Source organism: Pseudonaja textilis, chromosome 7 (assembly GCF_049901715.1).
Source record: "Pseudonaja textilis isolate UNSWEBS1 chromosome 7, rPseTex1.2, whole genome shotgun sequence".
Taxonomy (NCBI): Eukaryota; Metazoa; Chordata; class Lepidosauria; order Squamata; family Elapidae; genus Pseudonaja; species Pseudonaja textilis.
The window spans coordinates 21,465,068-21,537,156 of record NC_141996.1 but is presented as its reverse complement, the minus strand read 5'-3'; the positions used below and the strand labels follow the sequence as shown (position 1 = coordinate 21,537,156).

The 72,089-nt window shown below is 41.0% G+C and overlaps 1 protein-coding gene across 1 annotated transcript; it reads right to left on the bottom strand.

Annotated features, from left to right (window-relative positions):
• Positions 1–24,340: 24,340 nt before the first annotated feature.
• Positions 24,341–40,460, bottom strand: PDX1 (pancreatic and duodenal homeobox 1). Its single transcript, XM_026708802.1, has 2 exons — positions 40,028–40,460; positions 24,341–24,729 (listed from the first exon to the last, which is right to left on the bottom strand). Exons 1-2 carry the CDS (start codon positions 40,458–40,460, stop codon positions 24,341–24,343), a joined length of 822 nt encoding a protein of 273 aa, XP_026564587.1.
• Positions 40,461–72,089: the final 31,629 nt, after the last annotated feature.

The window sequence follows — 72,089 nt, the reverse complement described above, 5'->3', positions numbered from 1 at the left end:
TATTGAATACATATGCAAGCACGCTTACCTTAGAGCTAGAGCGAAGCGCTCTTTTTAATTTTACATTTTTAAGCTGACTTTCAAATAAAACATGTAGAATTCATGCTGTGAAAAGCAGGAACAACCCAGGGGAAAACTTCTTTGAGCTTAAGCCAACTTTATGGAAACGAAGCCATGCCTTTTTTTGCTCGGACCCATTCATTTAAATGGTATGTAAATAGAGCATTGTGGAACTAAAGTCCTGGATTCCATCCAACTCCTAATGTCTCATGAAGCTTCAGCTGAGAACCGCAGAACTACATGGTCACTGTATTGCTTGGTCTACTTAATATGATTGGTTTATGAATAGATAGATAAACAGACAGATCTACTAATAGAAACTTGTTCCTTTATGGTCAAGGCATTATGGAATCTGTTCAACATCCGGTGAGATGTTTTCAGTGATTTCCATGAAAAATCACAAGTGCTTGGAATTTTTCCTGTGATCAAGACTCTTAATATGGGCTGCCATATATATGTAGCCTCTTGCCACACGTGCAATTTCAGAGCAATAGCTCATTGGCATTTAAATAGTAATCCCTTTGAAAATTTGAATGACTTTCAGAAAACACCCTTAAGAACTGAGAAAGACTTGCCTATACTGGGAGGTAGTGATAGTCATTAGACCCAACACACCTGGAGGACACCTAGCTGGAAATCTGCCTTCGAGAAAAATGGATGGAGCTTAGAAGAAAAAGTCCATAGTGGAGGAGGGAAAAAGGAAATACTTTTTGAAACTTTATCAATGGTAGAAGGAAAATATAGTAAGACCTTAGAGTAAGACCTGTGTACATCCCAAATACAAACCAGTTTCAGTGATTTCAGTGGAATTTATTTCTAGTAAATGAACTTTAAGGTATCCATTCATTGCAAATACCTCATTCCTCGCAAATCTGAGATCTAGATGTGAGAAACTAAGTTCTCTTGGTTAAATTCTTTCTAGTGAGATCCCTAAATTCCAGCTGTTTAAACAATTGGAAATGAGTTTAAGTATGTAAACATCCATACTCACCTCTTTTTTCTTTTGAAGACATCAACAGCATGATTCAGTGAAAACTCATTCAAGGAAATCACAGTGTTACTTTCTCCATGTAAAGTGCATAGAAATACTTAATATCACTTAGACTGTGTCCAAATAATGCAGTTTAAAAATACTAATCAAATATGTTTTTTCTCTCTTGGAGTTGGACAGTAACCTAACTTAATTATGTTGGTATTCTTGAAAGAGTTTGTTATTTTCATCAGTAATTATAGCTATATTCTTTGAAGAAAAACAGGAATTCTGATTAAGATGGAGGTAATATTAAAAACGCACATGAGCAAATCAATGCATACACTGTCATAATCAAAAACTTGACACAAAATGAGAATGTTTTTATTTGAATAAGTCTTTTTTTAACAACAATAACAAGGATGGTGACTTGAATATAAAATTGCTGAGTTTTTATTAGCTCAGGATTAACTTTTTCAGGGGGAAAAGCCACACAGAAGCCTAACGGATGAATCCATCACTGTCGCTAGATTTGTTAAGCAGAGATACATCCTGGCTGTTTTAAAATTTCAAATTGTTAATTACCTCAAGATTTACATGCTGATAGCTCTTTCTCTACTAGAATTGCATTTTCTGATTATTTGTATCTTTGTATGAAGGAAACCCAATCCTCCTTTTACCAGTGGAATGAGATATTTACTCAAGTGCAACACTGAATTAGGGTTGTGCAAAGCATGGAAGGAACATTTCCCTTCCACGAAGATTCAAGGCAGCAGCATCTTTATCTGAATTAAGTCTTGAAGTCCTGTGGTCTCAGCTTCTGATGAGGAGTTTGTCAAAGGGGGTTTCTGTGCCTACATAGGGTGTTCCAAAAGTAGCTGAGAGAGAATATCCTGCAAAATTCTTGTCTTCTCTGCCTAGTAGCAATCAAGGAAAGAAGGAAAGAAAGAAGGAAGGAAGGGAGAGAGAAGAAAGAAAAAAAAAGAAAGAACCAGGTTACTAACCTATCAACTTAACAACTGTGGTAAGGTTGTAAAATGGGGCAAAACTCACTTAACAAGTATCTCACTTAACAACAGAAATCTTGGGCTCAATTGTGGTCATAAGTAGAGGACTACTTGTACTGAGATGCCTGAACAAAGAGCTGCTTCTTTCGGATGGTAACAGTGGCCATTCTAGAGCTAAACTAGGAACTGAAGTCCAATTCACTCCTTTTTTTCCCCCCAAGTCAAATTATGAAACACAGAAAACTTGAACTGGCCGTCCATCAACCACAGCTGATCCAAAAAAATAAAAATAAAATAAAGCTACAAGGATCTGCCCATATCTTCATCATTTAGGCTTAACCTGCTTCTTATAGGTGGCAAATATATGAAGTGAGACCCTCTTTTATCCATCACTAGTAATAAAACATGACGTCCAGATGTTCTGACCCAAAGCAAATAAACTTGCACAGCAGATTCTGCAAACTTTTATTCCTCAACATCTCCTTACATCAATATTGTCCAGATGGGTCACACGGGAGCGCGTACAAAGATACCTTTGTGACGTTACAGTACTGCAAAGGCATTTCTCCGAGGTTCCAGTTTGGAAAACAAAAACTTAATTGGGGAAGTTGTTCCTCTTTTAATAGTACAACAGGTCACCTATTTTCGTAGTAGATTTATATCCTGTTTTTATTCAAAGGGGCCAAAGGGCTGGCAACCATGGGCGTTCTTCCTTTCAGTGCACCTGATGATGAAGAGATCTGTTGCGCTTGCTAGCTAACCAGGGAGATGAACTTGTCCCACCCAATAGCCCCGGGGGGGTCCCCAAACTTGGCAACTTTAAGACTTCTGGACTTCAACTCTGGGAGTTGAAGTCCAGAAGCCATAAAGTTGCCAAGTTTGGAGACCTCTGGCATAGCCTAACGCCCCTCCACCTTTTCTCTTGCCTCTTCCTTATAGAGGAGGGGAGGGCCAATCTATGGAATCCGGCAGGGCTCAGTAAAGAAACAATCGACAAACATTCCATGTCCTCCCCACCACACACACCCTCGTCCCCACTCTGGGCAGTCTGGAGCCCCAGTACCTCTTTAAGAAGCGATTAACCATAAACTAATGGCTGGAAAGACGCGGAGGGCAAGCCGTCCGGCGGTGGGGCTTGCTTTCGCAAAAAGATCCCTCTTCCCCAGTAAGCACTGAAGAGCCGCCCCCACACCCGAACCGCGGCTGCCAGGCAGGCAATGGAGGAAACCCCAGATACCTCCGTTGCTAGGGAACGGGAAGTCAATAATGCGTATTTGGATTGTGGAACGGAGCGCAAGGTCTGTTTGTTTAGTGGTTAGAGGTTCAAAAGTCAGCATTGTCTCACTAGCAAGCAGAACTCGCCGTCTGTGGAAGGAAGAACGAACTCACACCAACCCATTAAGCCAATCAACAAAGCGAGCCGCTGCAATGGCAGCACCCCAGATGGACTTTAAACAGAACCGGATAATAAGAGTTGGAAGGGTCCATGGAGGTCTTCTAGTCCAACCCCTTGCTCAAGCAGAAACCCCTATAGCATTTCAGACAAGTGGGTTTTCCAATCTTTTCTTTAAAACCTCCAGTGACTACTCTGGAGGCAGGTCGTTCCATTGATGAATTCCTAATTTAACCAGAATAGAGCTGCTGGAAGGGTTGTGCAGGCAAAGATCAGAAAAACCAAAAAAGTAAAACAAAATGAAGCTAAACTCTTGGCTCTTCCCTTTGTGTCAGAGATAAGCCAGAACCAGGCAAGGCCCATTTTGGTTTGTATGCTACAAATACAAACCTTTGATCTGGTCTATGTATAAGCATAATAATTACATTGAGCATATTCTGACTTACTCAGTAGGGTATAGTTAAGCAAATCATAGCTTACTAGGATTGTGAAAGGACCTTTTTTTCCAGGACCAATCAACTTTGGCAGGGCAAAGATTCCTGATCTTTTTCTTTCTATGCTTTCTTATTCAGGATTCATATTCTGGGTTTGCACAATGTGTTAATCTAGGCTACAATCATATCTTGTATCTTTGGATTTAGCAAGCTGTGTGAACTGGGCCATCACTTTAATCCACAATATATTTGTCACAGAATATTATATTAATTCACCAATTGCCCTTTAACAACCTGAGATTGCATATTTGTTTGAATCCAACAAGTTCAACATTTTTTTGAGCTCTTGTTGACAAGTTACTCCATTGAATATTACAGTTCAAAACTCCCCCAGGAAGAAAATAAACCAAACTCAGTTATGTTTCCTTCTGGGGTAAATACACATAGAACAAAGCTGAAACTAACAGATTTCAGAGCAGGAAGTTTCATTAAAAGTTTCATGTAGAAGTTTCATTTAAGCACAATGACTCAGGATTTTTATTCCACAAAAAATTCCATGGAATTTCATTCCATACAGCAGGCGTGCTTACAGGAGCATCTTCAGCTATGATTGGTTCATCTGCAAAATCAATTCTGAAATTGCTGCAGACCCTGAAAGGGGATGAATTAAGAATCTTTCCAGAGGTAATTTATTGCAAAAAGAAGGTGCATCTATTACAGAGGCTCTGAACCTATTTGCTTTCCTCAATCTCTCTTCCGTTTGTTGCTGGGGACACAGGATTCTCTCTTTCCTGTTAATGCCACATTACTGTTACGTTGAGGACTAACAGATTTAGGGTATATGGCTGTGATTGCCTTTTTATCCCCAAACTCCAGGCATTTTCATTCCTGGGCTTTTTGTGTCACCTAGGAACAGAGAGGCACTGCTTAAGGAACTCTATTAGAGCTACCTTTCACAGTTATAAACCAAGAGTTCTGTATACTCTGGGCTAGACAAACAACAATGTGTCCTTTTCTGCATAGGTGCATGCCAAATGCAACATGGTGCAGAAAACACCAGAAGCCAGTATTTCTTTACCAGCTATTATTTCTGCGCCTTTCATCACAGTGTACAGTAATCTATAGTCCTAAAATGATAACATTTATCTCTATGCTGCATGAATGAGTGATCACATATAGGGTTTTTTCCAACAAACATAAATTTGGAGCATTTTTTTAGATGGCCACAATATAGATGTAGATAATTTCCAGCAACTTGTACACTATTCAATATGTACAGCAGATTCCAAGCATGTAAGTTCTTAATAAACAGTTCCTTGGGTCAAAGCGTTGCCCTAAGACCACATACAGCTTTGATTTAATTTTATTTACCCTTCTGCCTCATTTCTCTGGTTGAGAATCATTCACTGCTTTCTTTGTAATCTGCTTGTTGGTTGGAGGAGTCAGAACTAAAGGCTGAGAGTGAGGAAATGGGTAGTTGCTTTTGCTATATCAGTTTGGGATCCTAGCAGATTATGCCACAGGAATGCCACCTTCATCAGCTAAAACTTTGCTCACCGTTGTGCCAATCTATTTCTCATTGTCCAGTATAACCTCTTCTCACCTGTTTTTCATCGTCCAGCAACAACAATGAGAATTCTTCCAATATCACAAGGAAATCAAATCTGGAATTATAAAAGATAAGGACTGGAAAAATACATTGTACACTTTGTCAGATAACTCTGCTATTGCAGTTCGTTCTGTCAACTAGCCATTGCTATTTTTCATTAAGCCATTCTTAAATAAATCATAACATTGCCTGATGTTTGAATGCAATCAATATATTTTGGTATAACAAATAGGAACTCACTTGCAAAAAATATTAAGAATTGGGCTACATGCTACAAATCAAACCATACTAAAAACAAAGCAAACCATGGAAAATTAATGGGATAATTAATCCTGAATCAGCTTCTAGAAATGTGTTCAATTCCCCACAAATAACAGTGGGGTTTTAAAATGAATTGTAAATATTCCTTTTTTCAAGCAAGTTATCAATTAGCCTAGAGTAGGAATTGGAAAAATTGAGAGCCAGATTAAACCGAAATTGCATTCACATCTTCTGCTAACATGATTTGTGGAACATGCTTCATTATCTGGTTCATTTTTAACCATAAATCACGATTGGGTCTTCATTTCTTGCAACAAATAGACAAAAGTAGCAACATTTGCATTTATGTATATATTGCAACAAAAAGTCAAAATTCTAATAAAGATTAGATTGATTGCAATAGATGTGTTGATATTTCAAATTTAAAGTATTTATTGATCTGAAAAAAAATGTACAACTACCTTTGAGCAAATTGTGCTCATCCAAAAAGAAAATAAGTGGAATCTGAAATTTCAACTCTCTCCTTTATGGAAAGAGCCTATCTCTCTGTGCGTTCAATGCAAGTCCCGCCTTACCCCTTCCAGCCCAGCCTTGGATGGTTATCCATTACAGATAATTTCTAATCCTATCTGCGATGGAAGTGTCCATCTATTCAATTCTGCTTAATTAACAGAAGTGACTTCCCCTTCTTTAGAAGTGCCCTTCTTCCTCCAGCTGGCCATTTACAATCTATTGACCCCTTGTACTGGAAACAATTAGTGTCATGGCCTATATATATCATCAGGTACAATTAGCACACTATCCAAGTTCCTTTACCCCAGTGTGGAAAGACAAGGGAAAATAACAAGAGGCACCAAATCGCTTCCAGTCCTTAGAGGAGGAGGGAGGAAAGGGACAACATTGAAGGGGGAAAGGTCAAACAATCAGAGGAAGAGCACACGACAGCGACAGATATGGTTAGCTTCGAAGTCCCCAGGGTCTTGTTCACTGGAAGCATTTCTAGCCCCTTTAGTCATCTTCCAGGTGTTCTTTGATGTCAGAAGCTTTTGTTAACTCTTCTGGTCCTTTTACTGAAGCTTCCCACTCGAAGCAAAGTCCAGTGGGCATCTTTCTCTTGCTTTTTGGGTTGATTTCAAAATTAGAAAGAATAGCGCAATATTAATGTTTAAGAAGAGTTCTCACCTTCGGTTTATCAAACTCTCATGGCAAGACAGCAACCCAAACTCCCATCCTTTCTGTCCATCTATCTTCAGGTTTTATAAGTTGCTTTGTCTATCTGTAGAGCAGATTAGATTAATCACTAAACTGTTGTTGAGAAGATGGGTCAAGATGTTAGGCCACACATGATAGGGCTGATTCATGCCACATCACACTTTTAATGATAGTCATAGAAAATTGTTAGTTGGAGCTAACTATCACGTCCCCAGGGCTCAGAAAACTCAGTTGTCTAGTGCCTCTCCAATAGTATCAAAAAGATGTCTCTATTTGAGAGAGTATAAAATCCAACCTCTTCTCCTAAAGACACTGCCATAGTTCCCTGGAAGGATGATGTCAGAGTAGAAGGTGGCATCAGGGGTGGGATTCTACCAGTTCGCACCTATTCGCTAGAACCGGTTGTTAACATTCTAAGCAGTTCGTAGAACCAGTTGTAAGAAGAAATTACTGGCCTAATCCTGTAAGGAAGGCAGGAAAGAAACATTCTGGTGTTGCTTACAGAAACTGCCTCTCCGTTAACCCTTATTACATTCTTGGAAGAACTAGACTTCCTGTCTCAGGAATGTCTCTGGAGGTTTTTCCCCCTCCTTTGCTGGTACTTTTCTTGTGTGGAGTGACCATTCAAAGTTACAATGGCACTGAAAAAAGTGACTTATGACCATTTTTCACACTTATGACTATTGCAGCATCCCCACAGTCATTACAGGCCAGGCAAGGAGATGGTGCCTCGATATGAGTGATATTGGATTGGCCATGTCCACCCAGTCACATGACCACCAAGCCATGCCCACCAATTAAGCCACGCCCACAGAACCAGTTGTTAAAAAAAAATGAATCCCACCCCTGGGTGGCATTATATTTACTATGAACAACCAGAGAAAAGAATAATCATACATTAATGGCATCCAGGTCTATTTCTTATTATTTTTAGCACTAATCATGTAAGAAAACATATAACACCCTACTCTTTTTCATCCAACTCAGGTGAAAGTGCTACATTCATACCTTGTACAAGGTAGAAGCCATCATTTATAAGCGACAATGGGTAAATTCCTACAATGTCCTAACTGAAAACAATTAAATCATATTCTTTCATAATGTAAAGTGTGAATCCAGTCAGTAGCAGGGATTCATGAAAGGCTGAAGGTGAAGAGAGAACTCCCAAGGTAGTTTCTCTCAATTAATTAGGCTTTGGATTCCAGCCTTAGGCTTCGATCTAGTGCCGCCTAGTGCTATCTACGGGATAAATTCTAGGAGCTCCTTATCTATCCACATTGGCCTTTGCTTCTGATTCATTTCAAAATTGAGCAAGATACAGTGCATTCTTTGGGTTGACGTCCCTCTTTGTAGGCCTTACAGTACATTCTTTTTCCTCACTGAGGTTTCTGAATTCGATTCATATCTACACATAGTTCAGTTTTGAAGCAGACGAGACCTGAGGCAGCCCTTTCTGACTTTAGTCTTTAGAGAGCAGGGCTGTTGAAAAGCCATTTCCAGTCGCAGAATTTCCGCCATGGTTGCCTAGCTAGAGAGTAATGTCTATCTACCAGATGGCCAAGTGGAACAATCATCTGTCATTATAGTTTTAGCTTCGTGGCAGTCCATGTCCAAACAAAGAACTGGGCTGCAGCCATCCACCCCCAATTCTTATTTCTGAGGAAGCTTTATGGGGCCACTTTTGAAAGTGAAGACGATGACAACACCTGTTTGGTTTTGTTTCATAAAATGTCAGCTTATTTTTTTTTGATTTATTTTAATTTTATTTTAGACTGGGAGCTTGATTGATGCCATGGAAAGTGGAAACATTATTGGTGCCTGCCATCACCGTATTCCTTTTCCCTGACCTAGTTAATTTTCTCTCTGGTTTACTATTTTATTCGTCTGCTATGTTTGCATTAAATGTATCACCATGATAGAGAGTCAAGAATTGTAAGTTAGGTGACCCACAGAAATTTAAACAAAGAAACTTTGAAATGTTCCTTGTTAATATCTCATTCAGTGTAGGATTCTTATAATGGATGTTTTCAAAGACTCCACCAGCCCTTGATACCGTTTTTTTTAAGTCAGAGAAAGTTTCCAGTTCCAGGAGAGGCTCTAGCTCAGAGGTGTCATACTTGTGTCATTATGTGACGTATTGCTAAACTGGGTGTGGGCATGGTCAGTGCATGATGCATCCAGCCAGCAGGCTGTGAGTTTGATACCCCTGCTCTGGCTGATTTAAATATTCTGCAGCAAAAATGATTGTTTTAAAATAGAGGCAGCTGATGAACTTTCATTGGAGAAAATTAATAATTTGCTAGGAAAATAAAAAAAAACATTGAAATTCAGAGTTGGTGTACCCCCACCCACCCACAGAGTCATCCAGAAGAAAAATAATGCAAAAAAGAAAGAAGAAAGAAGAAAGAAGAAAAAGAAAGAAAGAAAGAAAGAAAGAAAGAAAGAAAATAACCATGAAAAAGCATTATATTGGGTAAATTAAGTATTGAGGGCTGTGGAGTTCCATAGTGCTCTGTGTGGGTGTGTGCGTGTGTGCGTGCGTGTACATATACGCACATGTGCACAGGTGTGTGCGTGCACACACATGCTATTACTGGAAACTCCCTTAATGTAAATTGCCCCATGATTAATTCAGAAATTGCATTTCAGGGTGACACTATTAGAGTACTTACATTAAATCCATCCACTTCTGTGGAAAACAGCATACCCTCCTAATGTGTAACCTTTCTTCTGATTTTTTGGTGGGATGACATTTTAGTATTGATGGGCTTCCCTAACCTTACTGGTAGGCCCTAAAGTGAAAAAGAGCAACTCCTGGTGACTATATAGATACAACCATGCAGTTTTCTTGACATCAGTATTTCACTGTTTGCCCTGACCTCCTTCTTCTAGGGTGAGATTTTGTTTTTACTTCCTAGTCTAGCCTTCTAATTTTCCCTAGTGGTTTCTCAGGGCAGTACTAATTAAACCAGAGGTCTCCACACTTGGCCACTTTAAGACTTGTGGACTTCAACTCCCAGAATTTCTCAGCCAGCCTAGCTGGGAATTCTGGGAGCTGAAGTCCACAAGTCTTAAAGTGGCCAATTTTGGAGACCCCTGAACTAAACCTTACAAGGTGGTCCAGGTGCTGCCACCTGCTGAAATTCCCAGGACATTGAATAAAGGTAGTCCTTGACTTGTAACAGTCCTTTTAGTGACCATTCCAAGTTTCAGTAGCATTGGAAAAAGTGACTTATGACCGTTTTTCACACTTATGACCTTTGCAGCATCCTCATGGTCACAGGATCAAAATTCAGATGCTTCAGCAACTGATTCCTATTTATGACGGTTGCCATGTTCTGGGGTCATTTGATCCCCTTCTGACAAGCAAAGTCAAGGGGGAAGCCAGATCCACTTAACAACGTGCCCCTAACTTAATGACCGCAGTGATTCACTGTGGCAAGAAAGGTCGCAAAATGGAGCAAAACTCACTTAACAATGAATTTGGGGCTCAATTGTGGTCATAAGTCAAGGACTACCTGTATATCGTATGTGAACATTAAATCTCCGCCTGAATCCATGATTACTCCATCTGCTTAGATGGTAGCAACAGGTTCCAAAGTTTGACTGTGCGTTGTATGAGGATCTATATTGAACTCTTCATTGTTCAACCCTGTTGGGCTGATCCCCCCCAAGATAGCTGAATATGATTTCATAGGATGATGTATGAAGAAAATGTCTGTCTTAGTGGAACTGTCTCTCATGTTTATTTTCTTGTCTTCGTTGCAAAATAATATCCAGGTGTGGCTATTGTGATACCTCACCAGTAGATGGCAATATGTACTTTCCTTGGGAGCATGTCCCGAAAAGAAGGAAGGAATGTAGGGAGAGGGGAAAAAAAGTTGGGAAAAAGTTTTTACTTCGTGTGTGTCTCAGTGAGTTCTACAGACCCATCCTCTTTTAGATACATGAAGAGCAGCGCAGTGTGAAAACCACATCCAAGCAAATTAAAAAGCAGATTCGGCCCTGCTGAATATATTGTGTGAATGATACAAGTAAGACTTTTTTAAGAACAATTCAAAGCAAGTGTTTGTACACGTTAAACACCAACTAGTAAAAGAAGGTTAATAGCAATAAATATTGTATATTGTGGACTAGTTCCTGTGCACAATAAGTCACATTCCTCAAAATCACTTTGAATCGGGGATGATGAGAGCTGTAGTCCAAACCATTTGCAGGACATCTGGAAAAAAAAAACTGTTCTGAGGAGGTAGCTTTCAGCACAACACAGCCTGTCATTTTTTTCACATGCAAAAATATAGTTGCTCAGACTTGGGCAATAGAAATGCAATTTTCGCAAGAAAGTTGCCGTGGGTTGATATGTTCTCAAATCATGGCATGGCCTATTTGTCACCTTTCCTATCCAGCTCAAACACCTTTCGATGAGAATGAATAGGGATTGGGGCCCATGTGTCAAATAGAGAAGGAGAAAAGGAATCAGAAATGATGGTGCAAAGTCTTGCTAGTTTCATTTCAAAGAACAACCTTCATCAAACTGGTATCCCTCAAATGCATTTTGATGGGAAGAGGCGCGATTTTCACATCGTTGGTGCCATCTCTCTCTACCCATCAGTATGAAGGCTGGGCTTTGTAGTCCAATAGCTGGGGGGGGGGACTTTTGAAATAGGTGACAACATCAGATTTCATCTCCATACCTGTCCAATGTGTTCATTTGTTGATTTTAGGTGAGGGACTTGAGGGAATACAGTCATCTCACGATTATTCAACAGTGCAACACATCAAGAGCCCACAGTCTCTATGGCCCCAGATCACCCTCCAGAGTTTATCTGATAAGGTGCAGCAGACTCTGAGAAGAAGTTGTGACCGGCAGAAATGCAGGGTAGGAGTGAGTGTGGATCATGTTGAGGCCAGTGTCTTTCTTTCCTTCCACGATCTTTTTAGTCCTCTTTTTCTTTTGAAATGGAAAACATTTTCTAGTTAGAACCCTTGTTCGGGATGGAAAGAGTTACAGATGCGCTTATTCTTATTTAAAAGAAAAAATATCTTTTTTTTACTAATACAGTACAATCTAATCCTGAGCAAGACATGGTTCTAAGCCATGCTCCCTTTAAACAAGATTTTCCACCATTGTTAAGTGAATCACTGCAGTTGATAAGTTAGTAACGCGGTTGTTAAGTGAATCTGGCTTTGCTTAGCAAAATGTATTCACATGACCTTGGGGCACAGCAACGGTCATAAGTATGAACCAATTGCCAACTATCTGAATTTTGTTCACATGATCACGGTGGACCTGATAAGTTATAAGTATTAAAAATGGTCATGTCACTTTTTCCAGGGCTGTTGTAACTTTGAACAGTCACTAAACAGATTGTTGTAAGTCAAAGACTACCTTATCCTTAGACATAAGACTGGGGCATAGCGACGGTCGTAAGCATGAACCAGTTGCCAAGCATCTGAATTTTGATCACATGATCATGCAGTTGATACAAAGGTTGTAAGTGTGAAATGGTCATGTCATTTTTTCCAGTGCTGTTACAACTTTGAATGGTCACTAAATGAACTGTTGTAAATCGAAGACTACCTGTGTCCTTTGACATAAGAAAGTGGTGTAAAAATTAGGTGTTTAGCAGAGAGGTGACAATGTGTCTAGTTGTTTTGGCTTGCAATCAGGGGTGGGATTCAACCGGTGTTACTACCGGTTTGGTGACTATGTTTTGCTGCGTTGTGTGTGTAAAAAACCTTAAGCTGTGCCACCCGGACAGCTGATAAGCTCTGCACACAGGTGCGCAGCGTTTGTAAAGCCTCTTTTTTCCTGCTTTTTGAACCTCGGCTATGCCGCGCAAAGCAGCTGAGGTTGAAAAAGCAAGAAATAAAGGACAGGTAAGTGCCCAGGCGGGCTGGTGGGCCAAACAGCAGCAAACACAGAACCGGTTTGGTGTCTGTTGCTCTTCAGAGCTACCAGTTCTATAGAGCCGAGCAGAACCAGTAGCATCCCACCCCTGCTTGCAATGTGCTATAGTGGCGTCCTGAGGGGAGGAGTTGGAACAATTTATGCCCAGGATGTGAGGGGTCTGTAGATATTTTCTCAGTGGTCTTTCTGGCCTGTGTAGCATACAGGTCCTCAGTAGAAACCAGGCTGGTTGTGATAGTTTTTCTTCTGCAGTCCTAACTATCTGTTGAAGTCTGTACCTGTCCTGTTGGGTTGCTGCACCAAAGTGTGGCCTGTGCTGTCCAGCCAATTATAGTTAATAGGGAATTGGGATAGTTAGTTAGGAATTGGGAGCTGTCCCCTTAAGGGAAAGCATCATGGTAAATGTAGTTAAGGTATCCTGGGAAATGTAGTCCATGTCATGTGGCCCCATCTGTAATCCTGATTGGTCACTGAATCGACCCTTGGTGGATTGAGAGAGGTTCCTGCACTCTTGCCTGAACCCAGCCTCGTGCTGGCATCTCTACCCCTGCTCCTGCGATATGGGATGAAAGGGATGAAAGATTACTCTCCTTTTACACCAGAAAGTCAGCTATGCAGAGAGCTGGACATTGAGATGAATCTCGACATAACTGTAAGTTATATTGAGGATGCCTGATGAACCAATAAAAAGACTTTGTCTGGATGCTTTGTGGAGTTATCTATCTGCCTTTATACATTCAGTCAGTAATTATAGAGGACAGAATATGGCCTATGAATGGGCAACACTTTGAATGGGTGACTGAATAGCCACACTTACTTTGAGACATATACACACAATATATTTGACCCACAATAAAGCGAAATCAAAGAATCATGATGTGAGCACACAGGGGAATGTGAATGTATAAGCTATGGCCAAAAGAAGCCATCTCTGTTCTTCCCTATAATGAGAACTAGGATATACAGGTAGTGCTTGGCTTATGACCACAATTGGAACCAAAATTTCCATTGTTAAGGAAAGTGGTTCTTCAGTGAATCGTGCCTGATTTTACAAACCTTTTTGCAACAGTTTTTAAGTGAGTCATTGCAGTTGTTAAGTGGTCGTTAATCAAATTCAGCTTCCCCCAATGACTTTGTTGCTCAGTAGCTGGCAGGAAAGGTCACCAATGGTGATCAGGTGACTCCAGGATGCACAAGTGGTGATCACATGACCCCAGGGCCATCGTAAATGCATGCTGTTTATCAAACACCCAACTTTTGATTATGTGACCAAGGAGATGCTGCTACAGTCGAAATTAAGAGGACTGTAAGTCAATTTTTTCAGTGTTGTTATAAATGGCAGTTAAATGATTGTACCTGTAATTTAAGTGAGGGGAAAATTAGCCCACCTACATGCTTCTTTTCTCAATTCTCACTGTATTTTTGTGTAGTGAGTTTTCAGAAAGGAATTGTTTAAGATAGGAAAATGTAATGACTAATGAAAGACAGAGGTATGGTTTATACAATGACAACTTTTCCAAATATCTTCTTCTTTGGGCCTAGAGAGTAAGCATGTAGCATAGCCCCTCTTAAATCTTGCCACATATTTAGGGCATTGTTTCTCAGTCCTGGAAATTTTAAAATTCTGACTCCTCGGATTCCTCAGCCAGCACATTTTAAAGGTGCCAAGGTTGAGAAACAGTTTTAGGGATCAACTATATAAGCTGGTCAAGATCTGTGACACCCCACAAAGCAAGTTGCCCCTTGGGAGCTTCTTCCTGATGCAGAAGGAGTTAGAGGAGCACCTCACACGATGGAGAGACAGTGAAAATAAGCTTAAATACATACAGTCGAACCTGGAAGACCCAGAGTTCCAGGAACACATTCATTGCTTTGAGGAGGCAAACAAAGAACGTGAAGACAGCGTTCGAGAAGGCAGAAACTCCATCCAGGCTGCGCTCCTCATTGTGCTACAGAAGGAGCAAATACCGAGGGAGAAGACCACATCCGACAGAGATCTTCAATCACAAGCAGCTTCTTCTTATCACTCAAAGAAAGCCTCCTCCCTCCATCCCAAATCGGCTAGATCGCAGGCAGGTTCTAGTGTCTCGCACCAATTCTCTGCTGCCAGTTCTCACCACCCTTCCAGAGCAACCTCCCATCATAGTGGCGCATCTAAGGCCTCCAAAGCAGCAAGTTACACCAAACGAGCTGTAGAAGCCCAAGTTGAAGCCGCAGCAGCAGAGGTAGATTTCCAAATTACAACAGAGGTGATATGGCAGAAAGCAGAATTGGCCAAACAACAGGCAGACATGGCCAAAGCTCAGGCCAATCAACAAGCAGAAATGGCCAAACAACAGGCAGAAATAGCCAAAACCCAGGACCAAGTCGAGTTACTCGAATGACAAAAAGAGACAGCAGCGAAAACAGCATGGGCTGCAGCATGGCAGAAGGCAGCCAATGCTGCCTCCCTCAACTGCAATCCCAATGAGTTGGGAGAAGAGAGCCTACATACATGGGTCAAGGCCTACGTGGATGAGCAGCACTCGCTTTGAAACGAGCAGATGGAGCCACCTCAGTTGCCTAGCAGTCGCCCACAACCAGGGAAGCACAGGGATGACTCTCAACCACAGTTACGCAACTGGTGTTGTACGACCTAAAGTATGAGATTCACTTCCCACCAACAGCAAACCTTCCCCAATTGGCATTGTATGTACTAAGGTCTGAGATTCTCCTCCCAGCACCAGCAACTCTACCGCAATGTCTCACACCCTGCTGGCTGAGCAATTAGCCCACCAGTGCCTACAACGACTTCTTGATGAGTCAACATGCCATCAACGACAACTGCCACACTCAATCCACAGGTAGTAGCATTCCTGCCACAACCTCAATACCAATCCAGCTCCCAGGCACTACAAGGTGACCACGACCAGCCTACACATCAGCGTGACGCTCGACCATCGTCCCCAGTATGGGAGAATGACATCCTCTGTAAGTACACTTAGACGACCCAGCCGCTGCCCTACGGTTATCATGGAAAAGGCTTGACAAACTGTAGGGCACTTCCGAGGATGTAGAAGCAATACTCTTGGATAGCCTCAACAGTTTTCCTAAAATTCCTATCAACAAGCCTTGCCGAATCATAGACCTCACTAACATACTTGTCCAGCTGAGAATGGAACAACAGGATCCCAACTTATCGGCATTTGCCTGTCTCAATCACGTCAACATGCAGAACAAAATTGTTCGAAAACTTCTGCAGGTGCTAATTGAAAAGTGGCTCCAGTTGACTGACACCTTCATGGCCAAGGATTGCCACTGCTTTGTACCCTTCATGCTTCTTGAAGAATTCGTGTCCCACCAGGTGACCTCTTGAAGAATACACAGCAAATGCTAGGGACAGCCAACCTCAAGCTACACAAGATAGCATCCAATAGTGAAGAAGTACTAAAGGCCTTTAGTCCCAAGGACCACGCCAAGGGACTGCAGGACCTCGATTTCGGCAGCGATGCTCCCTTCATCCAATGCAGCCTTGGCTTGTGTTGTGACTTGAAGAAAGACTTCTTCACCTTCAAAACCCCAGCCCTAAAGACCGGCTTCATGAAGCGAGGAGTGCTGTTAACAGCCTGTTTGATCCTCTAGGGTTTGCAGCTCCTGTCACGATTCAAGGTAGAATCCTACTGCACACGCTCTCCCAAACCAAAGATTGGGACGAACCACTCCCACCAAAACAGAAGCAAGAATGGGAGTCATGGAGCAACTCTCTCCGCTGTCTCCAAGATGTGCACCTACATCGCATGTATGTTCCCATCTCGCCTATCACGGTACTAAGAAAGGAACTACATGTTTTTTCCGACGCCTCCACTAAGGCAGTAGTAGCCGTGGCATATCTCAAAGTCTACGGCAGAGAGAACAATGTATATGTCAGATTCGTCATGGGAAAGGCAAAGCTAGCACCGCAAAAAGGTCACACTATCCCACAGCTGGAATTTTGCAGAGCAGTGCTGGCAGTGGATCTATCAGACACGATGACGAAGATGATAGATCTTCTCTTACAACCCACCACCTTCTATACAGACAGAAGAGTGCTACAGAGTTGAGCGGATCAGGAGATCTTCTAAACCACTGCAGTGGCGATATGTTCCAATGGATCAGAACCCTGCAGATCATGTGACAAGGTCTATTCCTGCATCCCAGTTACAACTTCTACCTGGCTCACAGGCCCCGAGTTCTTGTGGCATACAGATGCCGGAGCCAGAAAAACCAGATTTGTATGAACTCCTAGATCCAGATAATGATGGCAACATTCGACCCCTAGTCAAGAAGGTAGAACTGGTCATCCCTTCGGTCATCTGCCTAGCAACGATGTTCCAACGCAAGATGACAGGCCCCTTGAAACCTGCTTGCTTTGAACGCTTCTCCCTATGGAAACTTCTCGTACTGGGAATAACTGTGCTCATCCACACAGTCGTCCGTCTCCTTGGTCATCAGAAAGGCTTCAAGTCATACTTCCCAGACCACTGTACTCATGCTGAGAGATGAATATTGAGAAGTATGCAACAATACACATATCCATCGGAATATAGAAGCCTGAGTGCAGGGAAGCCCATACCACAATCCAGTACACTTCTGAGACTGAATCCTTACCTCGACAACCAGGAAGTACTGCAAGTAGGATGTCGCCTACACAAAGCAGAAATGGACTCACCCAGCAAGCACCCCATCATCCTTCTGGCTAGCCATCATGTAACGAGGTTGTTAGTACAACACCAGCACAAACTAATCCATCATCAAGGCCGCCACTTCACAGAAGATGCCCTCAGAGCGAGTGGATTCTGGATCGTAGGTGCCAAAAGATGTATTTCTGATGACCAAGGAGACGGACGACTGTGTGGATGAGCACAGTTATTCCCAGTACGAGAGGTTTCGATTGGGAGAAGCATTCAAAGCAAGCAGGTTTCAAGCAGGTTTCAATTGTTCTGCAGTCTTGCTTCCATTGTCGCAAACAACGAGGCCAGACTCTACACCAGATGATGGCTGATCTACCATCCAAGCCCCTGAGCTCCGACCCACCATTCACCAATATAGGCCTCGATGTATTTGGCCCTTGGTCTGTGTCTGCCTGACAGACCAGGGGCAGTCAAGCTAACAGCAAACGATGGGCAGTACTCTTCACATGCCTCCACATTCAGGCAGTCCATATCGAAGTCATCGAATCTATAGATGCCTCTTGCATCATCAACGCCCTGAGAAGGTCAGAGGCCCAGTCAAAGTATTCAGATCTGAATGTGGAACGAACTTTGTAGGAGCTTATAAAGAACTACAGATAGAAAATGGCATTTGCCCTGACTTGCCACTCAACGGCTACCTTAAAGCCAACAAATGCATGTGGATATTTAATCCTCCCCATGCATCTCACATGGGAGGAGCGTGGGAAAGCATGATTGGAATAGTTTGTCAGATCCTTGATTCCATGTTAGCGAAAGCACCTAAACTGACACACGAGACCTTATCTACCCTTATGGCAGAAGTTGCAGCCACCATCAGTGGTCGACCTTTAGTTCCAGTCTCTTCAGATCCTGAGAATCCAACCATTCTCACTCCTGCTGCCTTGCTAACTCAGAAGATGGGTGATTGGCCCGCGCCATTAGGGAACTTTGATTCTAAGGACCTGTACAAACAACAATGGAGACAAGTTCAACAGCTTGGCAACACCTTTTGGAACCGTTGGAAGCAAGAGTACCTGTCTACCCTACAAGACTGCCATAAATGGGAGACCAAAGAACCGAACCTCGAAGAGGGAGACCTTGTCTTGCTGAAAGACATGGATGTGCATCGCAACGCATGGCCTATGGGACTTTTGTATCAAATCCTGCCCAACTCTGATGGACTAATCCACAAAGTCAATGTTCTCATAGTGAGGTCATTAGACTCCTCCTGTGACCAGCAGACTTTCACCAAGAAGTTCTATACCAGACTGGTCACTGACCTTGTGCTGCTGCGGAGAAAGGCCGAACTTGAAGATTGAACCTCAAGCTTTGCATGCTTTGCTTTGTTTGGTGCTTTATTAATGTTTACTGTTTTTCTCTTAGTTATACAGCTTACTGTTTATCTTAGTTATATAGTTATATGCTATTCAGTTAAGTATTACTGTTTACTGATTATCTTAGTTTATAGTTAATTTTTTTCCTCTTCTTTTAATAGTGGAATTTACAATTCCAGGCAGGGGGTGTGCTGTCCTGGCCAGTCTATGGGAATTGGATAGTTACTTAGGAATTATGAGCTGTCCCCTTAAGGGAATGCATCATGGTAAATGTAGTTAAAGGTGCCCTGGGAAATGTAGTTCATGTCACGTGGCCACATCTGTAATCCTGATTGGTCACTAAATTGACCCTTGAGGGGTTGGGGGAGGTTTTCCTCATTCTTTGTCTGAACGCTCTAACTCATGGCACCTTCTTTCTATCACTACGAGATGGGTTAGGAGATAATCATCTTTTACTACAAGGCAGATATACAAAGGATTGGTCATTAAAGAAGAATTTCATCACAAATGTGAGTTATGAGGATACCTGATGAACCAATAAATGTTCTTTGTTATGGACGTCTTGTTGAGTTATCTATCTGCATCTGTACAGTTTATGAATCCACCTCTGTGCAGAAGGCAGAAAACAGAGACAGACTGACTTTTGGTTTCGTGCAAGGAAAGCAGCAAAAGTCTTTCTTTCTCTCCCCCAAACTCTGCCAGAAATGAGTCTTTGCTGGTGCAGCCTCTTGGAGCAGGATGCCTTGCGGGGTCCCAAAGACTCATTTCTGCTGGAGTTTGGGGGAGAGAAAGAAAGACCTTTGCTGCTTTCCTTGCATGCAGCCAAAAGCAGAAGAAGAAAGAAGCAGCCCAGTGGCCAGGCAAGGCACTTGGGGTGAGTGGGGCAAGTTCCTCCCCACTCTGGCCTTTCCTCCCCCCAGCTCCTCACTACCTTGTGTTGTTCAATGCCTTGCACAGCCTTGTGTTCCCGCGCAGCCTGGATTAATTGCTTTGGGAGGGGTGCTTTGGGAATGACATTTCTCTGAGGACCACCAAAATTTTCTCGCAGACCACCAGTGGTCCCAGGCCCACTGGTTGGTGACCACTGCCCTAGACAGTTTCAAAAAAGTAGCTGTCTAGCCACTTCTTAAAAGCCTCCACGACTTCTGAAGGCAAGGTGTTCCACTAATAAGTTGTTCTCACTGTTAGGGAAATTTCTCCTTAGTTCTAGGTTGCTTCTCTCCTTGATTAGTTTCCATCCATTGTTTCTGGTGCTTTGAAAAATAGGTTGACCCCCTCTTCCTTGTGGCAGCCCCTCAAATATTGGGACATCGTTATCATGTCACCCCTAGTCTTTTTCATCCCACTAGACATACTAAGTTTCATCAACTGTTCTTTATATGTTTTAGCCTCCAGTCCCCTAATCATCTTTGTTGCTCTTCTCTGAACTCTTTCTAGAGTCTCAACTTCTTGATGCAACTGTTATCATGTCACCCTTAAGTCCTTCTTTTCACGAGACTAGACATATCCAAGGGAAAAGGGAAAGGATCAGGCTTGCAGTGTCCCCTTGGCTTGACTTACTTCAGGTTTATATATGCAGCCTAGAAATAGAGAATTTTTGGTGGAATCCTTCAGGAAATGAGAAGATGCACAAGGATATGATCTAGTAAAAGCTGGGTGCCTCTCTGCTGCCTTACTACAGCCATTGCTAAATGCCTATGGAGATTCTCAGTCATCCATGGTTGTCCCAAAGGTGCTTTTTCAAGAGGCAACTGGACTTTCTAGTTTATCTTTAAAGATGTTTCACTTCTCATCCAAGAAGCTTCTTCAGCTCTGGTGTTTATCCCAAAGTGCATCTCTAAGAATGTCTAGGGAAATTCTCAGCCATCCAGGTCATGGTTGTCCTGGATAAACCAAAAAGTTTAATTGTCTTTTGAAAAACCGCCTTTGAGATAGCCATTGCCAAAGTGTGAGAAATCATGTTTTGTGGCAGAATAAAAAGATGAGACTGGCCACTTTAATATCAAATAAAACAAATATGGTTAAATAGCCTTAATTATGTCGGGATGAAACAAAGACAATGTCATTGGAGACATGTCCATAAGACAGGGCTTCCCAAAACTGGGTAAACTGCCCCAAATTGGGTAAAAGTGCTTTTTTCCCCTTAAAAACACATGAACTCATTACAACAGGGACATTTAAATTGACTTAAAGATTGCCGCGTGTACTAAAACATAGTAAAATAACCTCACAAAGTATTCTAAAGTATTTTATACAAAGATGAAAATCGGTGAAATTACCAGTGGTAATTTATTGAAATGACATAAAGATCATTCAATGATATTGGTTTTTTAAAAAAATAATACAAGTAGTCCTTGAATTACGATCATTTGTTTAGGGGCCAAAGTTATGACCATTCAAAGTTATATTGAAGGAAGGGTTTTACAATCAGTTCTCAAAATTCGATTAAAACTTTCTGATAAGCAGTTTTGGGTAACAAAGGAAAAAGTTTGGGAAGCATTGCAATAATGCAGGGCCGAGGGGTCCCCAAACTTGACAACTTTAAGACTTGTGGAGTCCCAGAAATTTGAAGTCCACAAGTCTTAAAGTTGTCATGTTTGGAGACCTCTGCAATAAGGAATCCTCAAGCAGCATGGTGATGATGCTAACCAGTACCTTGAATCACACCCAGAAAGAAACTATAAGCCAATGGAACTCACACAGCGGTGCAGGTTCTAACCAGTTCTGGAGAACTAGTAGCAGAAATTTTGAGTAGTTTGGAGAACCAGCAAATACCACCTCTGACTGGCTCCATCTCCATCTCTGCCTTCCAAGTCCCAGCTGATCAGCTGGGTCTTCTTTTGTTGCCCTGCACAGGAGAACGGAGCTGGAAGGCAGGTTAGTGGGGTGGGGAGGGAATAGGAGTTTGCAGTACCCTTCCCCTGGAGTGTGGTGGAATGGAGATTTTACAGTATCTTTCCCCTGCCATGCCCACCAAGCCATGCCACACCCACCAAGCCACGCCTACAAAACCAGCAGTAAAATATTTTGAAACCCACCACTGCAGCAATGGTATAACTTTGGCAAACCTCAAAGCAACTAGAATTGTATGTGCCACTGCATTCTAAATCAGCTGTAATTCACAGAAGGTCTTCAAAGGCTGTTCCATTTTCTGCAGAAATCCAGCCAGGAAGTAACCAGGACATCAGACACCATGATCAAGATCTCCTGGTTCAAGAATGGGTGCACTGGCACACAAGATGAATCTGTGCCAATTTAACCCCCGCTTGCTCCTTGAGCAGGAGTCAAGAGTCCAGGAGGACTCCACCAGGCTGCATTACCAGCTCTGTCTGGGAGAAGTAACCATGCCAGCAAGAGTAACAAATGATACCTCACCAAAACCCAGAGCCGCTCCATCTTGGTAAGGTTGAATTGAAACTGATTCGTCCCCATCAATGCCTTACAGGTTTTGGGCTATTGCCAGGGCAGTGTCACTTGGTTGTCCAGGAGTGGAGATGCATAGTAGGTTGTATGCTGATGATACGGCACCCCGTGCTGTTGGATCATCTCTCCCAGCATCCCCATGTAGATAATATGGATGATAAAAAGGAGAAGTGAAAGACCTGAGCCATGAGGCACCCCACTCTACAAGGGCCAAAGATTCAACCGTTCAACCTCTCACATCCCACTAACACAGGCTAGAACCTGCCAGAGAGGAAGGAAAAAAATAACTGTAAAATAAGGTTCAACCTCCAGGGAGCTGGTGCTCAAACTGGTGTCTCATCCATCCCAACCAGGGTAGGAAGCAGGCTCATTAATGTTGCCACCACCCTGAAAAGTTCATATTTCAACTTTGAAGAGTCTCCAACCTTAAAGATTGTCATGTTTCCTTTTTAATTTTCCTGAGGTTTTCTGTAACCCTAAGCAACCCTCCAAGGTAATATAACCTTATGTTTACTTACTTTACTTTATTGTCATTGCAAATCGTACAACGAATTTAAATACTGTCTTCAGTGTACTATACAGTAGAATTCAAAAGAGCTACTGCCCTGGGATAGAAGCTGTTTTTTAGCCTGTTTGTCCTTGTTTTTATTATCCTGCACCATCTGCCAGTTCCCAGGATGAGATGGATCTTTGAGAATGTTTTGAACTTTCTTAAGGCAGTGGGAGCTATAAAGCTCTTCCAAAGAGGGGAGAGGGCAACCCATGACCTTCTGGGCAATGACGTTAACCCTCTGGAGTGCTTTCCTGTCTGCCACTGTGCAATTGGCAAACCATACACAGGTGCAGTAAGTGAACATCTATCTCAGGTGTATCCACACGATATGGTGAAAAAAGCCCAGATAGCAGCCACAAGCTCACAGTGGAAGTGCCACCTCTTTGTTTTTTTGTGAAATGCACACTGAGCTGTGGTGGCGCAGTGGTTAGAATGCAGTATGGCAGGCTAATTCTGCCAACTGCCAGAAGTTTGATCCTCACTGGCTCAAGGTTGACTCAGCCTTCTATCCTTCCTGGGTCAGTAAAATGAGGACCCAGATTATCCAGGGCAATATGCTGACTCTGTAAACTGCTTAGAGCGGGCTGTGAAGCACTGTGAAGCAGTACAGAAGTCTAAGTGCTATTGTTATAAACAGAGATTCCAAATGCAATCACAGCCCCTCATTTTGACTTTTCACCCTATAGTGCAGACATCTCTGTTGTGTAAAAGGAACACATTCTCAAGTCAGAATTGCATATTTTGGTTGCATCTCTGTCTCACGCACACGCTCTCTCATAAAATGGCTACAGCGATAAGTGGAATCACAAAATCCTGAGTTAACTGAAGGGGAAGGGATGGGTTTTCTCTCCAAGATCTGCCCACAGTTTCCAAAGATGCAACCACCGACCCGCTTAGTTTCCAGAGAAGGCCTCTGGGAATTTCAGGCATCACTGGAAAGGAGATTATGCTCAAGGTTTTGCTTTGCAACATTGCTGGTTTACCATTTTGTTTTTTTGATTAGAAGAATTTGAAAACATTAAAGGTCAACCAGTGGGCATAGAGGCTACCTGGGAAATATGAAAGCTCCAACATTATCCAATGCAAGAGAAATCTTTCCTTTCTCCTCCCACTTCCCCAATTCAGTCAGTGGCTAAATGTGTATTGCATGGAGGAATCATTTAATTAACCAGCTTTGTAAGACTTGACAATAAACTTTTTTTTTTTTAAAAAAGAAACCAAGATTAGATTAAAAGTGGGGGGGAGAGACAGAGACAAAGTAGAGACAAACGGGAAGGGACATGGCTCTTGTTCCTCTTCCTCTCCTCGTACTCAGTTGCGTTGGACTAAAATTCCCATGAACTTCACTTCTCATGGGAGTTGTAGTCCAATATATAAGTCTTCTTCCTTACAGTCGCTCCCTCCCAGGACTCTGCAGAGTCGCTCGAGAGGTGCGAGGGTTCCGCTAGGGGGCGCTCAAGGGGCCTGTCCGCGACTTTCCGCCCTTCACCGCGACTCCGGGGCCCGACAGGGGGAGACGGTGGGGCTGACGGAGAGCAACAGCTTGGCAACGGGGGACTCGCCTTCTTGCCCTTCCTCCTTCCCGGGCAATTCCCCCGAGGACACGGCGGAGTCCTGCTCAGGCTCCTGGCTGCCCCCGCCGCCTCCTGCGCCTCGCTTCTTATCCTCCTCCTTCTTCCACTTCATCCTCCGGTTCTGGAACCAGATCTTGATATGCCTCTCGGTCAAGTTCAGCATGACGGCCAACTCCACCCGGCGCGGCCTGGAGATGTACTTGTTGAAGAGGAACTCCTTCTCCAGCTCCAGCAGCTGCGCCCTCGTGTAAGCCGTCCGGGTCCTCTTGTTCTCCTCGGGTTCCATCAGGTAGGAGCCACCTAAGGGAGAACGAGAGTCAGACAAGAAGGAAGGAAGGAAGGAAGGAAGGAGGGAAGGAAGGAAGGAAGGAATTCTTTATTGGCCAAGTGTGATTGGACACACAAGGAATTCGTCTTGATGCAAATGCTCTCAGTGTACATAAAGGAAAAGATACATTCGTCAAGAATCATCAGGTACAACACTTAATAATAGTCATAAGGTACAATAAGCAATCAGATCATAATAGGAAACAGTCCATATAAATCGTAAGGATACAAGCAACAGCGTTACAGTCATACAGTCACGAGTGGGAGGGAATGGGTGATAGGAGTGATGACATTGCCCGGGTGCATCTTAAGGACTAGAAACCTGAGAACAATATGAGAAACTGCCTAGACCCTTAGCTGCTCTTTGGTTGTAATCGTTTGGGAAGAAAAGGATTGCACTCACATGAGGAGCGCTCTGTAGTCAAAAGGAGGAGCTATCTCTACTGACTGATTGAGCCTAGCTTTAATAGCTAATTAATTCAATTTATTTAATAAGTAATTTAATAGCTAATCTCGGCTGATCATGAAAAACTAACTAGGTTCAGTAGTTCAATAGGATATCATTAGGAAAACCTAAGCAGTTAGAATAGACTGGGAAAGCGGGGGGCGGGTGGAATCCGCTTCTGTAACCTTGGAAACATCAAGAGCTAAACCGAATTTAAGAAGGTCTTTAGCCTTTGGGAGAACAGAAATGAATCTATCAGGCCATCTAAAATGGCAATCTGTTTCAATTAGATTTTATTTATGTAAGAAGCAGGCAATTTGCTCCCTGAATAAAATTCCTTCTTGTTGGATAAAAAGTAAGATCCACTCGCAATTTTTCTCAACAGAAAAAAAAAACTGGGCAGCTGCTTCAATTAACTTTTTAAATCTATTTGTGAGAAATGAACAGAGTGGGGAATTGCTATTTGCTCAAAATGCACCCTCGCCCTTCAAAAAAAATGGGATTCTCTGACTTATTGGCTCCATAGAACTCCTTTCAATCACCCAGCAGCAGAAGATAAAAGATACAACACATTTCCCTCTGACAAAATATATATATATATATGTGGAATTGGGCTTCCCTGTATGGTATCAGCAACCACCCCGCTTCTCATTCCACCTTTCCGACTTCAGAGTTTTTCTCAGAGTGTGAATGATACACTGGTGCTGGCAACTATATTAAACATTTCCTATCTTGGATGTTTATGGACATGGTAGACTTTCATCGTAAACTGTTATCCCTTGGAAGTGCTCTTGGTCTGAATAGTTTCTGCTTGACTCTTTATCCTGGAAACACCTCCTCCTCCTCCTCCTCCTTCTCCTCTTCCTCCTCTTCTCCAGCTCCCTCTCCTTCTGCTTTTCTCCTTCCTCTCTTTTCCTTCCGTCTCCCACTCACTCACCTTCCCTTCGCACCTGTTATTCCAGCCTCTCCTCCTGCCCTGCCCATTCAGTAGAATACTTTTCACCTCCGTTTATTACAGCAAAATCCATTATAACCAGTCAAGTTTTTGAAATATTTCTCATTTAGGATTTCTTGGAGACCCTTCCTGTTTGGGTAAAGCAACAAAGGAGTCTTCCTATTTCATGTCTTCCCTTATTCTCCATTTGAGAAGATGGATGGCATTTAGTCTCTAGGCAGGTGAACATGGGCATATTGCTATAAGGAGGATCTTTCTGCATTTGCCTGTCTCCTGGGTTAATTAATGAAGAAACACAACAAGGATGGGAGGCAGTGGGGTGGTGCTTGCATTATAAGGTTCCCCTCGCGCATACATGCTAGTCGTTTCCAGCTCTACCGAAGAGCCAGTGCTGTCCGAAGATGTCTCTGTGATCATGTGCCAAAGGCGCACAACGACACTGTTACCTTCCCACCAAAGTAGTCCCTATTTTTCTACTTGCATTTTTACATGCTTTCGAACTGCTAGGTTGGCGCTCACTCTGTTACACGGTGCTAGGGATTCAAACCGCCGAACTGTAACTGCTGAACCCTAACGACCTTTCTGATTGACAAGCTCAGCATTTTAGCCACCGAGCCACCACGTCCTGCATTATACCCAGGTTTTAAACCCTGTATGTCATTCCTCCTCCCACCCCAGGGTTAAATTCAAGTTTATTTCTCTCTGAGACTACCTGGACCCAATCCCTGCAGTTTTCTGGGTAAGATTTTTTCAGAAGTGGAAAATCTCTTCCTTCCTAGGACCGAGAGAGACTGACTGGCTCAATTGGTTTTGTGCCAATGGTGGAACTAGAACTCTCAGTCTCCCGGTTTCAAGCTGATGTCTTTAACCGCTACATCAAACTGGCTCTTGTGTATGTTATTAAAATGTAATGAAGAAAAGAAGAAAAGGTGTATTCCTCTTCAAAGAGACAAATCGTGGCTGCAGTGAAACACTAGAGGAGGAGTCTCCAACCTTGGCAACTTTAAGCCTGGAGGACTTCAACTCCCAGAATTCCCCAGCCAGCAAAGCCAACAAAGCAGCCAGCAAAGCAAAGCTGGCTGGGGAATTCTGGGAGTTGAAGTCCTCCAGGCTTAAAGTTGCCAAGATTGGAGAGCCGTGCATTAGAGGAGGACATGCTGAGATTCAACCGTCCAGATGCTCACATTTCTCACGACTCATTTACCTTATTTGCCAATCAGAGACACTCTATGAAATGTTTTTTTTTTAAAAAAAATAAAACGTTTGTTGTCCTTTCCTATTACACCTGAGATAAAAGCACATGCTTCACATTCTCCTTTGGATACCATTTTGGCACTGTGTTTAACCTTGGTTTGGTGACTGGAATCATATAACCTGGTTTGGTTGACAAACCAGGACTGCAATAGTTTTTATAACAGCTCGCCTTCATACAATCTTGTGGAAAATGAAACCATGTGCTAACTTTTATTTCAGACGGTCTGTACGTGGTTTCACCTCTGTTGAATTGGAATAAGCAAAAACAAACACAGATTGCAAGAGTAAAAGAAACTTCCCTAAGTTGAGCACGCTGGGGGAGAGGATATATTTATTTTAAGAATTCCAAGGGCTTATATTGGAGAAACTCTGCACAAGTACAATGCCAAATGGAATCATAATTATAATTTAAAAAGCATCAGGCCATTGATGAAATCCTTTTGTAATTAAAATATTTTTTCCAATTTCGCTTCTTAATTTTAACATTTAAAGCCTCTTTCTCCTGTGCTTTTTGTTTCTATCACCACTATCTTTTTCTCTTCGAACACTGATGCACCGTGTTCCAATATCCTTCTGTTATATTAGGAAAGTTATAGAACTTTCCAGTTTGGAATGCATATATTTGCATGGATTTGTCTTCTCGATAAGCTAATCTAAGCATCTTATGCCCTGAAGGCCAACAGATTAATTCTACCAAAAAATGTCAGGGTCTTGAATAGTGGAACAGCTGGCCTTCAGAAATCATGGGCGCTACATCACTGGAGGTCACTTATCTGAAATGGTATAGTTCTGCTTGAGCAAAGGGCTGGACTAGAAGACCTCCAAAGTCCCTTCCAGCTTCTATTCTATTCTATTCTATTCCATTCCATTCCATTCCATTCATAGAGCGCATGTTCGCTTTGCTGTTATAATGCGGTGGGGCGCATATAATGAACTTACGAATTGTAGTTGGCTGGTTGACTTTGCTACAACGGATTACAACGGGGGACATTTGGCCCCTGAACGACTCTCCCGGGGTGACCAACGGGCCTTTTTTTTTTTTTTTTTTTGCACCTATTTTTCCATATTTTTTTTCCTGTAAGGTTTTCTGCCAGACCGAGTCTTACAAACGAGGAGCAAAGCGAACTTAGTTCTCCGGTCCACTACGCATCTTAAATGTTCCTCTGCCTAGGAGTAATTCCCGCTGAATGCAATGGGACTTACACCCTAGGGTAGGACGACAGCCTCTGGCTTCGGACTCTTCAAACTGCTTGCCACCGGCGCGTTATCAGTGCCGCGGCGAACGTAAACCGTCGGAGTTAAATAAAACCGATTTTATATATCGCAGCAATAGATTTCCTCCAGCATCACCCCCAAAATTCCCCAGCGTGTAAACAACGACCAATACACGTGCGCGCAAACGAACGGAAAGGACCGGCCGGCGAACCTGAAGATTCATTTTAGCATGAATCTGATTAATTAGCAGGGAAAACGGGTTGATCCTATTGAGAGGAAGGAACCGGGTGGCGGCGGAGCAGGCCTTCTCGGTAGTGGCCTCGCACTTTGGAGTAGCCTGGCCGCTCCCATGCTTTGCGCCAATGGCCCCTTCCCAAGTAGCGCTTCAAAACGCAGCGCAGACCTTGCTTGAAGGAATCGCGCCCTAGACGTAGAGTTGGACCACAGTCATCTCATTCGGCCACTACATGATGTGACTGAATACGCTATAATAGGTACTTGTATTATGCCACTTCCGTTTAATTAAATCGTTCAGAATCCTAGGAGACGTCCCATATAAGGGTAAATAAAGAAATCGCAATTCCTCACAAAATTTTGATTGCTTCACACTTTTTCTCAAACGTGACTAGTGACTTGAATTTCTTCACACTGTTTCTCCGAGTCGACTAGTAACTTGAAACAGTTGCAATTATTCTAGTCTTGAGCTGCTTGATGCTGCTATGAATTCACACGCTAGTCTAGATTTTAAAGTTTTCTATCCCATTAGAATAACAGGACATAAAAAATTAAACACTTCTCTGTTTGAGTTTAAGCCATTAAATTGAAAAGGATTCGATATTTTTTAAAAAAATATGCCATATGATGACCAAAATAATGTGAAAAACAACCATGTGTCCAAAAGTTCAAAATAATATATAAATATAATATTTTTTCAGGCAACAATTTTCAAGAAAATATCTATTGATAATTCATAGGTTTCAAATACTCTTATTAGTTGGGACATTTATGCTGGAACAAATTTGTAGCATATAACGCTTATTTATAAAATTAGAGATCCAACACATTTTCTTTTAAAACATTATCCTAGACCTCTCATTTACATAAGTGAATTCAAGAGTAGGAATTTTTACAAAAACGTTCTCATAAAGATGTTGTGCATCCCAATACACGATATATTCTAGTGCAAGAAAATGCACATATTCTTCCTTCTTCAAATTAAATATGTATTGATTGTCAACTTAGCCTTGGATGTATAATTCAGGCGAGAAAGATTAACAGAACTTGAGGAAGTAAATGGATGGACAAAGTATTGGTTATAAAACAGCAAGGTTGTGCACCAAAATGTTAGGGTTTGTTTACTAAACATATCTACCCCATCTTTCATTCAGAAACTTGGGGAGGATTATAAAGAGTTATCTCCTCCTGTTCACTCACAACAACCACACTACAGTCTACATTGGGTTGAAAGAGTAGGTTAACCAAAGTAATTCCACAAATTTCTGTTATCCAGTATAGAAGACCTAGAAACTCTGGAAACCGAAGTCTCTCCTTGAGATGAATTAACCTCTCATAAAATCAAAGTCGAATATTTCTAAGTGCAAACTAGTGGTGGGTTAATTACTGAAATGATCGTGTATCATGTGGCAATTGAAAACGTAACCTCTCATTTATAACTCGCTGCTTCCTATTGGAAATGCCAATATAAACGCACTGTAGCCTTGGTTAATATGGCTAAATAAAACACCCTGCCCCTTATGTGGTTGTCCTGCTCCACAACCTTTAAAACCATATGAAACATTGATTTGGATAGGACAGGAATTCTGCCTCATTCATTACGTGACAAAATGTCTGTTACTTGGAAAATGACCCAGCACGAAGTTAGCCTGACCTTAGTTGGACTAAATTGGTGCCACCATTTTTTAATATAATATATTTATTAAATTTCACAGCCAAACATTAAAATGCAAATTAACATAGAAGGAAAAATGAGAAAAGGAATAATAAAACAAATTGAAAGTGACAATAAAATACCCCAAGCGTATCATGTATGCTAACGTTGATTAGATGCTGGATGGGAAGCGCTTCATTAACACTCTTCGATTTCTCTGCCTGACCAACAGTGGTTCGTAAACTGAAAGTGGTTTTTAAAAATCTGTTTGTTTTTTACAAAATGTAATTGAATGAACTGTTTGAACTTTGTATATTTGAAAATAAATATAATTTTAAAAACCCCGTTAATCAAGGTTCATTTGCCAAATTTGCAGTATCTCCCTTGGTGTGTGTGTGTGTGTGTGTGTGTTTTTAAAAAAATAACTTTTGGTTTATTTCTGTGGTTTTTTTGGTTTCTGAGACTAGTCTATCATTTTGACTTCCTAGGACTGACTTCCAGAATCTGGTATCCTTCAGATATTTTGGAGCATAACTCCCATTAACCTACGAGGCAACAAACTCAGGAATAAGGGTCGTTCTTGTAGCTCTAAATACTTGAAAAGCATCCATCTGGGAAAGGTTCTCCTTCAGTGACTATGCTGTCCATGCACCGTCACTGACTGATAGTTTTCCACTACAATTCCGTGTCAGATTTTTCCTGGGCAAATACAGTAGGTTTGTCACTCAATATTGCAGCACTAACACACTAATTATCTAACATTTTGGAAGGAAACAAATCCCTATGAAATTAAGAAAGTAGTTAATTAAAGCTGAAATCCTAGACCCAGTTTCCTTTGAGTAAGCCTCTGAACACTCACCCTTTCTGTAAATGGGATTTAAGAATTAACAGGATTTATTAAGGCTCCAATCCTTAATAGAATGCTTTGTGGGGAATTCTGCACTGGCATTCCACACGTGTTAAAGGAGCCAAGTTTGAAGCAGATTGCTTTTACATTAAAACAGGCAGGCATGGGTGACACCTTCTCTTGTGAACTTCACTGATTAGCTAATAAGGCAAGTCGTGTTTCCCTCAAATGTTAATTTTTTTTAAATGTTACCATTGGTTTTATTGCAGCTGCCAAACCTGCCTCTGTTTTCAATATGTAACTTTTTCTTGCAGTTTTTTCAAAACGGTAGTTTAATGATAGATTCAATACAGTAGTTTTAACTATTGTAAATATTCTCAAGTAACGGTGGTGCATGCACATATGCACCTATACTCATAAATATATATTAAGGGGATTTAGTTACCTTTAGTAATGCGGTCTGTACAGTTTAGATTTTTGCTTTTAAAAAGATAGTTTGATTCTTTGCATGAATTGTTAATTTGATTGTTACACACACACACACACACACACACACACACACACGCACAAACAATCCAGGGAAGAGCATTTATTTATTTAAGACTTGACCTGGATTGCACCAAACATTTTGAATTTGGGAAGTACTCGCATCCTGTTCACTTCACAATTGGACTACTGCAATGCACTGTACATGGGACCGCCCTTGAAGACTATCTGGAAACTATGGCTGACATAATATAGTGGCATAAGCAGTAATAGGTACTTTGCATCCTGCTTATATGTCACCACTGCCACGCGAGCTGCATTGGCTGATGTCATTTGGCTTTGTACAATTCAAGGTGCTGATGGTTACCTTTAAAGCTCTTCATGGCATACAAGCCAGTTATCTGCCTTCATTATTTGGCTATCTGGGTACCATTAGGCAGAATGGGTGCACTTCCATTCTCTTCTATTAAACATTGCTATCTTACAGGAGCTGGGGAGCATGTCTTCTCACTGTGTATGTCTCCATCCTCTGGACCAGTTTCCCTCCAGATATATTTTTGTAAGATTCTGAAAAACCCTTAAATCTTGGCTTTGGGCTTATGTGTTGAGGGGTGTGTGTGTGCACGCACATGGGTGCATGATGCACTTTTTTGCTATTTATGTTTTTTGTTGTTATATTTTTATTTTTAGTTATTATATTTAATTTGGCTTTTGTTTCATTTTGATTTTAATTATTTTAATTAGCAATATATTTGGTAAGCCTATTGGAGTCTATTGGAGTGAGCATCTGTATTAGATCTATATTATTATTTTAATTATTTTGTTTTCAGATACGTGAAATGAGAAGCTAACCTGTAAAATACCCAGAACAATTTAAAAGGTACCACCCTCTGTTTGCCTATTTGATTTTAAATAAAAATGCTTTTGAAATTCTTTCAAAACTTAAAACTAATTATTCTTTACATCCTCTCTTCCCAGGTCAGTCATATGTAAATACTCCGAAGATATTTGAGTATTTAGTTGATATCTCATGGTTAACATTTTTAGAAGAGAAAACATTATAGCAAAAACAATTTTGGTCTAAAAGCATCATCATCAAATATAATCACTTTAATTTTGCTTTATCTTTCAGAACAAACCTGGTGTGATTTTGGAACCCCGCACTAGGCCATTGTGTCCTTGGAGAAATAAAGAGGGGAGGAGATTAAGAATTAGTTTATTATATGGCTGGAATGTAACTTGGAATCTGGCTTGAGCAAAACATGAGCCCAGGAGTTCATTTAATGAAGTTGTTAAAACCGTGGCCCTCAGATATATTGGCTGGAGATTTCTGTCAAATCAAGTCTCAATAAGAAGAATCAATTATTACACTTTTCCTAGGGAAGAAATAAGATTTTAAAATGTTGTTTTTAACCATTTACTCTCTGACTCTTTGTGACTTTATAGGCAAGTCCTCTCCATGCTACCCTCTCAAGCACAGCTTGTTTTAATTGTTGGATGTTCAACTTCACATCAGATTTGATGTTGTCAAGCCGTTGTATTCTTTGCTTGCCCCTTCTTCTCAATTCCACTAGCCTTTCCTAACACCATTGCCTTCTCCAATCAATTGGCATGCATAAGATGGCACAGTAAATCGGATTTAAATAGTCTTATTTATGTAGGTTTTAAAATATAGTGGCTAAAATAAGGTGATTAAAGCATGGTTGACAGATTACATGCAGTAGTCACCATCCAGTGAAAATAATCCACCTCAAATTCCATTGACGTGAATGGGGAGAGCTAGCGAGAATGCTCTGGTTCAGCTCTCATTCCTTTCAGTGGGATTTGTCCCCAGCAATGTTTTATGTTTTAATTGTCTTCAAGTTGTTTTAGAATAAAACTCAGGTATAAACATTTGTCCACACCGGTGCAAAATTGATTACTCTTTAGGAAGGAGGGAAATTATTTCTGAGTAGAAATATATACAAAATTGTGCTCTGTATTATCCTTAAGGCAAATGAAAACGTCTCACAGATCAAGGGAAATGTTGCCAGAAAATGCTCCCGTGGGTAAGTTTTGCTACCACGAAAATTTGCATCAAAACATTAAAAGGGGGAAAGGGAGATCTTCTACCAAAGCCAAACCTATTTCCACCCCCCCGAGGGCAACTATAAAACAAATACATCCCAGAGAGAAAGCTTCCAGTGGAGACCCAAACAGCGAGATGGGCACTCACTCCTGCAACTTTGAAGAGTCTAAAAACCTTTCTTTCAGGAGGAAAAGTTGGCGTTTGTTAAGTTTCAGTGGTATTGGCTTCAGGCACTTGAAAATGCACACACTTCTCCGATTCTAAGCCAACTTACCCTCTTATTTTATTTATTTTTTCTTACATTTTTCTTCCTTGCTACCGCACTGCAGATCAAGCTGCTTTTCTAGCATTGCTTATAAATAAAAGACCCATTGAAATCAGTGGGACGCAATCTTGGAAGGGCGGCGAATTGTAATCAGAGTCAGTTGAACTTTTTTTTTTTTTTTTTACAAAGGGACTTACTTTTGCATAGATATACACCTAGTTGCAAACTACCACTATTCAAACGGAAATTATATTAATTATCTTTTGAAAGTATATATTATATTCTGTGCACTAGGAATTTATTTCTATTTAATTGTTCTTAGGACTTTATCTCTTCCAAGCAAATCCAATTCTAGGTGGAAAATTTAATGTATCTCACAAAATCCTTTTTGGTCCACAAACATTTTTTTTAAACTTTACGTTGCTGCTGTATAGTTTAATGCATTTCAGCATATGCATTTAAAAATAACACCAGTGTACGTATAAACCGCACATTCTGCTACGACTTAAAACTATGTAAACGGGCCCACGTACACACTTAAATGTAGCCACCTGTTTGTTATTTCCCAATATTTTTGCTTTTGGGGGGAAAAGCAAAAATGTTTTCCACCTCACTGAGAGCTTATGCACCGGAGACAAATTCCTTGTGTGTCCAATCACACTTGGCCAATAAGGAATTCTGTTCTGTTCTGTTCTGTTCTGTTCTAGTCTGGTCTATTTTCTATTCTATTCTATTCTATTCTATTCTATTCTATTCTATTCTATTCTATTCTATTCTATTCTATTCTATTCTAATTCTAATTCTAATTCTAATTCTATTCTTTCCATTTGGGTTCCTAACTGAGCTTGGTCACAGATGGGAGTAAGTCTGCCTGAACGGTTTGTCCCAACTAAGAAAATGCAGGCACCCCCCCCCCGCCCCCCACCTTCTCCCACCCCCGTTTCTCCTATCTGTTCTTACAAAGCCCTTAATGCAATGTTTGCCCAAAGGCGTGACCCGCTGAGCGCAGGGCGCGATAACATTGTGCTGCCGGAGACCGAGCCGCTCTTGCCCCAACTGCCCTTCCTGGAGTTTGGCTCACTCTCCCCGGATCGGAAAGGCAAGGCAACTCCCCCTGTTCCCTCGGAGGTTGTGAGCCCCTGGCAGCCAAAAACAAAGAAAGAAAAAGAAAAAAAAATCCCCTCCCGAGTTTTGCGCTTGTTCTCGGAGCCAACGCTCATTCCGGGTCAGGCCGGTTCCGCTGGACGGCAGTGGTTCTTCGGCCGCGTCAATTGGAAGAGTCCGGTTTCTTCCGGACAACTCTTCCGTTGCATGGTGTAAGAAAGGGCGCCGCCGCTTGCTGCTTAGCGCGGAGGGAAGAGAAAAGGCTTGGCAGCCTGTTGCATCGAGGCCATCTTGAGGCTCCTGACCTCTCTCTCCACCCCCCCGCTCCTCTCTCTCTCTGGGTCTTAATTCCAAAAGAAGCCGAGCGATTTCCCTGGAGGTCAGTCCAGGCCGGAAAGGAGGGAATTGGGATCCACGAAAGCTTTGCCACAACCGGTGTCACGAGTGTTTCTGAGGACAGAAAGTGCCTCTGCTGGGGCTTCTCAGATTGGATAGAGACGAGGACCTCCGTTAGCTAAGCGCGCGCGACCGGCTTGGCTTTTGGGTTATCCGTCTGGAAATGGTTGGATTTCCTGGTGGATCCCACCAGGCCTTCTTTTAAAAAAAGCAAGGGCGCGTTTTTCACTCTGCTTTTTGCTGAAGTTTATAAATAACTGCCATACAGGTTAGGAAAGAGAACATATCCTGGAGGATATAACCAGGGATTCCACTTTCAAGAACTTTGATGAAAACCCCCCAAATTGCCATCTTCTTAAAATAAATCCAAGGATTTCCACTGGGCATATATGGGTCCATTCTTAGATGGATAAGATGTCAAGGCCTTGACAGATCCTCTGATCCTATCCAATTCTTCTTAAATAGATATTAGTAATTAATGCTTCAATGGGTAGAACGATCTTTATTAGCATCCAAAGAAGGCTGGCATTTCTGTTCGTTAGAAGGGCCAGTTAAAGCTTCTTACATTCCTTTTTCTGGATTCTTATACAATGTGTATACAATGTGTGTTTGAACATGAAATTCCCTGGATCCTGTTCTCTTTGCAAGGACTTCTTTTATTATTTTTCACTGAATGCAGACAGGCACACACGCACAGATATTAGAACTATATTTTCTTTTTATCTTTAGAAAGTTAAGTGGCGATAGGGTGATACAATTTTCATGCAAATTAAGTTTGGAATCAGTGCGCAAAGTTTCTTTTAAGCTGCCTGCTATAATCTTCTACAATTATATTGCAGTAGGATTCGATGGTAAAATTGTTGCCCACAGCTTTACCATTTTGCACTCTGTTGAATTTGCTCCTAAAAGGTATCTTCTACCCATTAACACAAAACAAGGGAAATGCACCAGATTTACAATGCAGACCCTTTCTGTCAACAGTGCAAACTTTTACCATTTGCAATGTCAGTCAGCTCCCTGGTATTTAAGAAGGTTATCCCTTGGCAAACAGGTTAAGGACTCTTCATCAGTTTGCCCGATCACAAAATCCAGGCACCACCTTCCTTCATTTCAGGTAAAATCAGTGCAGAGTCTCTCTCCACAGCAACCTTCAAGTTTTGGTCCTAGAACGCAGCCCTGAGAAGATCTTGGCTTGGAGAAGCAGCTCAGTCGGATCTTCTGCAGTTGTAAGGAGTTCTACTAAGCTGAGGAAAGCCTCTGTCTCTTTTGGAGCAAGAGTCAATTCTGTCCTCTCGTGAAGTCGCCTTTTAGTAGGTTGCGTGAAGTCGCCTTTTAGTAGGTTGCAATCCAAAGGCGGCCAGCATTCCTATTTTGCTTTCATTTCTGCTGCCAAAGTGGATCCCTTGGCGTGGTCCTTGTTCCTGAGCTAGTAGCAAATTAGATTCACACCTTCAGACCCAAAAAGCCACATGAGAAAACCTCATCATTTTCTTTCACCACCCTCTGCTGAGATTTAATTAGAAGCAATGTTTTTATCAGCACAAAGTCAATGAAAGCAAACTCCTTGGAGTCAATGACAATTAAAAACCATTATGAGTCTTGGAATCGAATACATCAATTTACTGGGTTTGATTTTGGTTTTAACTACAAACGGTTCCATCGTTTTTTAAATCAAAATATAGCGCCATGAATATCACACCCAGCACTTGTAAAGACAGAGCTTAAAATTGAATTTCCCCAAGCTGAAAAAATGTAATAATTCCAAGTCTATGTAATTTAATCCTTTCAAAAAGGTATAAAGTATTTTACCTCTTTGAAAGGATTAAATTACTTAGATTATAGTAATAAAGTACAAGAGAATAACATACAGTATATTCTTATTATCCTTTTCTTTTTTAAATATTAAATATTAAAACTGTGAGCAAATGCTCAGGTACAGGGCAAATATCTTACAGAACTACTTTAGAGTCATACCCCAATTAATTGTAAATAAAGAGGATTGGAGCAGGTTTCCACAAACTTCAGTCAAAAGGTCCTTTACAGACCCATCCCAAACAAGTGTATGAAAACAAACACAGACCAAGGGCAAATTTAATATGAGATTCTACAGGCTTGTAATGCAAACTCTACAGTTCATCAAGAACCACTATGCTGTTCATTACATATAATATATTCAATTATAATCTTGCCAACCTAGTTTATTCTTCCCAAAGTGTTAATTCATGTTGCAGTAAATGAACATTCTGGACATTCACAAGTTATTTTTAAAGAATTAACAAATAAATATAGGAACTACACTTCCCTTCATCAGATGCCACTGAAGGGGAATAAAACCTATGCTGTAATAAACATGCCAGTGTATGAAATAACACACCCAATTGCTTATTTATTAATTGGGCTTCTGTGGTATTTTGCAGAATTAAAAATATCCACAAAAGTAAGGTTTAATGTGGTCCAGTCTTTTTCTAAAAGCCTTTAGTCTGGAAACAGTGGGCTATTGGAGTTTAGGATTCCACTTATCTTAAGCGTGAATACTCAAAAATAAATCTCACTGTGTTTATTCAGGCTGATATTTCTGCAGCAACGGTCATTAAGATTGCAGGATTCCCTTCCTCGCTTTCTAATTGCATCAGAGAAGGGAAAGGTGCTGCCATTTTGATGAATGCATCAATAAAACTTTTGAGGGCCAAAATGGACAACAGTGGTAACAATGAGGTTGAGGATGGTGAACATTCTCTGCTATATTCCTTACAAAAATCACCAGCTCCCTGCAAAGAAATCAGGCTGTAGTCTGTGTAAAGTACCTTCCCAGTTTCAACCAGGAAATAAAAAGCGTGAAGCGGACAGGCCGAATTGGGGTACAGCAGAGCACAGCCCCTCTGCAGAGGAAGATACAGCAGGTTGAGTTTACCACAATGTGACTGAAGAGAAGTTTACTAAGGCAAAGTGTGCAGGTTTTTACCAGGATGAGTGATGCCCTTCACTCCCGAGCGGCCTGCAGAGTAGTGAATGGACGCCAGAAAAAAACTCCCTTATGTTTCTTGAATTAAAATTGCACTACTGTACAATCAAAACAATTACTCTCCAGTCATGCATTTAACTGTTTCTCTTTTCATGTACACTCAAAGTTGCACAGGTTCTCTGGGAGTATTCTCAAGGTTTTCTGGATGTAAAGGGCTGCGAGACTTTCAAGTGCGCCTCTAAATGAAACTTTCTCAAACTTTCATTTAGTTTAGAAACTAAGGTTACTTCACAGGTGCTGCTTTAACATTTGGAAGCGTGCCAGAGGGCTTTGAAAGCTGCAGCCTTATTACTATTGTTGTTGTTATTATTACTGTTATGCATCCAAAATAATAGTTTTGTTTGACAATCTCTAGAAAGTCAACCATTGATTTATTTATTACATTTCTATTTCTTACATTTCTAGGACCTTTCCGTTTCAATACATGCTATTTTAAGTGGCTTAAGGATTACTTACTTCTAAGTAAACAAAAAGATTTATAGCAGGGCAAACCACACAAAGAAAAATGCAGCGTTATATGGCGTTGCTTTCTTTATATGATATGATTAATGAATTTAGAGGAAGTATCTTTTGGTCATATTTGCTTATTAGCATATTAGCCAGCCTTGTGTATAAGTTGTAGCCAAACTCACAGTTTCTACAGCTACTTTGTCTGGGACTTATGGAAATTGTATTTCATGTGAGAGTTCCAGGACTTCTCTGGTAGGAACTCAAGTATTCTACATTCAGGCATCATTCATTGAATTTCAGTGGCATTCTGATCTATTTACTCCTGGCTTCAGCTCTGGCAATTGTCACCGGAATCCTTTCAGGAGGAATAGGCACAAGAACATGCTGTAACCAGGGCTGTATTTACACCACAGCCCTGATGTTTAAGCGACATTTACCCATAATTTATTCAACCCGTTTCCGCAGCTTTGCACATCACACTAAACTATAAACTAATGTCTAAAACTCGCTTTGCAGAAACACTTTAAGGTAAAGGCATGGCTGGATTTGGGTTTTTGGGTGGGTTTTTTTTTTTTTTTTGGTTCTTTTATAATGATGAACCACCAACTCCATCCAAGGAGAAAACCCTCTTTCTTTGATCGGCCAGCCTTTCTGAACTGGGCGCTGTCCGGATATGCCGGACTACAATCATCCTCAACCAGCAGCCGCCCCAGCACTGACTGGGGACGATGAACATTGTCGTGCAAGCTATCCGAAGGAGCCTCCGGTTTGGAGACGGCTCTAAAGAGCCGGTGCCCACAAAGGGCAAAGGAGCTGGACCGAGGAGAGGCGTTCTTCTTCGGCCCTAGGCAGACAGAAGAGGGAAGGGCGCCTTACCCGTGCCGGCCCACTGTCCCTTCCACGCGTGGGACTTGGTCGACTTCATCCAAGGGAAGGGCAGCGGCGCTCTAGGTTGCTCCAGCAGCCCGGCCTCGGTCCCTTCTCCGAAGGGAAGGGTCTCCTGCTGCGGTAGAGCGAGCTGAGCTGGATGGTGCGGGGGAAGGGAGTGGAGGTGGTGAGGAATGCCCGGGTCCTCTGAGAGGGGGGGCACTTCGTAGGGGGAAATGTCCGGCGGGCTGCCTTGATCCAAGCCCCCCAAAACCCCGGCGTAAGGAGACGGCTGTGGCTGCTGCCGCCCCATGTAGAGGCAGGCGGGGGGGCTGGAGTTGTAATCCGGAGGCTGCGATCTCTGGAAGGCGCAGGGCTCCTTGTAGAGCGCGTGGCTGGTGCCGCCGCTGCCGGAGGCGTAATACTGCTCTTCGGCGTTCATGGCGAGCGGGGACCCCGCGCGAGAACCTTCCCAGGGCGCAGGTGAGGGGCGCACCTTTGACAGGCTGCCTCACCTGCCCGAGGAGCGGATGGAGTCCCAGGTCGGGGGAAGAGGGGGGAGCATCCCGAGGGGCTTTTTCGATTGGTTGGCTTGACTGTCCGCGTGAAATGGACCTGGATTTCTATTGGGCGGCCGGTTCCCAATCAGAAGGAGCGGTTCTGATGTTTGGCTCTTTGGCGTTTCTTTCGTTTTTCTTTTCCTTTCCTTTATCATCGACCAGGATCAGAGTTGTTCTGAACTGGGGCAAAACCCCATGTGACACTGGTCCTTAATTATAATCCAGCAAATCATATTTTTCAGAAATATATTCTTGAAGCATTTCTGTTATCCTGTTCTCTCTCCCTCCCTCCCACCCATCCTCTCTCTGTGTGTTTCTCCCTCCCTCCCTCCCTCCCTCCATCTCTCCTTCCCACCCTCTCTCTCTATGTCTCTGTCTCTCACCATCTCTCTCTTTCTCCCTCCCTCCCTCCGTCTCCCGCTCCCTCCATCTCTCCCTCCCACCCTCTCTTTCTATGTCTCTGTCTCTCACCATCTCTCTCTTTCTCCCTCCCTCTCTCTCTATGTCTCTCTCTTTCTCTCTCCCTCCCTCCCTCTCTATGTCTCTGTCTCTCTCTTTCTCTCTCCCTCCCTCCCATCCCCCTCTCTGTCTGTCTCTCCCTCCCTCCCACCATCTCTCCCTCCCACCCTCTATGTCTCTGTCTCTCTCCATCTCTCTCTCTCCTTCCCTCTATCTTTCCCTCCCTCTCTCAGCTCTCCCTCCCTCCCACCCTCTCTCTCTGTCTCTCTCTCCATCTGTCTCTCTCTGTCCCTCCCTCCCTCCATCTCTCCTTCCCACCCTCTCTCTCTATGTCTCTGTCTCTCACCATCTCTCTCTTTCTCTCTCCCTCCCTCCGTCTCCCGCTCCCTCCATCTCTCCCTCCCACCCTCTCTCTCTATGTCTCTGTCTCTCACCATCTCTCTCTTTCTCCCTCCCTCTCTCTCTATGTCTCTCTCTTTCTCTCTCCCTCCCTCCCTCCCTCCCTCTCTATGTCTCTGTCTCTCTCTCTTTCTCTCTCTCTCCTCCCTCCCATCCCCCCTCTCTGTCTGTCTCTCCCTCCCTCCGACCATCTCTCCCTCCCACCCTCTATGTCTCTGTCTCTCTCCATCTCTCTCTCTCCTTCCCTCCATCTTTCCCTCCCTCTCTCCAGCTCTCCCTCCCTCCCACCCTCTCTCTTTCTCTCTGTCTCTCTCTCCGTCTGTCTCTCTCTGTCCCTCCCTCCCTCTTTCTCTTCCAGTGGCAAAGCACCCCCCCAGAACAACACTCCAGCACCACGTGGCTCTGCTCCAACCTCACCTGAGCTTGCTGAGCAGGAGAGGTCAGTGCAAGGAACCTGGGCGCCAAGAGTGTCTATGGAGACTCTCAGTCATCCAGATCATGGTTGTCTCAAAGGTGCTTTTTCAAGAAGCAACTGGACTTTCTGGTTTTCTTTTGAAGACGTTCATTGAGAACGTCTGAAGAAGCTTCTTGGATGAGAAGCAAAACGTCTTCAAAGAAAAACCAGAAAGTCCAGTTGCCTCTTGAAAAAGCCTCTTTGGAACTGGACTCCAAGAGTTAAGGCTACAGAGCCCCATAGGCATGTAGAAAGTTCATTGCTGTTCATGATTAAGGAGCATTTATTAACAATCAAAATATGCCAACTTTCTATACAAGTAGTCCTCAACTTGTGCCCACAATTGAACCCAAAATTTATGTTGCTGAGACAGTTGTTAAGTAAATTTTGCCCACGGGTGGAATGCAAATATTTTTACTACCGGTCCTGTGGGCGTGGCTAGGTGGGCGTGGCTAGGTGGGCATGGCCATGTGATTGGGTGGACGTGGCTCCTTTTTGTGTGCAACATTCCCCCCACGCTCCATTGTTTTTGCCTCCTGGGCCTCAGGGAAGCCTCCCGGGAGGCTGTTTTTGCTACCAGGGGGCTTCCCTGAGGCCCAGGAAGGCAAAAAACGGAGCATGGGGGGGGGCACCCAGCACCCTCGCCCTACACTCCATTTTTTGGCTTCCTGGGCAAAGCAGTAAGACAGTGAAGGGGGTGCCGGCACAACTGATCATCGGAACAGCTGAAAGTCGGGAAGAAAAAAAAAGAAAGAAATACCTGTTCGACCAACCTGGTAGCTGTTTTTTTTTTTTTTTTTACTACCAGTTTGCTGGAACTGGGTCAAACCTATAGAATCCCACCATTGATTTTTGCCCCATTTTACAACCTTTTTTGCACCATTTGTTAAGTGAATCACTGCAAGTGTTAAGTTAGTAACTGGCTTCCCCTGTGAGTTTTGCTTGTGAAAAGGTTGTAAAAGGGGACGATGTGACCCCAGACCCCTGCAACCATCATAAATATGAGTCACTTGCCAAGCGCCTGAATTTTAATCACGTGACCATGGGGATGCCACAATGGTTCTAAGTATGAAGAAAGGTCATAAGTCGCTTTTTCCAGAGCCGTTCTCATTTTGAACAGTCACTAAACGAACTATTATAAGTCAAGGACTACCTGTATTCAGTAAGTAGATTTAGGAAAAATAGGTTTCTTGCGTAATCTTTATATTCTCACACCACCCTTATACTGACATAGATTAAACCATCATCATCAAACACTTTGAATAGGTTTTCACATTCTTGCACATTGTGTTCTTTATTTGATTTCTTTATTCTTCCTTACTTTATATTAGTTGTTAGTTTTTATATTCTTGTTTAAAACTTAATAAAAATTACAGATACACCCCCCCACACACATACACACAGACACCCCACACATATATATACACATAGCACGCAGAGAGAGAAAGAGAAAGAAACAGAGAGAGACAGAGACAGAGAGACAGAGAAGAGTGACAGAGGTAGTCCTCAATTTACAACAATTCATTTAGTGACCATTCAAAGTTACAAAGGCACTGAAAAAAGTGACATCTCACCATTTTTGACAGCATCTTCGTGGTCATCTGATCAAAATTTAGATGCTTGGCAACTGACTCATATTTTGGAGTCATCCTAGCGTCATTTTTTTTGACCTTCTGACAAGCAAAGTCAATGGGGAAGCCAGATTCACTTAACAACCATATGACTAATTTAACAACTGCAGTATACACTTAACAACTTTGTGGTAAAATGGGGTAAAACTCATTTAACAAATGTCTCATTTAGCAACACATTTTTTGGCTCCACTGTGGTTGTAAGTTGAGTACCTACATACACACACATATAAATACACACACGTGCGCACACACAGAAAGAGGGAGAGAGGGAGAAAGAAAAAGAAAAAGAGAGAATAATTTTGCAGGGTGTAATAATTGTGCAGTTTTAAGAACCCCAACCATTTTTGCTGCTCAAGTCTCTACTCTTGCCATTGTAAAGTCTCAGAAGTACATTATGATACAAGATTTCCTGAACTCCTGTCCATCTGAACAAAGTTCACAGATTCTAATCGCTATTATAAATGCTACTGTGCATTGCTGGAAAAAGTATCTACTGCTTTGTGAAAAAAAAAAAAAGCAAAATCTAAAACTCAATTTCCTGATCGCAACAGAAAAACCCAAGAAGAGGGCAGGAGGGGAGTCAAATTATGGAACACGGCAGGTGGTACTGTTTCTGGCTCAATCAACAAGTGTCCAAGATTGTTGAATTTTAAACCTCATGCCTGGGAAAAACTGTTGACCTGTGTGAATTCTATCAGCCAGAGATTAGAAAGGCCACTGGCTGCTTATCACCTTTTCACAGTTCCTGCAAGCAAGGAAATTCAACCTTGCAAACAGAACAGGAACATTTCCAAAAGCCTTTCACCTACGCCGTGCTCAGAAATAACGCTGAATTAAAGCAAGACAAAATCGGAATCACTGCACTCAGTCCAAAAAAAAAAGTTATCTTTTTTTCAACATGTTCCAAGGCATACAAAAAGGACCCTGCTAAATACCTCTGAAAAGTAACCACCTGTCACATAACTAAGTAATTTCAAATGGATATTTTGATGTATATACAGTATATTGATGTAATTTATAGTAGTATAGTTACTGAATTCAGTGAATAATTAAATTAATGTAGTTATATATTGATAGCATATATATTATATAATTAAGTTTCATTAAATTAAGTTTTGACTTATGGTATTAAGGTATAAAACTCTGTGATCACTGGCAAACTGTGTCATTACACGCACTTTCTGTAGTTTATGTAGATCTTATATCATGGAGTACACCAGATAGATACATGTACACAAGCATTTGTATAGATATATGATATACATATATGTTCTGTCCCAGGTCGCTTCCCCACATCTTGCTTATAAGAAGGGCTCTGTGGTTCAGGCTTCCCACACGTGCCAAACATATGGTGAAAACAATCAACCAATGGAACAGAAGTTGCCTTCAGATGTTGTGGGAGCTTCATCACTGGAAGCTTTCAAGAAGAGATTGGACTATCATTTGTCAGAAATGGTGTAGGGTCTCCTGCTTGGGCAGGAGGTTGGGCTAGATGACCTACAAGGCCCCTTCCAACTCTGTTAATCAGTTAATATTCCACTCAGGTGTTTGTCTAGGGAGATTCTCAGTCATCCAGGTCATGGTTGTCCCAGCTTCTTGAATGAGAAGCAAAATATCTTCTAAGAAAAACCAGGAAGTCCAGTTGCCTCTTGAAAAAGCACCTTTGGGACACTGAAGTGCTTGAAATCAGGTAGGAACATACCTCTCAGTTTTATTCCCTTACAACAGTATGGTCAGCTGTCCCAGCATTCTTTGGAGTTGGATGGCATAAAATAAAATAATAAAATAAAAGGCATTTAAAGGTATGCTGTCCCAGATGGAGGTAGACCTCTCCTTCATGATGCTATCCAATACCATTTTAAAACCATTCAATCTAGTGGCCATCAATTCCACATTTAAATATGTATCAATTAGCCATCTTTGGGATAATACGATCATTACTATCATTTTGGCACCATAATAGTTGCATATTGCCCTTGCAGGACATAGTAAGGGTTTCTTCAACATCACTATCCTGATATATATTATCAAAATTACTAAAGTCTTTTGTGCTGCTTGCAATATGAATACAAAAGTGTATTTTGTAGATTGAACTCATACCTAACCTAGAGCCTTTTAAACTGAATGAAGTTATGAATCATAATGACCTTAAATCCATTTATTTCGCGAGAGTATCTTTTACTATCCTTAATAAAGAGATTTATGGCTAAAAGGAGGATAGATATATGCAACTTTGGGCATAGCTAGAGCTCTAGACTACTTGTGGTCTTCTCTAGGGAAAAGACACCTGGACTTAGATAGGAGGGAGCGAGGCAGGTGAGGGAGATAAATGCAACACAAGGAAGGATTGCCTTGTGTGGTGTGAGTAGGCCCCTTCTATGAACTGTTATTGTAGAAGCTCATCTGTGAATGAGCTCTTTGTACGATGGATACTGTAGGACTACCTCTGGATTGAATGCATTGATTAGTTAGGAGCCTGAAAGAGGTTGACCTCTGGAGATAAATAATCTGCTTCTTCCCAGCTGGGACTGGTTGACTTGGCGACGAGGCTATGAAGGGGGTGGAAAGCTGCACAAAGGACAAAGATCATTTCCTTTACCTGGCTTGCTTGCTTGCACTCAATTCTCACTCAGACACTGTTCCTGTTGACTCTGCACTCGCTATCTAATTGCAACTTTCTCTTAAAACTAAACCCATCTCATGAGGTTCCCACATAGCATCTAGTTTAATCTAATCCTCCACTCCTCTACTCGTAGCAGAATACCTTATGCCACCAGACTTGAAATTTTAGACCTAGAAAACATAGAACTACGCCGCCTTCGGTCCGATCTAAGTATAGTATATAAAATCATACATTGCGATGTCCTACCTGTCAATGAATACTTCAGCTTCAACCATAACAATACAAGAGCACACAATAGATACAAACTCAAGGTAAACCGCACCAAACTTGATTGCAAGAAATACAACTTCAGCAACAGAGTGGTCAATGTCTGGAATAGACAACCTGACTCTGTGGTTTCTTCTCCAAACCCCAAAAACTTTAACCTTAGACTGTCTACTATTGACCTCACCCATTTCCTAAGAGGTCTGTAGGGGGTGTGCATAAGTGCCCCAATGTGCCTACCATCCCTGTCCTATTGTTTCTTTTTTATTCGTATCCATTTCATGTATTCATAACCATGTTTATACTTATACCTGTTATCTAATACTTGCTTGACAAACAAACAAACAAACAAACAAACAAACAAACAAATAAATAAATAAAATAGTCTCTTGGAGTGGGTGTAAGTATATTTGGGAAGAAAAGAACTGTAAGCCATAAGCCCTTCTCCAATGCATGCTGTATAATTTGCCATTTCTGATGGTCCCTAACCTGTCACTTTGGTCTAAGGCTCATCTCAAACAATATTACTTATCTCTCCCATTCTCAATCATTCACAAGTAAGAAGCAGATGTTATGGAAAGCGGTAGGTTTCATATGATGGGAAAGTTCTGTCTGCAATGTGAGATCTACGTTGACTCATTTTGCATGAACCTTGATGGTACTGCTAACAACTGAGAGTAATGGATATGATTGCAACAAGGGGCACCCATTCATGTTAGTCATCAAACCGAGTTCACAGGGATAACAACAGACTCAGCATGTGACAAGAGTTGAAATAGAATTCCGGAAATGTGCTCATTAAACGCTGATGAAAAATAAATGACTAGTATTGGTATAATTTGTAACTAATTTTCATATAGCAGGTTATCTGTGGGATACTGTCAAACATTATTTGTTACATCAGCAGTTGTCTAGTGTTGCCAAATACTGATGCATGTCAGACCTGTTGAATATTAACTCCCTGCAATATCTTCATGCCATATATTGATTTTGATTATAAAATATTCACTGAATGTTGACATAGTCAGAGCATGTTTAGCGAATAATATTCTTACATTAAATATTGCATAGGAAAATTTCTAGAAGAATTCTTTGGAGCCAGTGAGAGGTATAACATGAGAAATGTCTTGTTCAACAACTCTTTATAAGTCTACCCAGAAGTCAACTTAATATCTTTGAACTGAAGTTAAGAATTCAGTGTTATCTACTTCCAGATAGACGGAAAAAATGGGTGGAGAATTGTGAGCATGGAAATTGTCTAATAATTTTTGGATGGAATGATTCTCCCTTTATGGTGATAATAGAAGCATCATCAAAGTTCAACAAATGTCTTTCTTTGTGATGTGACAGCAGTATGGAAACCCAAGGAGGCTTCAGAGAGCTGAGGACATGATTATACACCGGAAAACAGGAGAAGTTCATACATCTCTTGGCCACCACACCACTAAATGGGTACCAAAACTCTATATTCCATCCATGAAAATTTGCTTTTGAGGTTTCTTTGTTTTAAAATTTTCTAAAGGAAATTTTCTCTTGCCAGGGAGGAATGGAAATTGTCAAAGATTAAAACAGGAGGATTTATTTCTCAGGACTAATTGAAAACTTCTCAGAAGTGTATCAAGACATAGGAAACAATCTAAAGATAGCAAAATCTGCTCAACAAAGGTAAGAATTGGGGTATTTATACATTGCTGGATAAATAAAACATGGTCTCAAAAAGGAGGGACTTTGAGGAAGGAGATACAATTTTTAACCCAACATAAAACTAAGACCATCTATTAGGAGATAGATGATAGATAGATAGATAGATAGATAGATAGATAGATAGATAGATAGATAGATAGATAGATAGATTGATTTAGATGATAGATAGAAAGATGATAGATAGATTTAGATGATAGATAGATAGATAGATAGATAGATAGATAGATAGATAGATGATGGATAGATGATGAATAAGTAGGTAGATAGATAGATAGATAGATAGATAGATAGATAGATAGATAGATAGATAGATAGATAGAGAAGAAATAAAAAACTGGATGATAAAGTGGATACAAAACTTCAGAGATACAATACAAAAGAAAAAGTTATGGAAAAAATAAATAAATTCAGAGAAAATTGCTATATTATGTTTTACAAATGGTAAAGGAACATTTTATTACACATGATTATATCCTCAAAAATATTGGAAAGAAATGCATCAAAATATTCAATATAAAAATCCTAATATAAAATTTGAACTGAAAGCAAAAATATTTTAGAGGCATGTTTCCAGAAAAAATAAATGAAAGTATCATAATTAGCTAAGATATAACCAAGAACAAATCTGGAAGAGAAGAAAACTGGAAGAGAGGAGGAAAAAGTATGATTTCTGTTTGAAAGTCAAAAGTGGATCTTGGAGGGAAATGAATATGGAAGAAAAAGGAAAAAAATGAAAAGAAACTGTGGTGAAAGAATTACTATAGGAAGTAAAACTATGTATCCTGTATGAAGAAATGTTTAAAGATAATGTCCCTACAGAATGAAATAAGATGGTCATAAGGAGAAGGCATGTGGAAATCATTGGAACAAAGGCTAAAAGTTATGCTGGGAATTGTTTTTGATTGCAGCAGGATTTAACATTGTGGACAAGTAATGTTGTAGATTGCTACAGATGAGTGCAGTGTAACGAGAATGGAAAGTATAAAAATAGGCCATGTAAAAAGAAAATGCATGCAAGAAAATGATTGCTGCCAAAAAATGAAGGTGACCATGATATTTTAGAACAAGGGTATCAAACTCATGTCATCACAGCAGCATCACGTGACAAATTGGGACTTTCCCCCCCTTCGCTAAACTGGGTATGGGTATGGCCAGTACGTGATACATCCAACCCATGGGCCAGGAGTTTGACAGCCTTGTTCTAGAACATACCTATAAGCAGGGGTGGGCTGTTGTGGGTTTGCACAAGTTTGGGTGATCCTCTAGCTAAGATTCTGTGTGGTTCGGTGAACCCACAAATCAGCCCCCTGGCTGGTCCTGCCCACCCCTCCCCGCCCCTCTCAGGAGTCCTCACGCGGACCGTTTTGAATGCCAGGTAAGTACAGAGCCTGTGCGGAGGCTTGGGGAAGGTGAAAAACAAGCCAGAAGTTCTGGAAGGCTGGAAATGGGCCCATTTCTGGCCTCTGGAGGGCCTCTGGAGCCCAGGGGAGGCCCTTTTCACTCACCCATAGGCTCCATGAAAGCCTTCGGAGCCTGAGGAGAGCAAAAAATGGTCCTCCTAGAAGTTCTGGAAGGCCAGAAACAGGCACGTTTTTGGCCCTCCCAGAGGTTCAAGGAAAGCCTCTGGACCCCGGGGAAGGTGAAAATGCCCCCCCCACCATGGTGCAGGAGGCCGACTAGGCCACGCCCACCCAGCAACCGGGCAGAGAAACAGTTGCTGATATTTTTGAAGCCCACCCCTGCCTATAAACACAAAGAATGTAGACAAACACAGCAACAGATAGTGAATATTAAAGAGGTGGCAAACTTGCTGAGCAACCAATGATGGAGATTGTTTGGAAATGGGTGAAGAAATTACTGGTAGGAACAGTGATTTGAATGAAACGTGAGAGAAGTGAAACCGGTACTTAGAAATCTCCCTGGGGATACATTGAGAAATTGAATTGAAATAAATGTTATATATCCATGAAAAAAAAAATGGTATAAGAATGTTGAAAAAGGCTAACACTGCAAGCCTAGACAATGTAACCAGAGAAACTTGAAATACGGATATGGTTTATTATGCGGTGGCTGTGCTTAGTGTTTGTGGAGGCTGCGTGCCTTTCTGACATTTGGAAAATGCTGGTATTGTTCACTTTATAAAGGGAAAAGGGAGGAAGAATGAATGCAAACATTACAGGAGGATTAGTTTGCCAAGTGTGATTGAAAGACATTTGGGAGGATTCTGATCAAAAGGTACAAAAGATGATAGCAAATAAAATATGGGCAATACAATGTGGCTTCAAGCCAATTGGTTAAGGCCAGGTGTACCAATCAGATTTTTGCTCTTCAGTGGCTATGGAGATTCTCAATCACCCAGGTCACAGTTGTCCCAGAGGTGATTTTCCAAAAGGCAACTGGACTTTCTTGGGGGGTTTTCTTTGAAAATGTTTTGCTTCTCACTCAAGAGGCTTCTTCGATTCCCTTGCTCTTCAGCGGGTTACTGAGAAATGTAAAATGAGAAACAAAGCTGACAGTAAAAGGCACCTTGGGTACAATCCCAAAACATTTGGAGCACTTCTTGGACGCTATTGGCACTGACAAAATCAGTCAATTGCAAAAGGCAGCTTTACTTGGAACTGCTTACATCCTGCAACTGCCTATCCCAGGTCCTTGGAAAGGTGGGTGAATAAAATTGCCAAATCCAGCCTAAACATCTAGCCTAAACTCTGTGACCAACCACAATAACAATAATAATGGTCACATAGTGGGAAATGGGTATTGACTAGATATCTTCTCCAAAAGATAGAGTCACTACTTTAAGCCACCCAATCCTCCTCTCTGGAGATGAATTTCTGTTCAGGGCTTTACCTTCTCAGTAATATCCCTAAACCAGTGAAACATTTGGTTTAATACTGATCCATTAAGCAATTGCTCTCCCAAGTCATTTAACAGCAGTCCTTTATGAATAAATAAACAAAAGAGTAATAAAGCAATTAGACTAAGGACAGTGAAAATCCATTCTATTACTAGGATGAGATAGATGGCTACATGTAGATTATAGGGAAAAAAACCTTTTTCTTTGCACAGTGTGAGAGAGAGAGAGATTGTCCTGGGAAGGAATAGGATCAAAATCTCAGCACTCACCAATCTCTATGTAATTATTCCAACCTCATTTTCTATTCTCCTGTTGTTTTGGATATAGAAACAATTTTGATATTCCAGTAACAGGGGTACCAATTTTTTTATCTTCATGGAATCTTAGGGGCTTTCATTATCTCAGCCAATAGATTAATTTGACTCAGATCTATGACTGGAAAGCAAAAAAGGAGAAACTTCATCAAGAATGAATCCTTGTGTCCAAAGGCTGCATTTAGTCTTCAAATGGAAGCTAAGCTTCAAAATGGTCAGGACTGGAAAAGAAAAAACTAAAATTAATCTTATGTACAGGTAGATCTCAACTTACAACCACAACTGAGCCCAACATATCTGTTGCTAAGTGAGACAGTTGTTAAATAAGTTTTGCACCATTTTGCAACCTTTCTTGCCACAGTTGTTAAGTTGTCACTGCAGTTGTTAAGATAGTAATATGGTTGTTAAGTGAATTTAGCTTCCCCATTTGCTTGTCAGAAAAGTTGGAAAAGGTCATCACAAGACCCTATGACACCGCAACCGTCATAAATATGAATCAGTTGCCTAGAGTCTGAATTTGGATCACATGACCGTGGGGATGCTGCAACAGTCATAAGTGTGAAAAACAGTCATAAGTCACTTTTTTCAGTGCCATTGTAACATTGAACAGTCATTAAACAAACTGTTGTAAGTCAAGGACTACCTGCATAGTTAAATTAAACTCAGGTAATTCTTTTTTGTGCATTTAACTACTCTTCTCTGTCCAGTTCAACATTACAGCTTGATAATAGTTTTCAAAAATTAGAGAGCAACACTGAAGAGTTGGAATCTCAGTTTATCACTCAGATTTTTCATATTTATAGAATTCTTCCCTTTGAAAGAAATGCAGTGGTGGATTTTATAATGCACAATGTATTATTTTCACTCAGGACTTGTGTACCTCCTGGAAGATTGGATTATACTCTCAATGATCCACAGGCAGAAAAAGTTCCCAGCATTGACTACGTCGTGTTGTTCGCAATGCAAGCGATGCAAACCTTGTGTTCCCGTGGGCCATTTGGGTAGTGCAGCCTTGTGTTCCCATGCAGCCTGGATTAATTGCTTTGGGGGGTGTTTTGGGGGTGACATTTCTCTGCAGACCACCAAAATTTTCTCACAGACCACCAGTGGTCCCTGGCCCACTGGTTGGTGACCACTAATTTATATAACAGCAGCATTATATGACCCAGTGGGCCGACTCTCCGGCCTCATACACAACAGCAAAACTTCACGTGCCACTTTTGTTCATGTCTGTGTTTCTCAGGCTGGGAGATGTCAATTTCCATGCCTGGAGCCGGCCCTAACAGTATGGTGAGCAGTTTTACCATAGCCCTGCTTGATCCTGGAATATCGAAGCCATAAGGAGCTTAAGTAAGTTTGCCCCAAGGGGCTTCATGGTTTACTACAGAAATTTTGAAGAGGAACCAGCAAAAGTGATATCTAGAGCAATAGTGAGGAAATGGCAGAAGTGAAACCTAGATGAATGATGGAGCAAGATAAAAAATCAACACAACCAGGGGTGGGATTCTATTGGTTCAGACCAGTTCTATAGAACCAGTTATGATTCTGCGCAGTTCGCAGAACCGGCAAATCCTGCCCCTGTCTGGCCCTGCCCCTCTTCGGTAAATGTGTTCTCCCCTGCCCAGTCACTCCTTAAGGTATTTCTTTTTTTCCTCTCCCGACAATCAGCTGTGTCGAGATCCCCCTTACTGCTTCACCCAGGAAGCTTCCTGAGGCCCAGGAGGCAAAAAGGGACATGGTGGGTGGGGGCTGCTGCAAAAAAAACCCCACCATGCTCTGTTTTTTGCCTTCCTTGGCCCCAGGCAAGCTTCCTGGGAGAAAAAATCCCCCCAGGAGGCTTCCCTAAGGCCCAGGTGGCAAAAAAATTGGGGGGGGGGTTGCTTTTAAAAAAAGAAGCCACGCCCTCCCAGTCATGTGGCCATGCCAAACCAGCCGCACCCACCTGGCCACGCCCACAGAACCATTTGTTAAAAAATTTGAAACCCATCCCTGAACACAACCAACCATTGATATGAGCCAATGTGTGGGCCTATGCTTTGGTTGGATGGCAAAGAATCAGTATGTATCTGTTGTTACTGCATTGACAGAATATTGGTCAGAAGTCATGTTTCTTGAACATGCTTCACCCCTTCTTTGGAATGGCTTTTTTCAAAAATACGTATAGTCCCCACTTTGCCTGCCTTCAAGTAGTTTAAAAATGACCCAGAGACAGTTCTTTTCAAGAGCTCCCCTATCCTGTTCCCTAAAGTCCCCACTCTCTAACTTTTCTGAGAGCAACAAGGCTTTTCAAGAGAGTATCCTTACTCTGCAAGTTGCACAATATGAATTGTCTCACCGCATTCCTACATGTTTTGCCTTTTCCTGGATTTTATATTGTTATGTTGGTATTTGGGTTATGATTATTTATTATTTTTACTTGAATATTAGAACTCTGGAACCATTGGAGCTATAAGGGTTACATGCATTCACAAACACAAAAGTAAAACATTGTTCTTGTTTGCATAGCAGAGTTTCATTGTTGAAGTTGCTGTTCTTTGAGTGGTAGGATTCACGGTATTGTTTGATAGTTTTACTGGATAATTACTTATTCCCCTTTTCCATGCTCAGCACATTAGTCTGAACTTTATTGACATGATAATTTGGGGTCTGGTTATTTATTAAGTCATTGAAGTAATCAAGAAAATGCTTTTAGAATCACTAGGTTTTAATTTTAATACAATAAAGAAAAATGAAGAATCAACACATGGACTCTTCATGAATATTATCTTGTTTCCCACATGTGTTTTTTTTCAAAAATTAAGCTAGAAGATGGAAAAGAGATTTATGTACAGTGCTCTCATATACAATACAGCTCCATACAGGAATTCTATATAAAGTACTTCCATGGATTTACTACTTGTTTAGTGTGATTTCAGTGTGAAAAGACAATGAAGGCCATTTATCAATAATTTCTAAGATACATCTCAACAATGTTCAGAATTATGTTTTCAGAATTTGTTAAGAAATGGGGTGGGGGAAAATCTGCTTCCTTTAAAGAAATGCATGCAGTTGAAAAGGAAAAGAGATCATTTTAAAGTTATCCTTAACATTTAGCTGTGTGTATAATTGAGTCACAAATTTAAATCCATACCTTCCAATAGTTCGTTTTTAATTTGTTTTCTTTCCCCTAGGCTCCCTGAACCTATAAATCTAACCTCAATCACTTCAGCAAGTTCAAAACTGTATTGTATTTCTTAAATATTTTTTTTGTTTTACAAACATTCCAGCTTTTCTTTATACAGTGTGTCAGCTGGGTACAAATGTCTTATGCGTAATATTTGTGATTAATACAATTTCCTTACCATAACAACAACAATTACATTACATTCTTACTTTGAACTAGTATACATAAGATATCTTATTGTCTATATTCGTATATTCATATATGTTCTATATATCTATCTTCTGTGTTCATATAATTAGTTTCTAATTTCCATTTTTCTTTTCCAACCATTCATAAAATAATTTCCCAATCATATAATATCATATCATATCATATCATATCATATAATATTCAGTTTGTTCCTTTAATTGCCAGTGTCTGTGTAAAGCCCACAGCATCCTTAAGGTCCCCTTTCCATCCAGCCCACAAACTGTTTACTCTTCTTCCATCTGGGAGGAGGTTCAGGTGCCTGCAGTCTAAGACCAGCAGGCTAGGGAACAGCTTTTACCACACAGTGGTTTCCTTGCTGAACTCCTCAGTTTGTTTGTCCCCACAGTTATGCTGATGCTTCCCTTGATAATATATGATGTATTTTGTATAATTCTCTGTGCATTTGTACTTATATTCAGTGTGTCCACAAACATTTTGTACAGTTGTATATGTTCATATATGTGCAGTCATGCTTATCCTTGTGTGCTCGTGTACATACATTTTGTTGTGTTTTCCATTGACATATTCATAGATGCCTTGCATATTTGCATACATATACTTATATTTTACTGTTGTTTTGCACTTCTGGTTGGATGCTAACTGCATTTCAGTGCCTGTATCCATGGCAATGACAATAAAGTTGAATCTAATCTAATCTAATCTCTAATCTATCCATTTCTGCATGTTCTAATATTTTCCTAATCACATTCTCTTCTATCGGAATTTTTTCACTTTTCCAGTTTTGAGCAAATACTAGTCTAACTGCAGTTAATACACGACAATTAAGTATGTCTTTTATTTACTGTAACTTTCAGGTATCACCCCTAGCAAAAACTGTATTGCATTGTTCAAATTGCATTGTACCTATCAGGTGCAAAAAAAACATGAGCTGGGATAGAGTTTTAAAGTACTACAAGTTTATTTCATGCTACCTTTACATTAGAATCTGATCTGCTAATGGTCAAGGCAAATTGGTGCTAAATAGGAGTCAATGGAGAGGAGTGGGACCAGACCTAGTCCTCTTATAGGAGTGTAGTGACTCCAAACTGATGATGCATTTCACCATCTTTGGGCTCAGCCTGGTCATCTCATACATTACCCTTGTGGAACTTATGGCACATTGGATGGCTCATCACAGATTAAAGAAAGGGAATCAGAGGTGGTATTCAGCAGGTTCTGACCAGTTCTGGAGAACCGACAGTGGAAATGTTGAGTAGTTCGGAGAACTGGCAAATCCCACCTCTGACTGTCCCCCCTCATCTATTCTCTGCCTCCCAAGTCCCAGCTGAACGGCTGGATCTTCTTCTGTTGCCCTGCACAGGAGAACGGAGCTGGAAAGCAGGTTAGTAGGGTGGGGAGGGAATGGGATTTTGCAATAACCTTCCCCCAGGAGTAGGGAGGGAATGGAGATTTTGCAGTATCCTTCCCCTGCCAGGCCCACTAAGCCACGCCCACCAAGCCACACCAGGCCCACCAAACCAGGCCCACAGAACCGGTAGTAAATTTTTTTGAATCCCACCACTGAAGAGAATGTTATGAAATTGGTATTCTCTCTCTCTCTCTCTCTGTTTTTTTTTTTTAGTATTCTCCCATCATCAACCAATTCATTTTCTTTGTAGAATTTGTTTTACCCTTCAGGACAACCAAGCACCATGGTATCTACGTAGACTCCATCAGAAGTTCTTGCAAATAGAGCTTACGCTGTAAAAAATCCAGTGTTATTTTCACTTGAACTGTTCTTCTGAAATGCGGCCTGCGTAGAGCTGATGGGGACACATTTACTGCTACAGTGACTATTACACATAGACAAGCCAGGCAAACAAAGACAGGGCAATAAAAAGCAAAGTAAATTGATTCTTCTCTAGGGGAGCACCATTAGCTGGTACCCTAATGTGAGACACTCTCTCTAATGAGCATTTCTAAGTAGAACAAACAGTTTCCTTTAAAAGTACATGAATTTTATATGATTTACAGCTAATTCTCTTTAATTCTGCCTGCATGAGCAGGTGATAAGAGAATGTGAAGCTAGTTAACAGTAACCAACACTCAGGAAAAAGCATTCATATGTTCTTTTTAAAATTTGTATCCAGGCATTGGATAAATTAAACTTGGCATAGCATTCTGGAAGTCATAGCAAAGCCTGGTGCCCACTCTCACCTTTGCATCTTTTGACAGAACACAGATTTTATAATTGCTCGGAAGAGGAAATAGAATTGTTTTCATCAATGGTGTCATATGGGCAAAGTAGTTTGATTCAGGGCTCTCTTACAAATACATCACTTGATGCCTGCAGTGAGAGTGCCATGAAAGATCTCTGGTGCAAAGATAGCAATAGCAATAGCACTTAGACTTATATACCACTTTACAGTGCTTTACAGCCCTCTCTAAGCAGTTTACAGAGTTAGCATATTTCCCCCAACAATCTGGGTCCTCATTTTACCCACCTCGGAAGGATGGAAGGTTGAGTCAACCTTGGTGAGTTTTGATTGTAGGCAGCTGACAGTCAGCAGAAGTAGCCTGCAGTACTGCACTCTAACCACTGTGCCACTGCGGCTCAGAAGATGGGGGTTTAACTCAACAAAATAAGAAAGATGAACAAATGGCTTTCTCACTATGCTTTGAATTAATGGAAACGGGACAGTTCTGATCTTTTCCCTTCCCTTTCTAGAATATATATCTAAACAAGGGCTGTCAAACTCCTGGCCTGTGGGCCAGATGAGTCACATGCTGGCCACGCCCATGCCCAATTTAGCGAAGGAGGGGAAAGTCCTGATACATCACGTGATGCCACCGTGACGAAGTGAGTTTGACACTCCTGATCTAAACAAAGAACACGCTTATACCATACATTCATAGATCCAAATTTCACTCCCCTCTATATTTGAGGTTTGAATCCTCTGTTCCATGACTCTGCATTAAACAGAAACATTTGGGAATCACCTGTAGAATGGAAAGATAATTTTAGGCAGTTTGTGAATTCTGAGAGCTCCTATTAGTTACTTACTTCTACTTAACCCTTAATATATTTTTTTCCTGTTGCTCAGTTGGGTCCAATTCTTGGAGACTGTCCGGACAAGTCCCTGCTGTTTTCTTGGCAAAGTTTTTCAGAGAGGTTTTCAATTGCCTCCTTCCTAGGCTTACTAACCATTGCTCACCTTTACGCTTTGTGTCTAAAGTGGTACTATAAATCACAGTCTCCCATTTTCTAGCCTGGTCCCTTAACCACTACTTTAAAATGGCTCTCTCACTCCTTAATAAGTTGTAGGTAATAAATTATATGGCATAATTACTTTAAATCTTGAAATATAACTGGTGCATCTTCTCTTCTTTGTTTCATATAGTTGTTATCTTGATTTCCAAGAAAACAAATACATAAAAATAGATGAATAGAGCCTGAAGAGACATATTTTGCAAAGCGGTTTCACATATATGTCTAGGAAGTGGATAATATATTTCCACTGAAAAATGCAATTCAATCAAATATTTTCCCCCATGCAAAATGAAAGAATTCCCTTCACTCTGATTTGGCTCTCTGTCATCATGATACAGATAAAGCTGATCGATTATGTATCCTAATCTGCATGATGACAGCATTTCATATTCGCATTTTATTTTAGCTAAACAACCCTATCAGGTAGCTAACTGTTGCATGTCATAATATTATCTACTGTACCGGACTATAAGGCACACCTAACTTTTGGGGAGGAAAACAAGGGGAAAAAAATCTATCTCTTTTTTTAATTAATATAAATAGAAAGAGCAACATGTTCAAAATCCATACAGACAGTGTGTTGTCTGGAATTTGAACATGTTGCTCTTTCTATCTATCTTAATTTTTAAAAACTCTGCCTCCCAGCATCCACCCAATATTCATCTGGCCCATTTGCTGCAGACCATTTGCTGCTCCTGACGCCCATTTGTTGATGATCATAGCTCGGTAAAGGACCTTGGAGTACTCATCTCTAATGACCTAAGTGCTAGAGCCCACTGTAACTACATAGCCAAAAAGGCATTAAGAGTTGCTAACCTAATCCTACGTAGCTTTTTCTCTGGTAATATCACACTACTAACTAGAGCATACAAAACATTTGCTAGACCAATACTCAAATACAGCTCATCAGTCTGGAACCCACATTACGTATCTGATATTAGCACAGTTGAAACAGTCCAGAAATATTTCACAAGAAGAGTTCTCCACTCCTCTACTCGTTGCAGAATATCTTATGTCACCAGACTTGAAATTCTAGACCTAGAAAACCTACAACTACACCACCTTCAGTTCGATCTAAGTATAGTATATAAAATAATACATTGAAATGTCCTACCTGTCAATGAATACTTCAGCTTCAACCATAACAACACAAGAGCACGCAATAGATACCAACTCAAGGTTAACCACACCAAACTTGATTGCAGGAAATATGACTTCAGCAACAGAGTGGTCAATATCTGGAATACTCTACCTGACTCTGTGGTTTCTTCCCCAAACCCCCAAAACTTTAACCTTACACTATCTACTATTGACCTCACCCCTTTCCTAAGAGGTCTGTAGGGGGCGTGCATAAGCGCACCAACATGCTACCATCCCTGTCCTATTGTTTCTTTTTATTTTTCATATATGTATCCATTTCATGTATTCATAACCATGTTTATATTTATACCTGTTATCTTGTAAGTGATTGACAAATCAAATAAATAAATAAAAATAAATAAATTTATTGCCACCATCGCGGCCCATTTGCCATGACCTGTTTGCCGCTGCTGTCGCAACCCATTTGCCACAACCTGTTCACTGTCTCTACCACCTGTTTGCTGTGGCCCATTTGCTGCCACTGCCGCCCAGTTGCTGCTGCCATCGCAGCCCATTTGCCATGGCCTGTTTGCTGCCAGTGCCACAGCCCATTCTAGAACAGCTGATCGGCTCTGCACCAACCCCCCCGCTACAATATATGCTGTATAAAATGATGGACATTTCCACCCATTTTGTGTGTGGGAGGGGGAAAGTGCACCTTATACTCCGTGCTTTGTTTAAATTTAAATTCAACTGCACACATTTCCTTAAATTTAAAACAGAAATGGCTGTGAAAGCCTGACACACAGACGAACCCAAAACACAAGCCTGATGATGACAGATGAGATTCTGCCGAAACATCACTACAACTATAATGACATGGGAAAATACCCGAACAAAGCTGAATACCATACATATAAATACCCGTGAAAACTTAAAGAGTATATATATATTTGTGTGTGTGTGTGTGTGTGTGTGTGTGTGTGTGTGTATAGGTTAAGATCACCTCAAATAAACACTGCCATTAAAAAAAATATTAAGAAGGAAATGCCTGCACAAAACCTCAAAAGACCAATGTTTTATTCCAATGTAAGTAAAGAAAACTACCAAAATCTTAGTAGAGTCTTGACATAGGGAATCAAAAATTTGAGCAAATACATAGATTTAACTCCAAAATTTATTTGAAAAATATGAGATTATCATCTCAAATGTACAGTTATTTTTTCCCTGAGGAGGAAGAAGTCCACATTCTGGATAGAGAGGACCACTGATTTGAAAGAGGTGCAAAAGAGGCCATTTATGTTACCAATGAGCAGCCCTCTCTCAACAGAGGGGTAGTGGTATGACATAAGCTACCACCTCTTTCCCATCTACAACACAACCCTCGCAGAAGGTCCAAGAAGATTCTATGATCCCCATTTGCACTCTGTTACATGGGACCCTGCGGGCACAAATAAATCCTCAAGTGGCCTCAAGAGCTCTCAGGAAGAGTGCTAATGACCAGATGACTGCAAAGAAATATGATCTTTCCATCACCACCCCTAATCCTGTCAGAACTAATCGGTCCATCGTCCTGACCATCCTGCCAGACTCGATGAAGCTTCTTGGATGAGAAGTGAAACGTCTTCTTCCTTAGGAAAAAAAACAGTCCAGTTGCCTTTTGAGACAACTATGACCTGGATGACTAAGAATCTTCACAGACACCACATTATCATAAATGCAGTGCTTTTCCTCTTCCCCCCACACCTAATTTCTTTTGGGCTTTTCTTATCCTTTCATAGTCTTTGTGGTTTTTGGTACTCACCTCATGATATAGTGGAGATTGGTTTCCATGTAGCCAACGTTTCTCTTCTGTTTCAACTGAGGGATTGGCTTCTAACCTATTAATATTTGAAATGATTTGCAACCAACTTGACTGGAATCCTTATTTTAAAAAAGTGTGAAGACACAGAAACAGGCCCATTTCCAGACTTCTGAAACTTCCGGTTTGGCTGTTTTTCACCTTCCCCAGAATCCAGAGGCTTCCCTCAGGCCTCTGGGAGGGCAAAAACAGCTCCCCCCCCCCCAGGCTCAGGAGGGCCTCCGGAAGCTGGAAACAGGCCTGTTTCTGGACTTCCAGAACTTCTGGTTAGTGCTGTTTTTCGAACTCCCAGAGCCTCCATACAGAGTCTGCACTTACCTGCATCCAAAACAGGCTGTGTGGAGACTCCTAGGAGGGGTAGGGTGTGGGGGGCAGCCAGTCAGTTCAACCATTGGTTCGGTGAACCAGATGTAAATTTAACACCCAGTTCACCTGAACCGGTCCGAGCCGGTAAAATCCCACCCCTGTGTAAAACCCCATGGGACCCTGCTGCTTAATCACAATCAAGCAAATCAAGTTCGGCTTAGTACAGTATGTATGGAACCTAATACAGAACCTCATATTTTCTCCTTTTGGCAGAAATGTAGTCTTGAAGCATTTTTTAAAAATTTTATTTATACAATGTTTTTTCTTCTTTAAAATACATAAGTGCTTAATAAACAGTGTATTGTCTGGATCAATTTGTTTATACAAAGTATTAATAAACTATTAGTAAAAGTAATAATTATAATGACATCCATAAATAAAATACTAAAATTTACTTATTATAGTGAAAATTCTTACATCATTTACTTATATATTTCAGTTAGCTTTCATCCTCTCATTCCTACTTCTTTTATCCAACCATTGATAAAACATATCCAATGTTAAAAATATATTTCTTCCTTGTCTTTTATTATTAATGTCAATCTATCCACCTCCGCACAATCTAATATTTTTCTAATTATATTTTCATCTGTTAGGTGTATCCTCATTTTGCTCTTTAAGAATTTATGTTACCCTGTTTTCTCTCTATCTCTCTCTCTTTCTCTTTCTCTCTTTCTTCCTCTCTTTCTCTCTCTCTTCCTCTCTTTCTCTCTCTCTCTCTTTCTCTGTCTTTCTCTCTCTTCCTATCTTTCTCTCTCTTCCTCTCTCTTCTCTCTCTTTCTCTCTCTCTCTCTTCTCCCCTCTCTCTTCCTCTCTTTCTCTCTCTCTCTCTTTCTCTCTCTCTTTCTCTCTCTTCCTATCTTTCTTCTCTTCCTCTCTCTTTCTCTCTCTCTTTCTCTCTCTCTCTTCCCCCCCCTCTCCCTCTCTCTCTCTCTCTCTCTCTCTCTCTCTCCATGTGTGATGCTAACATTGCCCACTCCATCTCTAATTCTTGCCTCCGACTTGCAGTTGTGATGCCTCTCAAATTCATTTACAAGGAAATACTCTGGAAGGAGGAAAGAGTGAGTCAGAGGGCAGAGGGGAGTGGTCCAGCTAGGAGCAAGGAGCAGGAAAAGAACAAAGAGGTACAGAGTCTACCAGAAACATTTTGTTACACCATTTATGAGCAGAAAGAGAACTTTCAATCAAGAGTCCAAGAAGATCATGACCAATTGGAGGAGAGGCAAAGCAAAGTTGGGGACTGGATGAAACTACTTGGAGGTACAGGAAACTGATGGGAGCAAAGTTCCGGGTAAACCAACAGCCTTATGATACTTTTGTATACCCAGAGCATTAGAAAAGCAAATAAAGGATTGTTGGTGTCTATAGGATCTGTCCATTGAAATTCCTCAAGCTTGAAACAAAGAGAGCCATAATGTTCCATTAAATTGTTAGTGCACTTTGTGTATAAATTGTAAATATTGTTATAGTGCAATAGAAAACTATCACTGTTTTGACCTAGAAACTTACATTAAATGGGTGGAATTGGGACAGTTGAAATAACAGTTTGATGCCGCAGTCTTGCTATCTTAATACTGTATCCATGGTCTTAGGCCTTTGAAAAAAGCAATCAGAAAGCCAAGTGTATGAATCCGAAGGTAACCTCTTTATGGTAAAAGAATTCTGCTGGCAATTTTGAAAAATTTTCATGTTTAGTTAAAGAAGATGCAGATATTAGAATAAATAACATCATTCTTAAGTTCAGTGAAGGAAAAAAACATCTCTTTTTCCAATTCAGTAAGTTTCATGCCCTAGCTCCTATACATGGGTGGGCTTCAAAAATTTTAGCAAAGGGTTCTCTGCCCGGTTGTTGGGTGAGTGTGGTCATGGTGGGTGTGGCCTAGTCGGCCTCCTGCTTTCTCTGAGCCTCCGGGAAGACGAAAATGGCCTCTCTGGGCTCTGTAGGCTCTCTGGAAGCCGGAAACGGGCCCATTTCCGGCTTTTCTAAACTTCCGGGAGGTCCGTTTTTTGTCCTCCCTGAACCACCATGTGCTCCCTGCACTTACCTGCATCCAAAACGGGCCATGTGGGGACTCCTGGAAGGGAAGGGGAGGGATGGGCAGGGCCATCCAGGAGTGGGATTTGGGTATTCTCCGAACTGCACAGAATCTTAGTTAGGGGCTCTCCCAGACCCCTGCAACCCCCCCCCCCCCCATATGTTAATAAATATGGACTTCAACTCCCAGAATTCTCCAGGGTATGCTTGAGCTGTTTGAGAAAAGTAACAAACATCTGACAAATTAACCTTTTATAAATTTCTGTTCTCTTAGAAAACAAGACCACAGACTCAATGTGTTTGGAAATCAGCCCTTTTTTCTAGGCCGGGTTATGGCCTGATCGCCTGGGGCTCCATAACAGCCTTCCCCTAACTGTTGCATTCCCCAAACTACTGTGTTTATGATTATTAACAGTTTATTCACTGGTTAGAGTAAATAAGGAACACAAATCAAACAGTAAAGATGGTTCAAACAACAATACTGTGTGGCCAGGGATAGTCAGGTTATTGAAACTACAAGTTAAATTTCTGTCCAACTCCATCATTTGATACTGCTTTTCCCTATAAATAACATGTTAATATCTGCACTGGGTTTGGGACTGATTTTTAAAACAAATACTGCTTAGAAGAATTATTGCAATAGTGTCGTTTAAAAATATATTGTTATTGAAAATCCTATTGATTCCTTCATTGTTTTGTTTTTACTGCTTATTTAGCTTATGCACTATGAATTGCCTTGAACACTATTTTACCAAATACCATGAAAATTAAAGTATAGTTTAATCTCTACGGAAAACCTTTCAAAAAAACATCTGTATTAAATTTATTTTTTAAAGTGGATTTGGTTCTGCATTCAGTCAAAGTATGTCTCTCTGAATTTTTAAATTTGAAACTATAAAGATTGCTCAAAATAAACTCATTTTACAAACTGGGTGTCAGCACTAATATAGGCCAGTGGCAGGGGATTTTACTAAAGGTCTGTTTGCGTTTCCTACACCCTAAGCATAAAACTAGCTACAGTAACTGGAAGTAGATATGTATTTGGAAGAAAGTTAACAGGTCACAATCTCGTTCTTAATGTACTCAATCTAACAAATGGAAAAAATTTGTCAGAGGTTGCAAAAGGATAAAGATACTCTGATCTTTGCTTCTGGTCATCACACGAACATGTTCATGTTCAAGTTCATGCAGCTTTACTGGCAACTATACAGACATGGTTTGCTATTGCCAGCCTCCTCCTCCTTCTCCCATCCTAGCCTACATTCTTATGTTTTCCTGTGTTCACAACCCTATTTAGTCTCTCTAGATTGAAGGATTGCCCATAGATATCCCTCTTGAGCAATTGCCGTATGTTTCTATTATCTAATGAACTGTCTTATCTTGTCTCTAATTTTCTGGCTGAATATAGAGACAGGTAGTTAAACACTACAAAGGCTTCCATATAAAGTTTCTTTATTGAAACTTTATCAGGCATCCTCAAGGTATAACTTACAGTTATGTAGAGATTCATCTAATATCCAATCTTTGCATTGTTGTCTTCATAGTGTGAAAAGGTAGTTATCTTCATCCCATAATGATACAGCAAAGGAAGACTCCAGCATGATGCTGGGGTCCAGGTAGGAATGAACAAAACTACCCCCTACCCAACTAGAGGTCAATTCAGTGACCAATCAGGAATACAGATGTGACCACATGGCATGAACTACATCTCCCATGAGGCATGAACTACATTTCCCATGAGGCATTCCCTTAAGGGGACAGCTCTCATTCACAAACTAATGATATACTGTTTAACCAGCACATGTCTCATCCCAATTTCATCAACCCAGACAGGCAGGGAGGGCATGTTATGGATCCCATTGGTTAAAGGACTTTCTGATGGAATCTATAAGAGAGTCTTCTCTCTTGTCACTCCTGCTCTATGAAACAGCTTGATTCCAGACGCAAGGCAGGCCCTCATTCTCCAGGTCTTCCAGGATAGCATTAAGTGACCTGGGAGTCCAAGAAAGCTAGGATAACTCTGGGTCTGGTGGGGGGAGGGGGGCTGAAAGTGCTCCCTCTCTCCTTTTAATTTTGTCCCTGTTAATTTTGTTTCAATCTGTTTTTTTAACTTCTTTTTACCTATAACTTTTATATCGTTTTACTCTTTAACTGTAAACTGCCCTGAGGCATGCAGGTGTGAAGGATATTATAGAAATTTGATAAATAAACTAAAATTTTCAGTGTATTGTTTCTAGCAGAAAGCAGAGACGATCTTTCTTATCACATGTTATTTATTTAATTATTTCAGCCTGGGAGATTTACCATTGCAGGATACTCAGGCTGGGTGCAAATCAGCATATAAGTTCTGTGCAACTCCTACTTCTTTCCCTGCATATGTTCAGCAATTTAAAAGTATATTTTATAATCAGAAAACAATGCAACTTACTTTGGAAGGGAATACTGTGCTGGGTATGTATGTATGCACAAATCAATCAATCAACATAACCCAAACCCAATAACTCGTGCATTTTCCAAAAGATATTCATAATACTTTTATCAAACGAATGACAACTCTCAGGCACCATATGATTTATTATGTCTGTGTTTTAATTTATAAACCTGACACTATCTTGGCTGATAAATCCTGATAATATGGTGCATGCACTTGTGATAAAAATTGCTTGCCAAGTGGTGACACCTGGCTGCCTCTGCAAATAGACCAGGGAGCTCCCTTAATTCTAAAGGAATGTTGTTCTGATTTAATATAATACTGTAGATTCTATTATATTAAAGGTTCAAAAAAAGCTTTGGTTCAAAATAAGGTCCAAAAGGAACAAAGCAACTATTTTAGACATAGTTTTTTGCTTGCTAACTTAATTTCAGCTATTCTTTGAACCCAAGTCTTCGCTAAAAAGTATTACAGGCATGGCACATGGCCATTCAGATATTGATAAACTGCAATTCTAGAGTTGCCCGCCTTGACCAAGTTATCTGAGATCTGCTGGAGCTGGAGCTCGATACATTCTTAATTAAACACAAATTGGAGAGCCTGAAAAGGCGGGCATGCAAACATTGCCGCTCAGCATCACTTGCTTGAGATGGGTGGCTATAGAAATTAAATCAAGGAGAACTTCAACCTAGAACTCAAGAAGAGCTCCAACCTAGAACTAAGGAGAAATTACCTGACAATTAGAACAATCAGTGGAATGATCTATCTCCAGAAGTTCTGGGTGCTCTAACACTGGAGGTTTTAAAGAAGAGATTGGACAGCCTTCTCTGAAACGGTACAAGATTTCCTGCCTCTCGTTTCTGGAGGGCCAACTAAAAAAATGGGTAGAGATAATCCTTATTATTTTGCATATCGACAAAATATATTTTGTATATTTGATTAGTATATACTTCTGTTGGGGAACATATGTGATTTTTCCCCCTCCTTGTCACAGTTTTGGCTGAATTTCAGAGGTGATGGGCAGCCACTTGTTGGGGATATTTTAATTTGGCTTTAATGACTCAATGGATGAAATTGATGGCCTAAGAGGCCTCTTTTAGCTCTAGAATGCTACAAAGTGTAATTTGGACTGGCTAAATTACAAGCTGCATATTAAATCTGAGGCTCAGGATAATTTTTCCCTCACCCAACTATTTAATAATACTATTCATTAATTTACAAATTATGATTGTGTCCGTACATCTATAGTGCACTGACTGGTGTTATTGCACTTGTTTTCATTACAAATCGTGGATATGTGTTTATTCGCATTAGAAGCCTGGCTCTTCCTCAAAGTTTTCTTAGTAATTTCAAAAGTAATGCTATGCACAGGAACTGTACATCTTGTATTATCCTTCTGCTGCCATAGCAGAAATGAACTGACAGGGGGCAGTGTAACTTCACATTTTTTAAGGGTTCCTCTGCTATGCTCCTGTGTTAATGTGCTTTCTCAGGCAGCAAAATTTGCAAATGTGATTAGAAAGGTAAATTTACAAGATACAGAGTGCCAATATGTCAGTAATGTGTCAGAGATATCAACAGCATTAGCAATATTCTTTGGTGTTCATGTGAATCATGTAAGAAAAAGTTACATACTTAATTTGTCCTGCCTTTTGCAAGTCTAATGATTTATCTAACTTGGGTGTCATCCTATATATACTTGCCTGGAAGTAACCATAAAATTAAAAGGGATTCAATTTTCTGACTGTGCATTGTTCTTCTTGTTGCATTGGTATTATTCACAATAATCCAACCACATCCAGTGTTTGTTGGGCAATCACTGATAGGATCAGCATTAAAGAATTGGTCAATGTTTGGGGTCATCAAGTCCAACTCTTTCCTTAATTCAGGAATCCAAATTAAAGCATCCCCAACAGATAACTGTCCAGCATTTGCCTCAACACTATCAGAGCAGGGAGCACCTCATATCACTGAGAAATTCCACTAGCAAACTTCTCTCTATTGTTGGGAATATTTTTCCTAATATTCAATAGAATCTATTTGCCTAAAAATTTAAAAACTTAAAAGCTTCATATCCTCCACTCCAGGATGATGGACAGCAGGCCTTCCTTTTCTTTTGTGTGACAGGTCCTTAAAATTGCTATTGTCTGACGTCTCTGACTAAGAATACTGCGCCCAATTTTGGTCGCCACTATGTAAAAAAGATGTTGAGACTCTGAAAAAAGTGCAGAGAAGAGCAACAAAGATGATTAGGGGACTGGAAGCTAAAACATATAAAGAACGGTCGCTGGAATTGGGTATGTCTAGTTTGATGAAAAAAAGGACTGGGATGACATGATAGCAGTGTTCCAATATCTCAGGGGCTGCCACAAAGAAGAGGGAGTCAAGCTATTCTCCAAAGCACTTGAGGGCAGGACAAGAAGCAATGGATGGAAACTAATCAAGGAGAGAAGCAAGCTAGAACTAAGGGGGAATTTCCTAACGGTGAGAGCAATTAATCAGTGGAACAATTTGCCTGCAGAAGTTGGAAGACCTCCAAGGTCCTTTCCAACTTCTATTCTATTCTATTCTATTCTATTCTATTCTATTCTATTCTATTCTATTCTATTCTATTCATATGACAGACTACAATGAGAATGAGGACTTTAAGAATATTAGAAATAAAGTATCAAGTCATAAAGTCACCCTAATAGGGATCACATATGTGTTTATTAGATTTATATCTCATCTTTCCTTGAGCAATTCAAATATTATATTCTACTGCCTTTTTCACTTCCCCCTTCAACAAATTTGTGAGATAGATAGATCTCCTTGATCTTGCTTCATCAGTTTAACCAAGAGGCATAAATCCCAGTGGATCAGGAGCAGAGAAGCTGGCAGAAAGAGCATCTCCTTTGTGGATACGTGACTTTCCATGGTTCACTACAATATAGCGAATATGTGTACAAGGTTTTAGATATTAATATCTTGTAACAAATGTTCTAAAATTCATAGACAACCCTTCCAGTAATTTGAACAAATCATGGAGCCAATGAGACTGACACAAAATGGATTCAGCAATCTGGCAAAACTAAATTTTTCCTTTTCCTGGATGCTTCATTCTGTCCCTCTGCCTCTCCCAATTATCTGTTTCATTAGCCTGTTTCCAACAAATAACCAGCATTTTGTACAGCACTTGAGCACATTCCTGTTTACTAGTTTCTGTGAGTCTCACTCAATCTTTAGTGGAGGGCAGGTCACTCAATGTTTTCCTTTGGATTCATCAGCAAACTTCCGGGTTTCCTAGAACCTGCCAGCTACAGTAGATGGTGGCATTTTGGATCCAAAATCAGGCATTTTTCCCCCCACAGCCAGGAATCAAGTGCAGCTAGAGGTAACATGCTTGCATACAGCAGCAGATCTGAAGTTTAATCCTTGGCCTGTCTCATTAGACTGGAAAAGATCCTATAGATCAGGGGTGTCAAACTCGCGGCCCATGGGCCAGATATGTCACATGCTGGCCATGCCCACCTCTGGTTAAGCAAAGGGGGAAAAAGTTGTGGTATGTCACATGACGACAACATGTTGTTACAAGTTTGACACCCCTACTATAGATTGTTATACTCTGAAGCATGTGAGCCATACTCTGTCATCCAACAATGGGGAAAGCCTACATTTAGTAGTATGAGTCAGTAGAAGACATTTTCCTCTGCACTTTCCTTGGCAAGTTTTCAGAATTTTTTTTTTAGAAGTGGTTTTCCCTTGCCTCCTTCCTGGGCCTGAGAGGAAGTGACTTGTCCAAGGTCACCCAGATAGTTTTTTGTGCCTAAGGGTCTAAAACTCAGTCCCCTGGTTTCTAACCTGATGCTAGATACTTATTTCAGAATATCCCCAAATCTTTTACCACTAGCCAGATTTATGTATATCATCAGGAGGAGCTGGCCACACATTCTTGTTGCCTAATAATTAATAGTCATTAGTTATGATAGTTAAGTGGAAACACCCTAATCCAATCCAGTCTACTTCATGAAAAAGAAATAACGCAAGGCTTTCAATTTGAGGTCCAGCTTGCTTCCCAGAAACATTTGTTTAATTTAGCCGGAAAGAGAATGCTTAGCTGAAAAGGAGACAGGTTTTTCTTTCTCTCTCTCCTCTTGTACAATAAGTGCTTAATCAGAACAACCTCTTGCAGAATCTGGACGAATACAAAATTGAATAAAATCCTTGTTAACATTTTTTTCCCCAGCAGAAGCAGGGCTCAACCAGTAAGGGAGCACTCCACTAGATGTCACTGGATGCCAGCCTGCCCAGTTCAGTTACAAGGAGCGCTTGCTGCAAAACAATTAACTGTAGGCCTTCCTATGAAAATAGTGTTTTCACTTTTCTTCCAGCGCAAGCTGCAGTGAATCCCATAGGAACCATGCAGTTGTTCATCCACACTACTGCACCATTTGTTCTGATGGGACTTGCACAAATAAACAGTCTTGCAAGCTGTGGCGAATGAATGTGTTTAAAATAAGAATGGACAGTTCTTCTATGGTAGAAATGACAATTTTAGTCTTTATTTTCAGCCACCAAGGGCTGCAGAAGGACATGATATACATGGCAAGAACCTAAAATGGGATTTTTACATAGGGACAGGCAAAGTTTAAAGGAAAAAAAGCTGTGTTGAACCTAACGGACAGTATTGCAGTGTAACAACACAAACATGAGGCTAGAACTGGGGAGAACCAGATTGAAATAGCCAGTGACAGTCATTCCCCAAGATTAACAAAGTACAAATACATCCTGGAGTTCTCAGCAAAAAGGTGAGCTATAAACGGAAGAATTAAATCAATATATTTTTCCCTGTGTTTCATGAAGGAGGAAAAAACAAAATGTTTGACCATTAAACTTCCAACCACTGCAAATGTATTTTAGTGTTGGCCTTTTTCTCTAGGCTTTAAAATCCAAAGAAGAGGCATCACTGTATCATGTGAATTAAGGATATCCCACCTTGGACTATTTTGGATAAACTCTTGCCTTAGGATCATTGTGGCATTTCAGATGACATCTTTGCAACTTTGTGTGTGTGAAATACAGATATATTGGAAAAAGTCAGCACATTTGACACCAACTGTATGAGTTGACATCTATAAATTATAAAAGAACTGTAGCTGGATCCAGACTCCCAACATTTTGAATTAAGCTACTTTTCTCTTGTCTGGCCATTTCCAATATGCCGGTTTGCATTCCCCGGAGAGCTGCCAACTTGGAAAGACTGAAATCAGTGAAATTTATTTTGGTACCACTAAATTAAGTCTCATTTAAACACACATACTCACAATAGACTACTATGAGTATACAGTAATTCATTAAAAAAAGTATTTATTTTTAATGGCATGTACACGCTCATTTTCTAATCATTAAAAGTTAGATTAGGCTGAGAGGTGTTGATTAGTCCAAAGTCACTGAGTTTGTTCACACAGCTAGCTTAATTAGATCAGTTAATGACATAAGGGATATATTTGCATAACATTTAGCTTGGTCAAAGCTAAACTTTAGGTTGCTTGTGTAGTTTAGTGTAGATTCAAATCTTTTGTTTAGCTGATGGTTCTGTGTTGTTTTTCAATACTCAGAAGGGGATTTTGTAGCAAGAACAGAGTGAAATATTCTTAATAATCACCACTCTCTTCCCCATGTGTGAACTTCTCATTTATTTTTATCATCCTTTTTGTTAAACAGATCAATAGGGCTTTATTGTTGCAGCTGTGAAGCTCCTTCTGGTTTTCTAAGCAGTGATCACTCAGTAAGAGATTCTGGGAAGCCTTTTCATTAGATCAGCGGTCCCCAAACTTGACAACTTTAAGACTTGTGGATTTGGACTCCCAGAATTCTGGGAGATGAAGTCCACAAGTCTTAAAGTTGCCAAGTTTGGAGAGCTCTGCATTAGATAAAGTAGGGTAAGGATAGTTGCCAGCTGGTTATTTTTTATTTTTTATTGGACAGGAAATGAAAGTTTTAGGTAATTTAATAAAGTTCTGCTTGCATTTTTATTTCCTGGGCAGAGTATTTGCAAAGTTTTCTAACAGAGATGTTCAGCTTGATCCACCTTGGCATTGCAGTATGCATTCTGATGTGACGGTGTTGAAGGGAAAGCAACAACATGTTTTTTGTAGCATTTCAGAAATATTTCACAGTTTAAGCAAACTTAAACTTGTGTCCCAGTCTGTAGTTCATATCAGGCACTTACTAGTGAATCCGTATCTGTCCCAGCAAAGTTGCTGAGGAATTCTGGGAGTTGAAGTCCACAAGTCTTAAAGTTGCCATGGTTGGAGACCCCTGCTTTAAGCCATGAGCCATGTTGGGTATCTGATTTCCTCCTGCCTCTCCCTGTTAACAAGTGAACGTGATTGGCAGGGATAGGTCCCATAGAGACCCAGGCCCTC

Excerpts from the sequence above, each read along its gene's own strand:
- PDX1 (XM_026708802.1), bottom strand. The coding sequence starts at position 40,460 with ATGAACGCCGAAGAGCAGTATTACGCCTCCGGCAGCGGCGGCACCAGC. Across the intron at positions 24,730-40,027 it reads GGGACAGTGGGCCGGCACGG|GTGGCTCCTACCTGATGGAA; the intron begins GTAAGGCGCCCT and ends GTTCTCCCTTAG.